The sequence below is a fragment of the Indicator indicator genome, chromosome 19, assembly GCF_027791375.1.
Source record: "Indicator indicator isolate 239-I01 chromosome 19, UM_Iind_1.1, whole genome shotgun sequence".
NCBI lineage: Eukaryota > Metazoa > Chordata > Aves > Piciformes > Indicatoridae > Indicator > Indicator indicator.
The window spans coordinates 7,436,373-7,501,248 of record NC_072028.1 but is presented as its reverse complement, the minus strand read 5'-3'; the positions used below and the strand labels follow the sequence as shown (position 1 = coordinate 7,501,248).

The 64,876-nt window shown below is 39.0% G+C and overlaps 1 protein-coding gene across 1 annotated transcript; it reads right to left on the bottom strand.

Moving 5' to 3' along the window:
* Positions 1-11,724: 11,724 nt before the first annotated feature.
* On the bottom strand, positions 11,725-46,772 carry USP10 (ubiquitin specific peptidase 10). Its single transcript, XM_054389485.1, has 14 exons — positions 46,740-46,772; positions 45,545-45,613; positions 42,841-42,886; positions 37,054-38,079; positions 31,560-31,651; positions 29,713-29,822; positions 29,188-29,243; positions 27,722-27,825; positions 26,882-26,981; positions 25,446-25,626; positions 21,232-21,397; positions 16,040-16,184; positions 14,747-14,812; positions 11,725-11,987 (listed from the first exon to the last, which is right to left on the bottom strand). The coding sequence occupies exons 1-14, from the start codon at positions 46,770-46,772 to the stop codon at positions 11,800-11,802; spliced, it is 2,382 nt and encodes a 793-aa protein (XP_054245460.1). The 3' UTR covers positions 11,725-11,799.
* Between the last annotated feature and the right edge of the window lie 18,104 nt (positions 46,773-64,876).

Below are 64,876 nucleotides of genomic sequence, written 5' to 3'. Positions count from 1 at the left end.
CTGATAAAAGACACCCTGAAAGCATTCCTACACAGCACTGGGAAACAGAAGCCAGATAAGCAGGAACTATTTGAGAAGTTTCAGCCCACTGACATGGGATTTGGACACAGTGAGACTGGATGAGTTGGAAACCATCCAAAGCAAGGAAGCATCTTCTATCTCCCAGCTGGAAAGGCTATGTCTGAGCACAGAGTCCCAAACCTCTGTTCCCCAGACCCAGCACAACAGAATCTGTGGAGGACGATGGTAAGCATAAACTGCTCTGCACAAGAGTGGATCCCCAAAAATCTCTGAGGCCACCGAGAACCTCAAAAAACTTGTTGAATGTATACACAAAAGAGACAAAGTCTGTATTTGAGGCTTCTTCCTTGCACTGTCTTAAGGCAGATGAAAACCAGCTGCCCTCCGTCTCTCTCCAGGCAGAGCATTAAGCATTTGCCTGCTGCAATAATGCAGAAATGTCATTTGCTCAGATTAGGTAATGGCTCCTCATTATTTCCTGCTCTGCAGAGCAAGTTGAAAAACACACACAGAAAAACCTTGTCCCCAGCTCCAGGCACACCTGAAAGACAGGACATTTGGTGTCATCAGGACAAATACTGCTTTAAGCTCATCCTCTTCTCAGCCATATTTGTTGGCTTCTGCTTCCCCACCCCCAAGCAGGAGCCTGACTTTCTAACCCGGCTACAGAGGAGCAGGGGAGGCAAAACGAACTGTTGCTTTTGTAGACTGTCTGACCCAAATTCAAGGAACAATTCCTACTTTGAGGCACTTCCTTAAGAGTTTAAAATAGATGCTCTGCCACAACCATTTACAATGTGGCCATTTAGCAGAAGCCTCTCTGACTGGAGTCTGCCCTGTAGGTAGAGCAGGCAGGAACAGAGGGCTAACACACACTGCAGTTGTACCTCTTCATTTGGCTAGGTGCCCTTTGCTAAATGGGAGTCCGAATCCACCACCCATTTAAGGCAAACACTGAACTTACAGAGAGGACAGCTTGAAAAAAATCAGCTGTAACATCTGAAAGCCCAGAGGAGCTGCCCCACTCACAGCTACGAGACGAAGCCAACGCGTCTGGTTTCGTGATCCGGCCAAAACCTCACAACAGATGGTTCATTATTCCTTGGGATGTTCTTCCCTGTACCCCATTTGCCAGCGAGGGGATACTAGCACTTAAAATTAGGTCACTTGGGCACTGTCTTCTTTTTCACTTGGGGTGTGCAGGTTCTATTCTCTGCTTTGGGTCGAGGTGGGGAGCTCTGAGCAGCCAAAGGAAGGGTGAAGTGATCGGAAAGGGACAGGGAGCAAAGAACTCCCTAATTAAAAGCAGCAGAAAGAGACTCATGTTTCAGCAAGCTCTCATTGGTTTCAGATGTCCATCCACTTGTCTCTCTTAATATCCCCATACCCAGGTGCAACAAACTTGGATTTGTTAAAGCTCAGCCAGCCCAAGCATCCTGCAGAGCTGGGGCAATATCTCCAGGCTGCATCAGGAGCTCCTCATGGGGGAAGATTGAAATCATATTGCCTTTGAGTTGGGATCTGACAGTATTCAGAAAAAACTGTCACCTGACAGTCAGCTGAGGAAGCCTCTGCTGTTGTTTTCATGGGTTCAAGAGGATCATTAGTATAGCCTCCCCTTCAACACATCAGGCCCTTGATACTGGTGCCAGGTAAACATCTGGGAGCGATCAGAAATGAGTAGGTCAGCAGAAACCAACTCCTTAATATTCTGTGAAGCCCGTCCAAACTGGGGACAAAAGGGGAGGCCTCCTTCTGGGGTCTGAGGAAGCTAAAAAGCTGCACTGGACTTTGGAAAAGATTATTTTTAGAAAGCTATTTCCCCAGCTAATGGATGGTGTCTGTGTTTCACAAAAAGCAGAAGAGCTTTTGGAGGTAGCATTTGGAGGCTGGCATGCAGTGCTGCCTGCTGAAGCCGCATGCAGACTGACTGCTTCGCTTCATTATGTCCTCACTTCACCTTATTCCTTATGGCTATTGATCTTTTAGGTGGTAAAGTATGGGAGTGGGTGTCTACTCCTTGGTGATGGGTATTTGCAGCTAAAACATCCCAGGACCTGTGGATTTATGCATGGAACAAGCTGACAAGGAAGGAAACAGCAAAAGTTAGCAAGGGGTACCAGCAAAGCATCTAAACCAACAAAGCTGAGGGGAGTTAACCTGGGATCAGCTTTTAACCTGAGTTAGCCTGGGATCAGCTTCTAACCCATGCAAAGAAGTCCACTGATCAAACCACAACATACTTCCTGAATTAAATCCCAGGTCATCTGTCTAACCGAGATGTGCACAAGTCGGGCTTTGAAGAATTGCGCTGGCTTCAGAAGAGAAGTGGGATGACAAGCTGCTTGGCACAGGACAGAGCATCGTCTACACACAGCACGCCATACATTCAGTACCTTCAAGGCCAGGGGCCAAAACCTCTGGATGTCCCATCACAGTCCCCTCCCACAGAACTGAAGTGGGTGAGTTTCTCTGTAAAACCACACGGAAAACCCACTGCTAACAGACACAACATGTGGCCACACTGTGAAATTCCTCTTAGACAGGGCTTCAGAGTAGAGGTGCACAAATACAGGCTTTCTGGAGCAGACCAGCTGTGCCCATAGCTAGTCAGCTATTCCAGCATCCCTTGGATATTTTCTCTTTGTGTAGAAACTTGCAAACTCCTCCCATTCACTCAAGATTGATGTTTATTAATCTTGCATTAACCTCTACAGAGCACACGTAAGGGAAGCTCAGACAGTGTTGGGCTATTTTGTACCACACAGGTACAGGCAAGTTTAGGGAAAAGTTACTAAATTTGTACCTTCTTAAAAGAGACATTTCTTGCACACACGCACACACACCCCACCACCCCAAAAACCACATTTCAGAAGCAGGGACCAAAGCTTGCACTTACCTAGCCGAGCACTTCCAGTCTCCAGGAAATTGTAGCTCCTCCAAGTCTGCTTGTGGAAAATAAATTATATATCTGAAATATTTAAACTAGGTGGAGGGAGCAGGGGAAAAAGGGTGAAATAAGCCTTAGGAGGTGTGAGGAACTCAAGGTCTCAGCTCAGCAGCTCATACCAACTGCAGTCTCACAGAGCTCCCCAGTGGTATTTATGCTCTCCAGGCAAAGAGGACAACCCTGGATCATCCTGTTTGGCAACGGGCCTGTAGTAATAACGAAAAGGAGGGGGAGGGAAAAAAGGGGGAAAATTATAACCACGAAAAGGAGGCAGGAGCAAGAAGCAGAGGGCTGTCGCTTGGGATCTCAGCAGTTTCGAGATAGTCATTGGGGCTCAGCAAATTAGGACCATCCTCCCAAAGGCTGTAACACAACACTCGGGAAGGAAGGGAGGAGGAGGCAGGCGATGGTGCTATAAAGGGGGCTGCTTTGCTCTCCCCTGCAGTCAGTGCTCGGGCAGAGCTCGGAGCCCCGTGGGTTCCCTGGGGCATCCTCCCCACCTCCAAAGGGAGACCGTGAGGGGCTTGGTGGTGAGGGAGGGAGATTCACGACGGGGACTTTTCTGTAAAAGACTGAAGCCAGCTGTCTTCTGGTCCTTTTCCCACAGGAAAATCCCCCAGCGGGTCCTGCTAATCCAGAGCTGAGGCAGCTCTGCAGCAGATCCCATGGCAGCCCTCTTTTTTGCAGAGCTGGGTGTTTGCTGGCAAACAGGAGATTTATCACCCTCTGCAGCTTGTTCCCAAAGCTCTCCTGGCATTGACATTCCCCTCACACACCCACAGTTCAGTCCTGCTGCTTCCACAGCAGGATTTCCAGAGAATAAGGAAAATCCAGAGTTAGCAAGAGGTCCGGGCAAGGCTCACCTCACCTCTTCCACTGCGTGGCTGGTGCCCAGAAATCCCCAGCTCGCCTCAAGCCCTGTGCCTGCATCCACTGCTGAAATGTGGTTTTACTCACTGTGAAAGGAAATGATCAAGCAAAAGACATGCTGGAAGTTCCTTCTTCTTTTTGAAGTAAACAAACAGGAAAAAGTAAATCAGTATGATGAGTAACAACATGAGTATATGACAGCACCATTGCTCCAGCAGACACCAGCCTGCAGTGGTATGCTGTGACATCCAGAGTGTTACCATTCACAGGAATCCCTCAGGATCCCCCTATTCAGGAGCACTATGAGTAGTTGGGGTGATCCACTCCCAGCCCAGGATGTCCCCCTGTGGAGGGGGTATCAGTGATGGTCCAGCATGGAGACAGGACATCCATCTTCTAGACCCAAGCAAAGTAGCTAGTTTTTTTTTTCAAAATCCACAGTCTATTCTTCACTTCAAAGTTAATAGAGAAAAAAGTCATTCCATTCTTCTGAACAGTCAATATTTATTTCTTTGAGCAAAACACTTTCATTTACTGCTTACAGGGTATTGTGCCTCTAAGTAGCTTGTTTAAAGCCCAGCAGTGCTCAAAAAGCAGAATGACATCTATCAGATCTGTTCACCCACACGTGAGCGAAGCAGCCAATATTGGCAGCTGAGAGAGCAGCTCCCCTGAAGCAAAGAAACAACTCCTCTAAAGTCAGCTCCAAGACATGCCTGCTGATTTAATCTCTTACACCTCTTTCCTGAGAATTTCTAGTGAAGCACTGCTCCTAGTCTGTGCCTTTTAAGATGAGCTGTAGCTGGGCCATGGCAGAACCTGTGCTCTCACCAGTCAGTCCCAGTCCTGCAGCACAGGAGGTTCCACCTCAACACAAGGGGGAACTTCTTTACTGTAAGGGTCACAGACCACTGGAACAGGCTCCTCAGAGAGGTTGTGGAGTCTCCTTCTCTGGAGACTTTCAAGGCCTGTCTGGATGCATTCCTCTGTGACCTGAGCTAGATTGTATGGTCCTGGTCTGGCAGGGGGCTTGGACTCGATGATCTCTTTGGGTGCCTTCCAACCCCTGACATCCTGTGATGGTATGCATCCATCCATGCAGGTGATGATCCTGTGATCCTGTGCAGCCTGCTATGGCCACAACACCCTCTCTGGTTGCTCTTCCCCATTGGCCACATTCTCCCAGCTGTATTTAAAAAAAGCTTCTGTTTACTTCAAAATAAACTGTGTATGTGAACCGACCACATATGGTCCATCATTTGGACCTGGAGTTTCTACCCTGCTAACAGCAACTCAGAGCATTTTGGGCAGCTCTTGAGCTGCCACCAAGGCTGGCAATTCAAAGACCACACACAATTGGGCTGACAAGAGGTTCTGCACTGCTTTACTTTAAAATCACTGTCATCTCCTTTTTTCTTTCCTGCTCATCTGATTCACTCCAGATCAGTGAGTTTCCTCTCTTTGCAAAAGTCTTATTTCATCAGTTGAAGGATGCTGCAGCCCCCAGTTTCCTTACTTCCCTGAGTAATGAGGGCCAACAGCGGTGAACCAACGTGCCCCTACACAGACTGCCACCCCACAACCACATAGCCCCACAGCCCTGAGTCAGAAGGTGCTGTTCACTCCAATTACCAGAAAGCTGAATTAACTCCTTTTATATGCACCAGTATACAAATTATTTCCAGATCTCAGAAAAATTCCACATTTTGCAATCTCCACAAACATTCCTATGGGAAATTAATCCCTGTAGGATGGTTTGAGCTGTCTGACTTCCTCATCAGGCTTGCTACTTTACAAAGATTTGATTTAATTAATTTTTAACATACACACCACTATATTTTCACCGTACAAGACATAGATGGGGCACAGGGTGTGCGTAGAGACGAGCACAGCTCGGAACAAAACTTTTTATCCACCTCATTTTGTCTTGAGTCAGCAGTTTCAGGTCATATATTCGACCAAGCCAAAACAATCAGAAGTTACTTTTAATCGTTCAGCATCATTGCTGCCTTGATTATAACGTCTCCATTTCATATGTGGTAAAAGCCACATAAAGCAGGCAGCATATATAAGTATATATTAGGAGAGAAGGCTTTTAATGTAATAGCCAATGAATAGGAAGAAAGACAGATTTCACTCTGCCCTCCTAATTGAGCATGCAGACAGTATGTCTTGATTTTCAACTTCAAGTACAATTCTCCTTTATTTCCTATTCAAATAGAAGCTGAGTTAATAACAGCCCCAAATCTGAGCAGGGGTAGAGGGAAGAGCAGGGTGAGAGGCTCAAAGCCATAGTTACTATCCTGTTACTATCTGGTTTTGACTCTCACTCCAGAACGGAGGGAGGGGAAGAGTAGGGATGAAGTAAACATGATGGCAATAGGAAACATGCAGAAACTTGGCTGTAATCATATGAGGAAGACCAGCAGCTACTCCTGATGGGCACTGGGCAGGCAGCAGCACGGCCACGCTCCTGTCTGGGGGAACCACATCCTCAGCTTCACCATCTGCTTGCATTTCCCTTCCTGTCTGGGCTTTGCTGTCTGTTGGAGGATGACACACTGGGATGTAGGTGGCTGAACAATCCCCACTGTGCCCATCCTGCTCTTCTGCTCGGATGAGATGAAGGTCCCTCAGTCTCTTGTCCATACGGCTCCTTCAGTCATTTGTCCATATGGCATGGCACTGCCTTGGGATACAGAGGCTGCTCCAGCAGATGAATTAACAGATTAATTAACACCTGATTCACTGGAGTAAAGCCAGGGATTTATATATTGATTCCCAAACACAACTTATATTTGGCACTGTGAGCCCCTATTTATTCTTTCTTGCTGCTCTCCTGTTTCAGGGCAGCCTGGACTGTGACAAACCACAGGTTCACAGAATTACAGAATGATAGGGGTTGGAAGGGACCTCTGGAGATCAGTCCAACCTCCTGGCAGAGCAGGTTGCATAGGATGGTGTCCAGGTAAGTTTTGAATGACTCCAGAGATGGGAGATTCTACCACCTCTGTGGACAGCCTGTCCCAGTGTTCTGTCATCCTCAAAGTAAAGAAGTTCCTCCTCATGTTTAGATGGAACTTCCTATGTTAAATTTTGTGCCTGTTACCTCTTGTCTTGTAGTAAGGTCCCACTGAAGAAGATTGGCCCCATCCTTCTGACACCTACCCTTTAAGTATTTCAAAATATTTTAAGATTCCCTCTCAGTCTTCTTGCTCTCCAGGCTAAAAAGCCCCAAGCCCCTCAGCCTTTCTTCATTAGAGAGATGTTGCAGTCCCCTAATCATCTTCATAGCCCTTTGCTGTTCAACTGCAACTTCTTTTCCTACTCCCCATAAAATAGAGCGTTTCCTCACGCATTTCCTCTGCTGATGATATGCAAGAAAACTCGTCACAAGACAAGGCAATAAGCACAAAAGCAGCAAATTAAAAAATTAATTGTTGAATTTTGGGGACATCAACAATCAGCCTAAGCACAAGTGAAACCTAAACTGAAAACTACAACCTCCCTCACCTTGGTATAGCAGCTTGCCATATTTCATGCTTCATCTGCAGTGAGAGATGGTGAAACACTTTAATACTGAAGAAGCCAGTACAGGTCTGCAGACTGAAACAGCTCAGAAACACTAACCCAGCACTCATATTTGGAGATTTCCCCCCAAACCAGAGAAGGTGAATTGCAATCACAACTTCCAGCAGCTATTACATCTGGTTATTTGTTAATACAAATACTTCTCAAACGCCTCGGGTCATTATAGCCTGGAATAAATCCCACAGCTGAATGAATCCTGGAACATCCTGGGAACACCCACTGCATGTCAAAGGCACACTCCTCATTCCTACTCAGAACTAGATTTAGAGCAGATTTATGGAGATAAACCCCTCACTGACAGCCCGGGAGCTTCCCCAAGTGTGGGCAGCAATTCTGGCAGCAGCTGCAGAGCTGTGAGACCAGGAACCTCACATGTGCCACCACTGCCCTCTGCCGCAGCCTCTCCTCGGGTGTGACAATGTCTCAGGGGATATGGTGGGAAACAGAACCATTTCCCAATTAAAAACCACACAGCCTTCCCTCACTCCCAAATACCTTGTGCTTCTGATAATCCTTCTCCCTCACCCCTATAAATCTTCCCCCATGCACATTTGGCTTATGGTGTAAGATTTCTCTACGAGCTTCTTGGATTCATCCCCCTGCAGTTTCCAGTTTCAAAAGCTTTAGGCATTAATGTGCAGTTTTGAACAACTGTTTCTTAAAACCTGGTTTAAACACCAGTAAACAACCACCAGATCTATGGTGTATTAAGGGGGCGTGGGAGGGGTTGGGTGCTGTTTTTTCTCTTTTACATAATCACTCACAAACAAATAAAATAATCAAAAGGCTGCAAAATCCTTGTTTTGCAAGAGTGGGAGGGGTTTAATGCACAAAATGAAGACTGTGGTTATGTGTTCACATCAGGCTGTTGCCACACTCTGTTTGCTCTTTATTTCCTTTCAGTATTACACTACAGAAGACAGATTTCAGCAAGTGCATTTGTAATATCCTTAGTGAAAAACAGTAAAAAAAATACTACCATGCGAATAACTTCCACTTCATACTAAGACAGGATTTCAACACTTGTTTTTCAAACTGGCAATTACTCATTGTTGTGCTTTTAAAATAATTAATAACATCTGTAACCTGTTCACACAGAGTGAAAGGTTGAACTGAATGTACAGAGTGAATTGCATTTCTGCAGCGGGAGCTCCTCTTACCATCTTCTACGACTCTGACAGCTTGTATAAGATGTCTAAACAGGTCTTTTATGAACAGGAAAGGGCTAAGTTTTAGACCAATACTTCATACAAATTAATTTTCTATTCTTTTAACCCCAGAGGAACATGGGAAATTCACCAGAGCTCCCAAAGGAACACAGCAACATTCAACCCCCAAAACCTTCTGACAACAGAAAGTATCAAAGAGGATATTCTTAGGACCAAGCGTACAGTAGGTAAAACCCTGAGGTAATTAAATTGTAATTTAAATACTGCAAGATTAACCTATCTCACATGCAGTAGCTAGGTAAACCTCACCAGAATCACAAGCAGTCAAATGAAACACCACCAAAATGTCATTAATTGTACCGCCAGTTCTTTCTCTTCCTACCCTTCCTCTCCTTACCCTTTTAAAGCTGTTTCTGCTGTGCTGGACTCCATTTGAAACTGCTCAGCCTGCTTCTGGTTTTAACACTGTTGTTCTGAAGTTGAGGAGTCACCTATACTCGAGAGGACCCATTTGTTACTCATAGCAAGACCAACTCAGCTTTTCCTTTCCAAAAGGCAGCAGAAGGCAAGACTTCAGACAGCAAAAAACTGAACTTCATTTCATTGCGCATTCTCCAATCCTGGGGAAGCCCTGCAGGCCTCCTGGCAAGCACCAACCATCTCCCAGAATAAACTGTAGAAGCATTCTGCTGTAACACCTGTATTTAGAAACCCATCCATGAATGGTAAAAAACACCTGTAAATAGTAAAAGCCTTTTGCTAGGAAATTCCTCAGAGAGTCCTGTTTGGGGTCCAGTTAGTTTCTACTAGATATACACATAATTTTGGAGTAACTTGGGTTAAAACTCACCAGCCAACCCATCTTGCCCAGTCAAAACCCAAGTTAATTTCAAGGACTGATGTCAAGTAAATATATTAACTACTTGTCACTCACAATTTTATCTGGATTAACATGGTGGTAAGCCTACACTATCAGACATACGTTTTCACAGTCCCAACGGAGATAGAAGGAAATACTCAAAATAGCTACAAGAGGAAAAAAACCAAACCAACCAAACCAACACAAGGATTTCTGCTGTAGTGAAAACTCCTTCACCCAAGGTGCAGAAACAGGACATAATTCACAGCCAGTATAGAACAGTAATTTCAAAATCTGTTTTCTTTCCTATTTGGAACAACCTCTGCCAACCCTCCCTGATTTCAAATTCAAAGCAGAATCCACATCTCACCTGGCTCTGGGGTGATTCCCATAGCGGGTGGCCCTATTTGGGAAACCCTGGAAGCATCAGCCATTCGGTAGTGGCCTGGCACGCTGCCTTGGTAGCTCCAGCTTCAGAGCATTGTGCCCAGTGAGCAGCCAGGAGTTGAGGTTTTCCCTGCAACTGGCCAAAATCAAAGCAAGCTTTGGACTGAAAATTGTTTTGGAGTTGGTGGAATGTCACCAAGATCAATAACAAGATCAGTAACAATTTTCAGATCAGAAGATACTAATAAAATATGCTGGTTAAAGAAAAAAATAAACATGCAGTTGAGTATCCAAAGCAAGTATCCAAAATACCATCGAATTTCCTCAGCACCAGAACTGCAGCACTGATAGAAAGTTAGCATGGTCTAGTACTGTGACAGGGCAGGGCTGATAGCCTTTAATGAGTGCATTGTCTCAAGGTGTGACATACCTCGTCTTGAACAGACAGGGTGATGGCCTTGATAGCTCTGGAGGAGAGCTGCTGTCTTAACAGAGATCATTCCAGGCGAGGCAGGAGTTCTCTCTTTAAAACAGCACCAGACATCCCACTCCAGGGGCGTGGTGCACAACTTTCAGTCATTTGGAGAGACCACAACCTATCCCAGTCAAAAGGACCACATTTTCTGAGGTCCACATATTGCATCTACCACACAAGATTCTGCTGGGATGTACACAGGGCTTTCACACAGGACACAAATGGGATTCAATTCCCTTTTTCTTCAGCCTTGCGACTGCCACATCCCCGGTGCAGGCCCTGAGTCAGTTTCCTAGCTGTTTTGGGCTGACTGATCCCCCCTCTCTTTCCCTCTCCTCTCAAATTTCAGTCCCAGCTCAGTGCCAAATGAAGCTGTAGAAGACAAAACAGGGAACACTATGGACACCTTGTGAAAGTGCTAGAAAGCAACTTTTCAAGTTTTCCAGGGTAGAATGTACACTGGAGGAAAAACAAAACCCACACACACACACACCTTAAACCAACTTTGTGACTTTTATTGATGGGCGACAACTTTATACTTCTAGATATCACTAAACTGTGTACAGTTAGGAACTCAACATTATAGGAGAGCAGACAGCAAAATTAAACAAAGCAGACTTAAAGAAGTATCAATCTTAATTACTTTGCCCATTTTTCTTAATTTCATGTACACAGAAGCATAAATGCAGTTTGAAATTTCTTAATAGCAATAAAGTTACAATCACCCATCTATATAGACTAACATCTTAACTCCAAATATTTGATCTGCAATGTGTATTTAAGCAGTTTCTCATCGCATAATTATTAAAATGTGTCTTCCTAGTCAGAACCAGCAACTTTGCAGTTTGTACATGTTTTGAAGCACATAGGACCATTTCCATCTCATACACATCGGCTCATATTTTACCACTTATCAAAAACTATTGGGGGAAGCAGAGAGAGCTTTTTATATTTATTTTTTTAAAATATTTTTCTTTTTTTTCCTTTTTTTTCCTTTTTTTTACTTAAGTAAAGATAAACATTTTCACAGAAATCTACAAGTTCTGTTGCTGGTGCAGGGTTTTCTTCTACTATGCAATTAGAAAGTGGGAATCAAATGCAAATCCACTTGTATTATCTTAGGAGTCAGCATTAATTCAGATTTTTATTTATTTGTTTGTGTTTTCATAATTCACAAGACTGAGTCTTTCAAGCAAGTGACTTCATTCTGCAAAGTCAAAAGTCAACACAAACTATGTTGTGCACAAACCCAAGGCATTTTTCCTTTATCACTCTATCCCATAGTTGCAAGGGGGAGAAACATGAAAACAATAAACAAAAGAAATAAAAGAAACTAAAGGGGGAGGAGGGTGGGGAAGCAAAAAAAATTCACTCCAAAGAGCATTTAGAGGAGAGGGGGAAAAAAAAAAAAAAGTTGGTGATAGTTGGTGTTCTACAAAGCAGGTATCTTGCACACACAGCGTAAGAGGGCAAGGTTTCACAGCAGGTCAACCCGGCGGTAGTACAGGAGGTAGGCTGTGCGTTCTGCAGAGTGTGTCACCACCTGGCTCTGGCTGATCACCTTCACTGCCTGGTCATCGATACGTAACCAGCCGTTCAGACCGATTTGGAAGACGTCCGTAGTGTAATGGCCACCAGTTGCGCTGTTTCCGTGATGATAGACAACTGCAAAGAGAGATTGGTGATGCACATAGTCCTTCTACAACGGGAAATACCCACTGAAAAGGTAACCAACCAAACCAAAATAAATTATTGCCCTTTTCGTGGTTTGGTCAGATGACAGGATCTGGTTTAAGTAAGAATCTTGAAGAGTTTAGTTCTTGCTTCCATTTGATGCTCTGTTGCATTGGGTTGGGCTGTGCTGGAGTCCATTCTCCCAGAGCATCATTCTAGTGCTGTGCTCTGCAGTGCTGCAGCTGGGTGTTGACAACACTCCAGTGCTTTGGCTACTGTTGGGCCTAGCACCCAACATTCCTTTGCCATAAGAGGATGCTGAGGGGTGCGCAAGATCTTGGGAGGGGACGCAGCCAGGCCAGCTGACCCAAATTGACCAAAGCAGTATTCCATGCCATATGACATCAGCTCAGATATATAAGCTAAGTGAAAGAAGGAAGTGTGGGGACAGTTGTTGATGGTACCTGTCCTCCAGAGCAACCACTACATGTATTGAAGCCCTGTGACTGAACATCCTCTGGCTTGATGGGCAGTAGAGAATAACATCTTTGTTTGCTTTTGCTTCCATGTATGGCCTTTGCTTTTGCTACACATTATTAAAATGTATCTTATTATAGGCCTTTTGTTATATTTTCCTCTCTCCATCTAAGAAGGGGAATGACAGGGCAGCTTGATGGGCATTGGCCCCAGCCAGGGCCAAACCACCATGTGTGTACTAGTAGTAGTGTTTCTCCAGTACGGTTTCTCCATACTAAAGCTCATGAATCTAAAAGGAAGTTTAAGTAAATTAAAACCAAAAAAGTATCAAAATTGCTTTTTAGAACTTCCAACGAGATCTTCCAGGAAGGATTTGCATCACAACAGTGCAGAATACCCTTCAGAGCTTATGTCAGGTATTGCCATGCTTTGCCATACATTCCAAGCACCACACTTGCTCTGTCTTCTAACAGCAGCAGTGTTCTTTAGAAATTATTTGTTAAAAAAAAAAATTAAGTTATCAGGTAAAATTATGTAGCAATCTGTAAAAAAACATCAGGGAGGACTATGGAGTATTCCATATGGCAAAGAAAAAAAAAAAATCACACAACTTCACGCAAGGGAAGAAAAAAGGCCAACTAACTTGGATGACAAAGCCCAGTTATCCTCCCTCTGACTGTTGAGGCTTTTTGTCATTTTCTGCTACTGCCAAGAGAATCAAACTGGCTGCTCTCCTCAATTCTTCTCTGCAGAACACTTCTGGAGAATGTCTCAGTTCTGCTTGCACAAACCCAACCCAAAGTTAAGGCTGAGCTTTGTGCTAGGTGTGACAACTGCCTCCACATAGAAGAGATTTTATGTATGTAACTGCAAGGATGCACGTAAGAAAAACTGCATTTAACTTGTTCTCAGTCCTAAGAAAAATGAAAACCAGAAGGAATTGCTGTGTTTAACATAAGAGCAGAAATATGCAACTCTGAAATTGTTTACACTCTTTCAGACTGGAAACACACTTCAAGCATACCTCAGTTTCTTCACACTCCTATTAAAATAAACTTTTAAGAAAAACTTCAGCAAAGCAAAGAGGCAGAATATCCAACAACTATACATTTGGGGGAATTTGGGAATTGATTTTTTTTTACAGTGGCTGAAACCTGAATTACTGATTTTTAAAATTATTTTTAGATAATTAGCAAATTTTGCATGATAACTGAGATTTAATTCTTCAAAAGCTTATTTCACTACTTTACAATTCATCTAACAAGCTCAGTTTCTGTGGATGAGAAATCCTGGACTGACAGGAAACTAAAACACTGTACTTTTCCACAGAAGGAGTTAGAAGAAAATTACAGCAGTAACCTTCAAGCCACCTTAAATACACTGTTTGAACTTGTCCCATGAAAACCACTATCAATAAAAAATACACTGCCAGAAACAGCCCTGAATTTCCACAAGAGACAGGTATGTTATTTCCTTCTGTAACCTCAGCGGTCACAAAACTGGATCCAAACCACCAAGTCACATAAGGCCATCAGTACTGGCACAAATCTGGTGATGGAGAACTAAAGATCTTCGCCTCTCCAGTTTATTATGTTCTCCTGAGGCCAACACAAACAAGCAGGTGTAAATCATAAACTGTGTAGGAGTTTGAAACTTCAGGAAATTCAACACTGCTCAGAGTGCTTTGTTCGCTATTAAAAATGCTACTTCTGAATTCTTACATGAGCTTCCAATTTTAACTACCAACTTGGACATTTCATATACATCACAGACACTCTTAAAAACATAATTTCCTCACATAAAAATCATCATCTCCTCCAAATTAAACTGTTCCACCTACAATATGCTATTTTGTACTCTGCCAGCAACACTCATCCTGAGGGTTCAAAGGGATGCAGAGCTCATGTTTAAACAGTCATTTTAAAAGACACTGGAAACATTATTCTAAGAACATGTGGTGTATTTTAGGGATAGTTATATTGCAGCTGCAGTTCAGCTTCTGCTGGCATTTTTCAGGGTGGATCTGTTACAAAACCTTGGAGTTGTACAAAGCTGGATGAGTGAGATGCATAAATACAGATGTAACTATGTATGTGTATCAGTACACATGCAAAAAATCCCCACTAAATACAAGAATTTGACACCCACAAGCTACTTAATTGTAATTTAAGAGAAAATAGTTTATATAATGCAGGAAACTCCAGTGTTTCTAGAATTCCATATGCAGAATTTGTACTTGCAAAAGAGGGACTAGAGGCATATAGATAAAATACCTGCAAAGAGCCGGTAGGTTCTTTGGCCTTTAAAAATTTTACTTTTCACACCAGGAGATAGTAGCTCTGGAGGAGGAAAAAAAGTCACAAAGGCAATAGTTAGCAAGTTTAGAAGTTCCATTTGAAAGGGATCAATTACTTCGCAGAGAAACCAACACTACCATAAAAGTTTAACTGAAAAAAAAAAAAATGTTCTGCACTTTAAAGAGTGGTCATGGTTCTGATACCTGGTAATCAAGGTTATGAATTCTGAGGTTTGCTGAACACTAACATTTATAGGTTTAAAAATACCATCAAAAATACTGAAGAGAGGAGAAAAAATAAAGAGGGTAAAAGATCAGACTTTTTTTTTTTCCTTTCATTCCTGCTGTCAAACAGTGACAAAAAACACTACTTCAGATTCCAAGTCATACTATAATGATTTTTGTCACCCAAGGCAAATTGAACTAGTTCTGCAAATTTATATTCTTTGAGGAAACTTTTTAAATAATATAAAGCAAAACAAATGGCTACTGTCCAACAAGGGACATATCTCACGTGAGGTATAAATAATCATTAACCGTTCTTCCTTGTTTGAGCTACTGGCTGGCTAGCAGTCAATGTGTCAGATGGAAACAAAATGCATTTAATTTGGCAAGCTTCTCATGCTAGGTTATATGCAAGCTCTCACACTTTATATAATCAGTACCTCTTAAGGTATTTATCAAATGACAGAACCTTATTGTTTAACCACTGAACTATAGCTTGGCTACCTTCAGGCTGCGTTTTCTATGAAACACCATTTTGCTTTCATCAGCCACCATATATTACCATTGTTTGTCACTTTTGTGAATGAACTCTGGGATAAAAATACCTAGTATTACTTGGCAACAGTCTTCTGTAGGGATATACCCCTCATTCAACAGGGTCACTTTAGTATTTGTTCTCAGCAATTTATAACCTTACTCCTTAAATCAGTAGGAAAGCTCTTACTTGGCCAATTTAATGCCTAGGATGTGCCAAAAGTTTTAACATCTTTTATCATAATGTTCTTTGCAAAATGAATGCCCAAACTCACATACAGGCAATGTCAGGTTTGGAAATACTAAACCCAGAAACCCAAACATATTTTTATGTAGGTAAAAAAAAAAAAAAAAAGAAAAAAAAAGGTAAGAAAAGCATACAAGATATTAATCCAAATTACTACATTTCCAGGTAACAATGGAAAAGAAATCCTGCGCACAAGAAAGAAAACTGAAACACAGGTACCCCTAAAGAGAGGAAAAAAATCTGTTTAAAAAAAAAAATCTTTACCTTTACTAATTTCCAGTTCAACAAAATACTCAATGTTCTTGACAAGCTTCTGACATCCACCAGTCTTCTCATATACAAACCGCTTGAGGTGTAAAACAAGAACAGGGGGAAGTTCTTCTAGTGTCACTCTTCGACTGATCTCCACCTAACACATACACAGAAGAAAGATGAAGAAAACCTGTAATTTTTTGTCAACTGCTAAAAATTACTCCCTTCAATGAGGAACAAGCATTTAGTTTCAAACATACTAGCAGAAATGCACAATTTGTTATTATTACTGTACCAATTTATGATAAACATTGAAGTTATGACTTCAGGCACACTGGATCTTTAACCCAAGTGTTGTCTAAGAGGAGAATCCAATACTTTCAGCAGAACATGTGTTAGAGTGAGAGAGATATTTAGGTACTGAAGTAATGAACCCATCTTGCTTGAGATCCTAATGCAGGAACCTCATGTCCCTTCATGACAGCTGGGTGATTAGCAATTCTCAACATGCTATTATACTTTAATCAACTTGTAACATGCTGCTGATTTCAGAGACCTGAGAATTAGAGAGGACAAGAGCACCACACCTCAATACCTCACACAAAAGGTTTTGAAAAAGATATTTTATTTCTAAAAGTTGACACCTTTTTACAACAAACTGAATAGAAGGAAGAATAGGAACTAATCCCAATCACTTCTTAATTTTCAATAGGTAAACCATCTATAATCCAAAAAGAATCCTTAGAAAGAAAATGTACTGAACTAAAGACTTTGGTGTAAACACCTAAATCTACATTTATCTTAAGAATGCTCCAGAAATACAGATTCAAAGACAAAAGCAGTATTGCAACTGCTTTGCTACAAACTGTCATTGCTGTGTCACTTCTAAAGAGTGTCCTGAACGTTCCTGGCACTGAAACACTAGTTTGTACACTGAACTTCTCCATTTTTAACTGGTACTATCTTTATTTTTCCCTTCTCATCAACAGAATCCTAAACCAGTGCTGAAAAATAACCTCTCACAAGGGCATCATTAAAATTCACATGGGGAATAACAATGATTAATGTATTAAGAGTAAGAAATTATTACACATCAGTCCAATTTTGCATTAAAAAGAAGGCATTTGTCTTTCAGGAAGTCCCTTGAAAAACAAAGTGAGCTGTTATGAAGGCTACCTAAAAATGAGTAAGGCATCATCATCAGCTGTTTTCATGGAAGAGATCAGTAATTAAAGATTTTTCTTTCTTACAAAGTATGCTGGGTTCTTCAAGTGGTTCTGAAGAAATTTCAAAGAGAAAAATAAGAGTTATAACCTCACTATTTTTTCTATTAAATATTGATTTTTATATAATTTTAACCAAACAATCTGCAATGTTACTGTCTGAAAACCAAAAACTGAACTCAAGAGTTTTGCCGCCTTAGAAATTATGACATAAAAACATTTCTCAAAATATAAAGAATGAGGGAAATTGTAAAGCAGTTAACTGAGAAAAATCTCTTCATTATAAAACACCTCTGACTGTTTTTCAATACAGGGACTGATTCTGCTAGAACCTATGTGAGGAACAGAAACTCATTGGGAAAAATTATCATCTCCTCAAAATCTCTCAGGATGCTGACACAAGCAGCTTTTGTAGGGTACTTGATTTCTTCATGGATCTGAAGAAATTCTGAAGCAAAACCAGTTTCTACAAAGTGTAGGGAAAACAAACAACCAACCAAAAAACACAAACAAAACCCACAAACAAAAAACACAAACAAAAACCACCCCCCCCAAACAAAAAAAAACAAAAACCAAACCAACCAAACAAAAACCCTCAACACCTGCCTCTTAACAGTTCAAAATATGCCTTTCTCCATCCAAAACCCATCAAATCCCTGGGGCAGCAGTGGCAGTTTCACTAAGCACCAAGAAGATTTTTTTTTTTGGCGGGGTTTCTGTTGTTTGTTTTCAAACCCTGCGAGCCAAACAGGACTCTGTTCTTTTCCACTCAACAACTGCATGCTTGCTGCTGCCCACCTTCTCAAGTAACAGGAAATAACCCACAGTGTAAGAAGTTAGGAGACAAACTCTTGAAGTTGACAATGTGAAGCTCACACAATTCCCCCATGAACTCATGAAAGAATGCATCTTCCACACATCATAGCATGGAGCATGGAAAAGCTTCTGCTTTTAGGGCCTAAATCCAGAAAGGCTTTATATAAAGAAAAAATATGCACTTGAGTCATCCTGTTGTAATTATCTCAAGATTTTCCTGTACTGAGTCTTCTAAATCTCAAACCTGAAGTCTTTGAATTCAGAGTTTTGTGCAAAAGAATTTAACAGCTCCTAGGAATTGAGGATGCTGAAGAATGTCACTGCAGTGGTTTCAGCAGCTGCCATTCTCCACCCTCAGTAACCAAGCTGGCAGAGAGAAACAGATGCCTGCACCTCAGCTGCACAGTGCTGTGTTAGCGTAAACCACAGATCAAAGCAGTTCTGTGTGACAGTGCCAGATTGAAGAGCAGCAGCTGAGGAATAAGCCATGTTCTGCTGTCCTGACTGTGTGAAGGGGCCCTGATTTCTGGCAGCAACGCTACCAACCAAAAGTGCCACAAATGTTTGTTTAGTGACCATGACTCACAGTCCCAAGAAAACACTTTTTAAGATCCTCAAGGAGCAGTTTGAGAACTCCCCGGGATGTGAAGACTCCTTCCAAGGAGTATGTGGAAGGTAACCTGGAAAAGTAAACATGGTAAGGCCAGTTTGTTACTCAAGAGTTCACTTTTGTTAGAAAAGTTGAGCAGGTCTGCAAGTAGGGAATAAGAGACTGAAAAGAAAATCACTGTAGTGAAGATAAAAATTGAGCCTTTTAAAAAAACCCAAGACATTATCTGTTTAATATTCAAGATTTTAACAAACTGATCTACAATACTAAAAATAACTTTCTTCAAATGTTAGTGAGCAAGTGAAACTGAGTCGGAAACAGCGTAAGAGTGCCATTCCAGTTTAAACATCTATTTTAATTTAAAATGTCTAATTAATTTAAACATGACAAAAAATCTGACTGACTTCCTGTTTAATACAAACACATAGGAAATTCAAAATCAGCTCAAAGTGCTTAAACAACAAACTTTTAAGAGAAATCATTCACATATTTGGATTATTCTTCTTTTCATATCTACTGTTTATGCCTATAACTTACAAAGAACACAAAGTAGGTGACAACAAGGACAGCAATTAATTTTAATGGCTTTATCAGTAGTCTTGAGTTGCCCTTCTGTACAACGGAGATGAAATAGTTCTTTGCAACATGCTTTGAGAACTATTGTCTTCAAAGTCCTAAAGTTGTTCTACAGTCAACGTGTTCAGTGTTTTCACTACAATTTTAATACAACTTTATTCCAACTTTAATTTCTTTTGAATAAAAAGATCTGAAAGACATTGTGAATGCTTATATTTCCATTTGCATGCTAAAATATAAATAAGACAAAATCCCCAGCACCTAGTTTGAACACCCATTTCTTCCAAAACCCATAATTGAGCACTGGGCTGTCAGTAAAGAAGTTAAAACCATCTACAGTAAAAACCAAACGATGTATGACTAGCAAACAAAATCCTTGTGGTACATCATGATGACCTTGCATTGCAAACATTTAGTTCGTATGGAAGACAACTGGAGAAATAAATTCTCTCCAACACTCCTACTGAGTCTCAAAGGCAGACAAAGTCCAGCTATCCATCTCTAGCTTTTCAAAGAAAATGGTCCATCCTCTAATCTTACTCTCATATAAAGTATTTTAAAAACTTACAGACAAAAATTCAAGTCAGAGAGAGTATCTACAACTCAAAACCCACCCAAACACTGCACACTCAATTCCCACCTGAGCAATCCATGCACATCAGAGATGTTCTTTACTTATGCACACACCATAAGGAGCAAGACAATACCTTAATGAAGTGTATTATGTCAGTTTATTACCCTTTTTCACAAGTTCTCAAACTGTAATGCCAAATGCATGCTTTCCTACCTATGAAGTATTTTTCTGTTGCAATTATGAGTATTATATATGACATTATTTGAAAAAGAAGATTTTAAAAGTCTGCAGAGCTACACTAAAATAAACAGAGTAAAATATCCTGGTACTTAGTGACAGAATCTCAAGGCCTGAAGATCTCCACTCCATCCCCTCTGAATCAATGATAACAATCTAAGTCCTAGCTGGTATTTCTCCAGCCTTCTCTTAAGCAGCAAGGCAAAAGCTACAAGCATCACAGGTAACACCTAGTAAATAAATAGGGATAGGACTAGTTCCGTCATCGCTCTTCTACTTTTCAGAGCAGCCTTTGGTATATTTTTTGCATCTGGTTCAATTTCTCCATTTTCATGTTTTTTCTTGATGCTAAACAGCTCTTCCCTTTATTCATTCATTTTACATCAACTTTTATACTGCCATTCACTTTGATTGCTCTTTTCCAGATACTCTCCAACCCTCCAACTGTGAAGAGTATTTTTTCTTGATGACCTAAAATTGAACAAAGTATTACTAACAAATTGGGGATTTTTAGGCCTGTGTACAGCAAACCAGTCAATACAGTGCCAAGGACACTGGATGGAGGTGTTACTGGCTACTGAAAGACTTCAAATTATTAATCCAGAGAAAGGTAGTGATGAACAGATGTTTTTGTGAGGTTTTAGATGGCCTTCTACCAGGCCTACCATCAACGAACATTTACATTTTTGACTTGTAAACCCCATTGAGGATAGCTGCACAGAAAACCATCCAAATATTCTGCTACAAGTTTTCTTCTTCAAGCTAGAGTGTATTTTCAAACCATACTCTGAAGAGCTGCTTCTTTACTAAGAACATCTGGCAATCCCCAGGAATTAGTTTGTTAAGATCAGCTAAAAGCTTTGTAAAAGGTATATTATTACCACAGTTTGCCTTGTTAATTTAACATCCACTGCAGTTAAATCTAATTACTACATCATCTTAGAAAAATACACCTATTTACAGGCATGGCTTTGTTTAAGAGATTGCTCTCTTCCTTTCAGCATCTGTGTTCAAGTGCAATACATTTTACCACTCCATGGCACTGAAAAGCTTAGTACCTCTTTAGTTAACATAAATATTCAAGCAACTATTTGTAAAGCAAGAATTGTATAAAATCCCTTTTAAGAACCTTAATGTTTGCCTGTAAAAAGGGGTCAAGAGAACACACCTCTTGCTTGGTTTTTGTGGTATAACCCTGGACAGACTCTCTTGCCACCAAACTTTCCAACGCATCCTGAACTGTACGTATCTTGTCTGACTGGATATCCAGTTGCAGGGTGAAGAACGGTTGCAGTGTGGCAGACTCCTTAGAACTCTGTTGGTAAACAACAGATCTATGGAAACAAAAAAGTTAAACTGTAATAAAACAGAGTCATTTTCAACAATACACAACTTCTCAGTGACAATGAACTGGTCTGCTTTAGCAACTCGATTTATCGTTAATCCAAAACAACACAAATACAAAGGTTAACCACAAATTTCAACCACCTGAATCCACTCGACTGCAATTTGAATTCTTTTCACATCCACTTAGAGCATATTGAAGGGAATTATATTTGAATTGTTTTAGTTATGCAAGGATTAAAAACAGTTATTGGGCAAGCAACGAAAGTTTCCAGAGAAATACCAAAATTTCGAAAGTGTATTTAAAAATATTTCACCATTGGGTTCTTTTTGTGCTAAAGTTTTGAAATTTTGTTTTCAAACGTTTTCAGCAGTGCAAAAATCTTATGAGGTCTTATGGTCCTAAGAGGAATGGCTTAGGGAACTGAGGTTGTTTGGTCTTCAGAAAAGGAGGCTGAGGGGAGACCTCATCACCCTGCACAACTACCTCAAAGGAGGCTGGCATGAGGTGCAGGTTGGTCTCTTCTCACATGCCGCAAGTGACAGGATAAGAGGAAACAGCCTCAAGCGGTGACAAACGAGGTTCAGATTGGATATTAGGAAAGATTTCTTCACAGAAAGGTTATCAAGCACTGGAATAGGCTGCCCAGAGAGGTGGTGGAGTCACCATGCCTGGAGGGATTGAAAAGACGCGTGGATGTGGTGCTGAGGGACATGGTTTAGTAGTAGGAGTTTAGCGGCAGTCATGGGATTGCAAGCTCTAGGAGAGTTGCTGGATTTGACCTCAAAGGTCTCTTCCAGCCTCAAAAGCCAATGATTCTGTGATTCTATGAAAATACTAAGTGCTTTTCTAACTGCATGTTCTACAGTAAAAATTACAACTGATTCTGCATTTACCAATAAAAATACACAAACTTTTTAGTCACTTCACTAGGACCAATTTCTCAGTGATTTTGTATTGTTTGCTTAAATCTTGTCATAGGAAATATAAACTATCCTCCATCGAGAGCTGGCATTTCCTTTTCCACCCCTCATTTCCCATCTCCAGATTTTGTCCATAAAATGAAGCCTTTTGGAAAACTGGCAGGAGTAACAACCTAGGGCATGAAAACACGTTTCCTGCTTTTTTTTTTTTTGTTCTGTCTGTGAAGTGCATTCAGTTGCAGCCTTTAAGTAGCAGTGATTATAGGCTTGATGATAATTTCTTAGTGCAATGAGACAATACGCTACAGCCACAACATCACTGCACTAAGAGGATTCTTCTTGATTTTATTCTTTCTAAAACATTGCTTAAAACTTAAAACCAAGCATGGCTCAAGAATTATTTTACTATTTTGAAAGCAGCACTTACATTAAAAAGCTCCAGCTGCAACAAAAAGGTGGGTTTATACATCCAAAGAAATTATTATATTGCTACACTTGTTAGAGTGCCTTACGAAGCTTGGAAGTAGTAAGATAATTAACACAGCTCTAATTGATGTAGCCACACTGAGGTTTCTCCAGGTCATACCTTAAATGCTAACAGTTTTAATGTCTGTCCTGCAAACTCCTATCTAAAGAGCCTCTCTGACATAGGCAAAGCCCTGAAGCATCAACGGAAAGCCCAAGCATCTTTATATTGGCACATATATATCCTTGAAAGGAAAGAGGGTGTATGAAAAACAGTAGCATCTTTATTTCAGCTGAACACTTCCTCCTTGGCTATATTTAAGGACAAAACCTTCAACACATGGCAAGCACAGTGTTTTGACAAACAAACCCTCTACTGTGTAGGGCTTGCTGCTTTTGGAGCAGCTTTTTAAACTAACCATTATTTAGTGCAATGATCAACAGAAATGGCTCCAAGTGTTTTCAGGCCTGGATATTAAATGTTTAATTAATAATATTAATAATATTCTGAAAAGGCTATGCTAAGGAATTGGGTTTTTTCCTCTTATTAGAAATTAAACAAACATGTCTTCAAAAAGATATGCAGAAATTCATCTGGTAGCAAAAGTTTTGCTGGATTTTGACTTTCTGTGACAATGCCACTTATTAGAATAATCACTAATTTCAACTGCCCATGAGGAAAAAGCACCATTTCAATGAATGATTACTCTCAGGTATCACAGAATGGCTTGGGTTGGAAGGGACCTCCAAAGGTCATCTAGTTCAGTCACCCTGCACTGAGCAGGGACCAAGTACTGTAAGAACTCTAAGGTAAGATTCTTTTCAGCAAACAGGCACTGCCCACTGCTATCCTGTTTAACCTACAACGATGTAACTGATGTATCTTCTTTTACCGTAACACTGCATTTGAAGGGGAAAATTGATGCTACTTAGGGAAACACTCAGCAGAGCTCTGTCTGGCTGGTGAGCTTGCTTGCATAAGAAGTATATGAAAAATCACACAAGCTGGAAGTCAAAAGGGACTTCTGCACATGAACAAAGCAGATCCGGACAGAAATGTACCTTCATGCTTAAATGTGTAAGTCTCACATTGCTAAGGAACACTGCTGGGTTTGGTTTTGTTTGTTTTGTTCACTTTAAAGCAATTATGCCTAAATAGATATTTAATAGACGACTAAAGCCTCAAGAGGACAGCCTAAAGTTTCCCAAGCCAAAAGATGCCAACTCAAACCATGTTTTCCTAGCTGCTTTTTTCACTTATTTTTCCAATTTTGGATGCTTCAGTTTAGTGGAATTCTACTGGTAATTCTGTGTTCAATCCTTCCTATCTCCACCCTCAGCCTCCCAGGATGGAGCTTTCCAACATCACAACACTTGCTGAAGTAAATTGTGTGACCTGGTTTGAAGGCTAAATAAAGTGGTGCTGACGGTCAGTGCAAGTTTTTGCCTTTTTTCAGCATTACCTTTGTTTTATGTCATTTTCTATAGCCTTCCACAGAAGACAGTGTTCTCTTGGTATTCTTAATTTATAAATTAAAGGAATCATGTAGAGATCTAAATGATTCTGGTCGTGATAAATTACTAAGGTTATTAAAAATACCTTGAGTACACGAACATGCACTATCAAGGTGGAATTTCACCAATACTTACAAACATCTGCTTGCCAATTTCTATGGAAAATATACTTTTATTTGCCAGCTGTCTGACTCAAATCCCAGAAGAATCATTTCAGAGCATTTCACAGGCAGAAGGCACTAGCCCACATTGTTCACACCTCTAGACTGAATACCTGGCAACACAGGGAGTCAAACCCTAGCAATTAAGTGTCTGTCTCCAATTTAAAAATAATTCTTCAAGTCTAGCATTTTTGTTTTGAATGTTTTTAGCAAGTGTTTACCTTGCTTTCATTTTAAATTATACATTGCTCCCAACAAGTCATGAGTCTTCCTATACAAAAAAATATTCTGTCAGTATCTACTTTCTGCCTTCAGCTGGTTTCAGACCTGAATATAAGTCATGTCCCACATTCTTTTCACTCCTGTTACATCTTGTAGTAATCAACATTTTTCTAAACTTCTTTTGCCTTTAACATTAACTATTACACATAACCTTCCTGCCTCTGGGAAACATAAGTGTCTAAAAAACCAGACGTTTACTATTTTATTTCATTCTTTTACTGACCAGATTTAATTCTTAACAAATCTCACTAGCCCTTTGTATCCTTATTTACAATATGAGTCAAGACTCCTTCAGAAGTAACAAAAAATAAGTAGCTCCAAAGTTCTTTGGCATTAAGACATTAATATACAAAGCATACATACTGCAAACTATATGAAATTCAGGGGTTTTATTCTCTAAACATTCTATTCTTTTAAAACACTTTGAAAAATTCAGACACTATAAAAAAATCATAGGATCATTTGACCATTGGTCAATTCTCTGATCATTCTACTCCTCTTCTGAGCTCTCTTGCCTAACGAAAACTTCATGGTAGAACATTTATCTTTCCTGAACTGAACAAACTGTTTAACAGTTACTTCCATCCAGCTATCCAATAATGGTGAAAATACAGAAAACAAAGCAGAGGAAAAAGTGGTTTGTGAAGACAAAGCAGTGTGCAGTTCAATGTGTTATGAAAAAGCACTGTACCTTATATGACCACCAAAAATATCAGTAATTGGAGTCTGAACAAAGTCAGCCTGTCGAGTGACTGATGATTTGTTGCGAGGTCCCACTTGTTCCCATTCATCCTCGCTGCCTTCCCCTTGTTCATCTTGCTCTTCTTCTTCATGAACAGTCTGAGCCTCAGGGCCATTGGAAACAGAGAGTTCTTAAAGTGCAGAAGAAAAAAAAAAGGCAACTATTTATTTATTTCCAATAAAACATACATACAGATGAAGAATTTGAAAGGAAAGAAACAAAATACAAATAATCTTCAGAGGATCAAATGATTTCATAGATTTGAGTATGTAAATGAGAAAATATTTCAGGCTCACTCACAGCTGGACACATCCATGGATTAACAGAATGCATCTCACTTCTGAGTATATGCAAACAGATGTAGTTTTCTAACAAAGTTTGATATATTTTTAGTAGTAAATTTATGGGGTAGAAAATTAGAAAGACCAGCCTTATTCTGGAGACGTAATTATGGCCATTATTAAATACAACTCCTTTTCTGCAGAGATATTTTACAGGGAACCCAAGGCTTAGCAAATATTTTCTTTGCAAGTGCCAAAGTCAGGAGGTTATAAACTGCACACAGCTGAAGAACAAAATATGGAACAATCATTTTATATCATGAAGAACTTAGCCTATTACAGAGAAACTGAATAACCAGTGATCTTAATTCTATACCTGGCTAAGACTAACAGTGTTTTGTTTAATTTTTAATAGGTGACTCAAACATAAAGCCACTATAAAATGAACTGGCATTGTACTCTGCATACAAATGCTAAGATTTCTTACAAAGAATTTTTTTCTCCAACTTTGTCAGTTAGAATTTTGAAATAATTTACTATGTTCTGGTTTATATTAGATATAAATTAGCCATTAATATAGAAGTTTCCACTTGAGTGGCTTAAAGATCAGTGAAAATATATAATGATGTATTTTGGAACTACCATGGAGAGAGCCAAAACCCCAGTAAACCACTGACATTGCAGGTATTATGCACAGCAGACAAACACTCCTGTGCTTAAGACAAGACTGGTCAACATGAGTTAGCCTTAAATAATGCTCAGTTGAGCTCAGAAACCATTTGTAATACAGAAATTTCTTGTTTAGAAGGACCAGGTATATGAGTTATTACTGTCACTCAGAATACTTACAGAATAATAATGTTTCTCAAAATACCCAGAAACACTTCAGGTTATTTGTACACTGGACAGAAAGGACTCATTTCATGAGTCAGATTTGAACAAAAGATTACTTGCTAATGTCTTTGAGTCCCCTAAAACATGACATTCTACCCCTAGCTCAACATCTATGCCAAACATTACACTCTATTACAGAAACACCATCAAAAAAAAAATATTTGAAACACATGAAGCTTGATAGAAAAAAAACCCCAAACATCCACTAACTTTCATTATGTGGAGAGAGAAGTTTCTTTAAGGTCAGCATTTCTTCATGTAGTCCATTGAGGATAAATCCCAAGTATTCTTCAGCATCCTCTTGTCTGCCCTGAATAAAATGTTTTTGTTTTTTTTTTAATTATGACATTTTCACATTTTCATTTTAACAGAAGTTTCATAACTTGAACATCTAGCTTTCTGCTACTAATTTAACTCATTTACCATCTATTCAGTTCAAGACAAATCAAATGCAGTATACCTTTGTATTGTATCAAGCCCTGATTTTTAATCAGTTCAAAAAGAACCTGTTTAATTTGAAACCTTTTACAGGCTTGACCTGGATAAAAGCATTTCTGCATTAGTCCCACCACAAATTCAGTTTAAGATGCGAGTTAGTAATTACTTTTTTCTTGCTGTTTCCTTTTAATATAATATTAAACGTTGTGCTCAGACGAAGGCAAATTCAAAACATGGTTTGAATTACTGTGTTTTCTTTAAATAGAAACTAAAGCTGAAACAGTGTTTTGAAGGTTCTTCAACAGTTCCAAACTGAATCCCAAGCAGAAAAGAACAACTGCTCATTTCTTAAACATAAATCAACAGCTATATTCTTGATAAAGGTATGTTCCATTCCAATAGTACTTTTGTCACTATTCTGACACCCCCAAACTTATATTTAGTATCTTATAATTTACGTCTTGAGACAGTCAAGCTTCATTAGAATGAACTATAAATTGATTGATTTTAGTGTCATTTAGGCACAGAACCTGATGCATAGCCTTGTGTTGTTTTAAGAACAGTGACTGCCTTGCAGTGAAATTACAACAGTAAAAGATTTGTAAGTCACACCTTTTCTGACAGACTTGACTTTATAACTGTCAAAAGTCGATAGATGTATGTAGGTTCAAAGGCAGCTCCTGGTCGGATGTCTCTCACAATTTTATCACCTAAAGCTGCAAGGTAAAAGAGAAATATATATAAATAACAATATATGTTAGTCTTTCTATCTTATACCTTAACATTGTCTTCATACAGCACTAGATTTTGGAATCCAAAAGTATTTTTTTATTAATAGTTATGATACAATTTTAGCGACTCAAGCTTGGAATTCATAAGATACAGCGCTTACCCATAAAGTCACCCTACACACTTACAGATGGTCTGGAAAAGTTTGTACTCTCTTCAACACTAAAGATTAACAAGAATATCCATAACCATCATGAAAAACCAATCCCAATTCCATTAAAATTTTTGTATTTATTTTGTATTCAAAGAATGTCCTTAAATCTTTTATATACTTGTAATTCTAACAGATCACTTATCCTTACTGCAGGGAAAAAAAAAAACCAAACAACTAAACAAGCAACATTTTGACAGAACATTCAACCTAATGGCAATAAAGGCCTCAGAAATTGTATTTGAAAACTACACAGTAAAATGACCTAGAAGTGTAACAAGTTGCATAAGACAGCAGAATTTGTTTTACAGAAACAAAACCTAAGCAGCAAACCACAGAAATGTCTGAACTGTTTGGAAATCACTGGAAGAACCAGCTCCTTGTGATAGTTTCTTATGATGTTACATAAACACATTCCTGAAACTGTTTTTTAGTTCTATACATTTCTAACACAACAGATTTGGGTTAGAGATTAAAATTATACTGTAGGTTTCGTTTTTTATTTCCATCAAAATCTGTCCTGTTTCTGGCTACATGATCATCACTGCTCATAAACACCTATTAACAGGAACCATACACCTCAAGTTTTCACACTGAAACAGTGCACAGGATGGGGAAGAATTAAAAGCCATGATAAAATGCCTGCAGGCAGTCTAACCACTAAAGAGACTTATGATAGCCCCATTTTGTTCTGAATGAACATGCCTGTTTACTAAAGAAGCACAGAATTGAGCAAGCTGATAAACAGCTGAAAAACTGTAAGGAAAAGACTGGAGTTAAATACAGTGAGTTTCAAATTATTTTATTAGAAATGGCATGTTCTTAGAAGACATTTCAACAATTAAGCTAACTTTAAATAAAAATTACTCTTGCTGTACTTGTACATGACATCTACCCCACAGAAGAGAAACTTTAAAGAGCAACACCTATGCCTTCTTGACATGAATCACCAATAATGAAAAGCTTAACACTGACAGAAAAGCAACAGCAATCTTGTCAAGGCATTGAGAAACCTCAAAGTCCAAAAATATATGTAAAGGATCAAGTACCTGTATTTAAAGGTGCTTCACACAATACAGAGATCCTTACCCCAAAGTCTTCTTAAGATTTTAAGTCTCCTCCCCCTACTCCCACTCACCTTGTTTTGCTTTAGGAGGTACAGGCATATTAGTGAACTCGTTCATTAAACGAACACTGAAACAGAAGGGAAGGAACAACTAGACATGAGCAACAAGTTAAGACTTAAAAGGACAAATAATAAAAATTAGATCATTGTCATTAATGACTGGCAAACAGAAATAAAAATTTAGAGTATCTTAATAAAGTCTGAGTAAAGTTCAGACAAAAATTAAGCTGATCATTGCTAATGAAACCAAGGTGTTAAGTTAGTATTGCCACTCTCATGGGTCATTTTCACGTATTAAGTGCTTTAAAAGTGCTATTCCTCAGGCGACAGAAAGCATCTTCCTGCGCTAGTCGAGCAACTGTAAAATACCAAGGTTCACTGTAAAAGCCACCAAAAAAAACCCCAAACCGAAACCAAACCACAAAAGAGACTTCTGGGTACAAATCAAGTTCCAACAATTGCAGTAAACAATCACTTGTTAGGTATTTCTGAACAAGCTTAGTCAGATCACAGATGATTTCTTTAACATCTACTTACAAACTGTCTATCATTGGTGTTGAGGTACACGGCCGCTGCGATTTTGAATACATTGGAATGGACTTCATTAAATGATACATTGGAGGGCAAGCAACCAAAGCTTGCAGAGTCTATCCAGGGGCATTAAGGAAATAGTCAGACAATATAAGCTGCACATTAACCAAACATTAAATTGTAATTAAAATGGTATGCAAAACATAGCTAACTCTCTGTTATGTAGACCAATCCAATACTTAAATTGGGACAGGTGGACTTTTATTACAGCATTAATTAATAAGATATAAAAGTTAACCTAAAAAATCCTGGCATCTTGTAGCACACAGTGTTTACACTGACATTTTAATAATGTCAAAGAATTTAATTAAAGGGGAAGGAAACATTCAGTTTAGGAGAAGAGGAAAAGAACTTTCATAGGAAAGACTTTATGAACTCGACAATTTTAAATATGGGCAAGTGACAACCTGCAACATGTTTCCTGAAAAGAATGGAAGAAGCCAGCTGACAGACTTCAAAAGTTCAAGTTGATGCTTCACTCCCATAACCAAACCAGACAAACCCACTGTGATGTGAAACATTCTATGTGTAAAGAAGAGTTTGGAGTAACCAGCAAAAGTACAGTTTATGTTAGGAGAAAATACTTGTAAAATATCAAAATCAATGCTACTTGAGAACAGTGAAGAGCGAAAATGTATTAGAAGACTGGAGGGACGCAACAAATAATTAAGAGATACGTTAACTTGATCTCTATAGTGTGCAAAACTTGAGTAACAGTTTCCCATGTAATATTTTAATACCAAAAAAATGAGAGCTAATGCCTACAATCAGACAAGTAAAGAACTGATTGCGTAAGATAAAAGCTGAAGTTCAAAGCTGGTCTGGAAAAAGGTTCTTAGGTTCTACAATGATCTGTCTTGAAAATGGAATTTTTTCACTAGCAGAGCTAGCAGGAGAAGTATGTTGTCATTTGCTAACATAGAAGATAGAGATATATTAATAGGTCAGTTATTACTAATAAAACTATAAAACAGTCATAGAACTGTTTAGGTTGGAAAAGACCTAATAGATCATCAAGTCCAACCATTAACCCAGCACTGGCAGGTCACCACTAAAATATGTCCCTCAGCACATCTACATAGCTTTTCAATCTACCATTGCCCAGGGCAGCCTGTTCCAGGGCTTGACAACCCTTTTGGAGAAGAAATTGTTCCTCATGTCCAACTTAAACCTGCCCTGGCAGAACTTCAGGATGTTTCCTCTTCTTACTTGGGAGAAATGACTGACACTAATTCAGCACTGAATAAAGAAGATTTCTGTTACCCAAGGTGAAGTTACTTTGCAGGGGAATAAAATCCTAATACATCAAGAGCAAACCAACATTCCATCCCATTTACAAAAGGATTATTTTAAACTCTTCATTTACACAAATGATACAACAGAAACAATCTGCTCAACTGAAACCCAAATCATCCACTTGCTAAACTGACAAAAGAAAGCCTAAGAGTAAGGATACTTCAAGAGAAATAACTCTGTGCATCAACTTAAGTGGTTAAGTAAACATAACTAGAAATGCCAAGAAGGTTTTCAGTCACAAGAAACTTACAGTTTTGAAATATCCTGACAGAAGTAAAGGAGACAAATTGCAAACAGGATTGTGAAACCAACTCTGGACACAAGATTCAATATCCAAAATATCCCTGGCTTTACCCTTAAACAAATTTAACCATGGCAGCAGGATATGAGAAGACAGTCTTATAAAATACTTACCAGATTAATCCAGAAAAGCTTTTGACAGATATAATATACAAATTTTAACTTAAGTGAATTAATTTTTTCCAAGGTAAGGATACAGCATTGATGTAGCACCAGTTTCCTTTGTTGATCAGCCCTCGTGGTTGCAAAGACACTGGTTTATGTATTAGCCTTACATTTTCCAGTATTTCTGCAGAATGAGAAATAGTACATGGAATATCAACAAAATGCACATGCTGGCCATCAAAAAAAGTCTTTTGACACATTACAAAATAATTCAAATCTATTTACAAGATTCCCAGGAACTTCAGGAAATACTTTTCACTCCATTTAAACACTGGTCATATTTCAAATCAGACATGTTTCTTCAATTGAAGACATCCTGGAATTCAGATCAGGAGAATGCTTGTACAAAAAGTAATCATTTTGTTGCAAAAGTGAGAAGATCCATTTGGTTTTAGTTTTGTTTTCCCAACACCAGATACTTTTATTTATATAGATATATATAGAGAGATGCAAAATCCCATCAACTGTAATCCCTTGCCACCAATTTCATGAAGTACTTTCCAAATTCTGCTTTGAAGACAGATGAAACTGATGGAGCAGGCTCAGTTTCCAGGTTTCAACATACACTATCTTACAAAAAAAACCCCAAAAACCAACCAACCCCCAACAAACCAACATCTCAGTGCAACCAGGACAGGCAGATGTTAACATGGTCTTCAGAACACTATGTTTTATTTGCTAGTTTAAGACTTCCAAAAATCTAAAAGATAATGCAGGGTTGCATAATAGAATTCCTGCTTTTATCCTGCTTTCAAGAACTTTAACATTGGCCAAAGTTTAAAAATTAGAAAGCACTGCACATAAATAAGTCTGTCTCAGCTATGAAACTGAGAGCAACAAGGGGAGTTTTTCCAGGAAGCCTGACTTGTTATTTAGGTACCTAAATAAAAACTGTTTAAGGAAAATATTGGATCTGGTATATTTTAAATTTGCAAAGTAAGGTAAGAAGGTATATGAGATAGAGCGAAAAATGCAAGTAAATACAGCAATTGTCTACCAAAGGGGTTATTTATTTTTAAAATACATGTGAGGGCACCTGAAGCCCTTATGCTACACTGCATAAAGAGTTTGAGCTGTTCACTAGAAGGACTATCTACAAACAGACAAGATAATGTGACAGAGGTGAAAAAACAGAGGCACAAAGCCTTAACTAAGCTGAGAAGGTGACAGAATGGCAAATAAAATCCATGTCCTTCTACTTCTAAACTATTTCTTTACCTGCAGGATTGTATTTCTGAGAAGGTGACAGAATGACAAATAAAATTCATGTCCTTCTACTTCCAAACTATTTCTTTACCTGCAGGATCGTATTTCCTGCTGACACCACCAGTTCTAATCAAATAACAACATGTTGAAAAAAAGAAACTATTCAAATCAGCCTTCTATTACATAAAGACTCTGACACCTGAAAGGGCAGACAACAAAGATGCAAAAGGGAAAACGTTATCATCTAGCACAGATGCAGATGAACATTCTTCTGTGAGAGCTGAAAGACATTTGTTATTAATTTACAAATGCTCTATTTCAGAATATATTGTTAAAGTAAAAAGTTTGAAATGTGTTGTGCACACTTACAATCTTCTTGTTAATATGGCTAAGCACTGTCAAAAATGGGCATAAATTATTTAGCCTTTTACTTCAACTGTATTTTCCCCCATTTTTGTATTGTCCTTAATAAAAATATTACTAGGATCTTTAGCATCCTCTTGTGGTCATAAAAGTGCTTTGTAAACCATGTCTAGAGCAACTACAGCAAGTTATTTCTTTTAACGTGAAGACTTATTTGTTTGTACTACAATTACATTCAATATCACATTTTCACCTCACATCTAACATTTGCACAGTAACTAGAAGTACTTTTTACAAGAGGATCAGGAGAAAAAACACACTTACTACCATGAGAATATCTTCTCAAAATAAAAAAAAAAACAAACCACCTGTTACAGAGCACAGGTCACCAATCAGAAAGAATTCACATTGCCTTTGGTGGGTACTGACATGTGAAATATGGCCCTAGTTTGAGACCATATCTAGAACAACACAATGTTTATAAATTTTGTTTATAGATTTTGCTGAAGTTCATTTATCAAGTGGTGCTACCACAAGTACCTGCTGAATTAAAAAAATCCCACCGTACTACCCTTACCAATGCAAGTCCAAAGTGTAATGGAAGAGAAACCATGTGGACATGGTCTCCATGCAGAAGACATTAAGCGCTACAAGACATCAATTTCTTGCTTAGCTTGAGGTCATTATTGGCAAGTAGGATGCCACTCAGATATTTCTTCAAATCTGGACAATGACAACAAATGCCAGGACCACACTGCTGGACAACCCCACATGAAACCATTTTCTGCAAGAATGCAATTTGATATTACAGCAGATAAAAATTCTGAGGCTGTTTATTAAAAAAAAAAAAACAAACCTTGCATGCCTGCATTCCACAACTACTTGCTCTAGGAGCTTATCAAAATTTTGTCAGTAAGAAATTTTTTTTCCACTATGCAACACTGAAACACCTTTGTTACAAATTTAAGTAATTCTTGTCTTGTTCACTGCAGTCTTGTGAGAGCAGTGGATCATCTTCTTTATTAATTTGTTTTATGTTTTTGAAGTTACATCCATTATCACTCCAACAATGGGAGAGAAAGTTAACTCCAAATTTTCCATGTTTGCTCAAAGAGTATAGTTTTCAAATCTTATTTCTGTTTTTCCTGCTGCACTGTCACATCTTCCTTGAGAATGCCCAAAGACCAGCATTTTCACAGAGTCCTCAACTGCAACAACAGCTATAGTTACATTTCATCTTTTCCATGTAAATTGGTATTAAAACACACTGAAAACCTCTTGTCTTCTTCAGTTTTACTAAGGACACTTATCAACTCCCTAGTACTTCCAAATCCTTTTATTCTCTAACACTATTATCAACTATTACAGGTCTTTGTACTGTAATGTTGCATCTGGTTTCTATTCTGGTGCACCCTTCCATTCTTGCATGTACTGGATTCACCTCCTCCCAACTTAAAATCATTCCAGATTTAGTCAAAGCTTAACTGTTTGTGTTCTTCAACTCATCTGAAATTCTGCCTCCTGTAAACAAATTTTATGTGCACTAACTCCACCATCCACAATAAAAACACTGCAAGAAAATATGATTTAGAAAATCCTTTATATTCTCTCACTGAAATTCTTCCTAGGTACCAAGAACAGTTAAGAGACTATCCAAAGAACTGCTGCTTTTCCAGTCACTTATTTCCCTACCTTACTTAGAAAACTATTATAAGGCATTACTAACCATCAGAGGGTTCTAACTGTGAAATGTGGTAAGTGAAGTTTGAGAGTCTGATTTTTTACAAGTAGAGACCTTACTATGCCCTGGAAATTAATTAATGAAATGTAACTTAACTTCTGGTGTCCTGAGCACTTGTTCTAAACAGAAACTGTGCAGCAAGGCTCAGAGCTCCAACATTAAGTCAGAAGATTCATCAGAAGATTCATTTTGCTTGCCAAACTCAAGACACATTAGTTCTGGATATTACCTGTGTTTAGCACCCTGTGGCACCTGTGGTCAAAAACATATTCCCATTGGCATGAGTTGAAACTGGTGAATTCCCAGCGAATCCAACACCAGGATCTCAACTCAGCCACACAGGAAACAAAGAACACAGTCGTCAGCTACCTCTGAAAAACAGGATTACTATATACTCTTAGACAATGATGCTATGATAGGCAGAAAGATTCAAATGAAACACGTATGCAACACAAAAAAGGATCTGTCTGGAAATCATAAAGCGTGGGTGTATGAACAAAGCACTGACTTGCCAAACAGAACAGAGAACACTAAAATAAGGACAGACAACGAAGAAAAGTCACCTTTTTCCACAGAGCAAATCACTGATTACATGGCATTTATATCTTCAGATGAATGTTTTGTACTGAAATCAGAAGCATTTGAATCACAGGAATTGCATCAATGCAACTCCTACCTAAATCAGCTACAGTGACAATATGCAGATTATTCCTATGCAAAACCAGCAAGCTAATAGTGAAAGTGCAGAAAAAACCTGCATAAAAATTACATTGCTATTTTAATGCATTAAAGGCAAAATAAAAATCTCTGCTCCCACCTGGTGGCAAAAAATAATACAGAAACAGTAAAAGTTTAGAAAGTTGACTTAAAACTCAAGCAACATGGACAAGATTGAAAAGAAAAAAAAGAAAAAAAAAAAACACCAACCAACCAAACTTTTGCATGTACATCAAGCAGTTGTAGCTTTGTGGTTGTCACCAAATAGTTTTAAGCTAAAATTCACTACCAAATGATAGATTAAGAGTAAACACACTCCACATGTATGGGTTGATATAAATCATCATCACCTGCTTATACGTATTTGGGTTTTTTTAAATACAGTCAACTGTTTGTGATGCTTAAACGAAAAATACACACAAATAGAAGTCAGTCTGACAGCTTTCCTCTCAACAGACAATGAAACCATACAGAGTAAGGAGGGCATGAGAGGCAGAAAGGTACTTCTAGGTATTCTAAACAGAAATTTCCAGGCCAGCTTCTGGTTAGAGCAAGAAACTTTGACTAGAAGCTGTCACACACAAAACACCATTGTAATTGTAAATTACCTGGTACCTGAATAGCAAGATTTTGCACAAGGCTTTTCACATACAGACTACTTCACAGATGTGAAAGAACTAGTTTTGTTCCCACACTCATGAGTCAGTGACACAAAATGCAACTACATGGGTGTTTTTCTTCATGTTTTGAGACCGAATCTGCAAATATGATCCCAGGCACACTCTAGCATTGCTCATTAGGGCCACAGATATGACAGGACTAATTGTCAAAGCCTTTATATTACACATTGCCTTTCCTGATTTACCCCTGGAAAGTTTGTTATGCTTATTCTGGAACAGGTAATAGCTAACACTGCTTCTGAATAAAATAATGTAATAGTTAAGGATAATTCTTTACAACTTGAAAGACAGACCTCTCAAAGAGCAAACCAATAAATATACAAACTATTTCCTGAATTAGAGTATGTGAAGCTAGACCAATTTAGATGCTACACTTAAGCTACTATCAAAGTCCAGGAATTCCAGCTACTTTGGCATAAATATATTAATACCCTTCCTTTTCTGTGATAGAATGAAGGACAATATTGTAAATACTGGATAATACAACACAAACTTTTCTCACATATTCTCCTCATTACAACAGCACACAGCTGAATGCAATGAGCCTACATAAAAAACATGGGTCAATTTCACACATTTGACATATAGCAATAGTTTTACTGCATCTGGGATAATGAAGTAGCGATGTCTTGTTGAAACGTTTACTCAGGGGGATACAAAACTAGCTGATGTAAATTACACCTTTCATAGCAGTATTTGAACAGGCATCTCATTAAGAATATAACAGAGGGATCTTCTCTATCAATATTGCACGCTCCAATTTCCAAGCAGAGTTAATACCCTTCCAGTGTAACATCCACTCCTGTGTATTAACTATACCTGCAATCTTTATGGCTACAGGATCCTCTGAAACTGGAACAGGTCCCTCTTTGACTTCAACCTGTTTTTCAGGGACCAGAGTAGATGTGGCAGGAGGGGTATACTTAGTCTCAACATAGACCACAGATGTGGAAGCAGAGGGCTTGGAATTGTGAAAAAGACTAGCCCACGATTTTACAGGCTGATTAACAGGGACTGATCCTGCAGCTGGGACTGTTGCCTCAGTAGTAGGTGAAGCTTCCTCAGGCTTAGCTTGGTCTGAGTCAGTGCTTTCCACAGTGTGCAATTCTACCCCATTGGCAGCTGTGTCCTCACCAGAGGATTCAAGTGTTTGTCCATTAGTAACGCCAACATTTTCAGTAGTATCAGTACCAGCATAAGACTGTACAACAGCTGTCCTTAAAGGGCTATCTCTGCCAGTCTCTGAGGGGATGCAAAACTGTTCAGAATTAGTAACACGGCATACCTCAGGCTGCCCTGCAGTCCTGGTATTGTCTAGTGCGCTAGAAACAGAATCATCAGACACAGCTTCGTTAACGAAGTCCACAGAGTTGTCTGGGCTGTTGCAAGTCCTTGGTGTGGCCAGGGAGGGTATGTCTCCCGTCAGTTCCGTGTCCTCCGTGCTTATGCTGTTTAGTCCCGATGAATTTGCATGGCCGTTTACAAGAGCTTCTGTGGAAGTGATGCCGTCGCTGACATCTTCCAAGTAACTGTAGTATCCAGGGGGCCTTTTTTTCTTCTTTTTCCGCTCTCTTTGTCCAAGGCCTCCAGACAAACCATCGTTTTCAGCATTAGAACTGCTGTCCAAAGTGAGGGTCGGATCAGTGAACTGGCAGTCAATGGAGTTGTAGTTTGTTTCACTGAGAGTATCATCAGGGGTTTTCTGAGCAGGTGCACAGCTGAGGATGAATTCTGGAGCCTGAGGATTCAGAGTACTTGAAATACTGTAGTCAGTGTTATTTAGTACAGATGGCTGTGTCTCAATAACTTCATTAACACCAAATTCAATTCTCTGATATTCTTCCCCTGGACAAGAGAAAGCAAGCCTGAGTTAGTGAATGACATTTAATACAAAAAAAACAACTTTAAGAAAAAAAATTAATTTATCTTTTTCTGCAAGTCAGAAAACAAGCTAGACTCCCTCAAATGAATATAATTCTCCAGGTGCAAGATAAGAGAATAGATTATTTCAAAACATCATTTTCTTAAGACAACAGTGTGATTCAGATCATCTTAAACAAGTATGTAATTTTCCAAATCACTGCACTGTTCGTTCAAATAATACCTATTAAATTCACCTACTCAGAAAAACCATTAAAGCTCAATGACTTTAGCAATATTCCGCATTAAGTTAATTACTGGATAGTTGCACATAAAATATGGTGCAATATTTAACTCCACACCTCTTTTAAAGCCACCCTTTTCCACTGACAACTACAAAATCCAAGCCTGTACCATTTAACTTTGGAAACTATTTCCACAGGCGAAGTTTGGTTTGGTTTTCCTGGTGTGTTAAAATTTATCATAATTTCTAATAATTGAAAAATATTTTTATTAATTGTATGAAAATACTGCAATTTTTTTTTTTGAGACTCATCAGTTACACATTAATTTTATCACAGCTGAATGTATTACTGTATGAGAACATGAATACATGATTTTATTAGAAGAAATTGAACAGATATGCGTCAACATTCATCAGTGTTCAACTTGTACAGAACAACTTATGAACAGGATTGTGTTTGGGGTTTGGGTGGGGTTTTTTGTTGTGTTTGTTTTGTGTTTTTGTTTTTTTTTTTTTGGGGGGGTGGAGGGGTGGGAAGGAGTAGTGTTTGGGGCTTTTTTAGTTGGTTGGTTGGGTTTTTTGTTGGGGTTTATTTGAAAGGAGGTTGTAGTGAGGTAAGTGTTTGTAGCAGGCAACAGCACAAGAGCTAATGGCCTCAAGTTGTGCCAGGGGAGGTTCAGGTAGGATATTAGAAGAAACTTCTTGACTGAAAGGTTCTGGAACAGGTTCCCCAGAGAAGTGGTTGAATTCCCATCCCTGAAGGAATTTAAAATACACAGAGATGCGGTGTTGAGGGACATAGTTTAGCTCAGACATGGAAGAGATAAGATAATGGTAGGACTTGATGATCTTACAGGTCTTTTCCAACCAGAGAGATGCTATGACAAAATTCTGTGAGCCACAAAGTACTGTGATTTGATGGAACTTAATTATGCCAACCAATAACACTGAACATTTCAGTTACAACTACTTCTGCATCTACAAAATAGAGGTTAAATTAACAAAACTGACTCTCAAGAATGTTAAAGGTAAGCTGACACTGAAGTGATCTTCAAGTTCTGCAGGTCTTTCTATGGTATGTACAATACTGTTTCAAAGATACTAATTAGTAAGATTTTTCTTTTTCCTCATAGATGGAGGGGCTAAAGGCTAAACACATTTCCCATTTTCAAAGCTTTTAACAGAGATGCAAACAACACTAGATACTATTTCCTAAGGATTACAAGTGGATACACTATTAAATTTTAAAAGATTTTGTACAACTTACACATCAACAAATGTGTATTTTCAAGTATACTACAGACACTCACTAAAAATGAGATTTGGGTTGGGTTGGTTTGGGTTTTTTTTGTTTGTTTTGCTGAGGTGTTTTTTTTTTAATCACATTTTGTAAGAAAACATGTGAACAAAACAAGATACTACATACAGGGTACATATTTTTTAGTGTCAAGTGAAGATTAACCAACACTGTGTGCATTGAGGTCTGACTTACACATGCAATACCAACGTATTAAAACTTAAGGAACAAAGATACATAATACAGATGTTAATGGCTTCTCTACTTTGATCTATTAACTGAACTGAGAAGTACACACATTTAGCACATCCATTTCTATCTTGCTGCCAGTCAGACTAGAAGAACCCTCCATACACATCTGATTTCTCTAAATCATGCTAGCAAGAGCCATAATTTCACGTTTTCTTCGCCTCAACTCTACACCCATGAGAAAGCCTGTCACTCCATTCACCAGCTATTCCTGCAATCACTAACTAGCTATCACCAACCAGAAAAAAAGCTTAAAGTTTGCTTTAAACAAATCAGCAGCCTGAAGCCTAGAGAGGTGAAAAGCTGCTGGCTGATAGCTATCTAAGAGGGAAGGGCTGGGAGGTCTCAGGCATCACTTAACTGCCCAGCAGCAACACTACTTGGCTGCTGGTCCTACACACTGACTGATGTGCCAGGACACACACAGCTCAAAACCAGCCACAGCTTCACGTGCTTGCAAATGCAGTTTTTAAGGGATATGGGACACAAATCCACAATAAAACTATTCCTTATTAGTTCATCTACTCATGGAACAACTTGTTAGTTTGAGCATGACCAAAGAGTTAGTTCTTTGCCCTTTGTTACAGCAGTAAAAAGGAGAAGCAACACATGTTAACTAATACTCCTCTAACAATGATAAGAATGAATTATTGGGCACACATCAAATCGCTACCAGTTCAAACTAATCAGGGACTTCTAATCCTTTTCCAAAATCCCAGATACAAAAGATATAATTGTTTTGAAACAAAGAGCATGTTTTCCCTTCCTGGACAAGTCTACCAGAGTTCTCACTTCAGCACCCCAGTCCTGCTCTTCTAATCTTCACCAAGCTTCTAGAATTTGTGTTACCAAAAGCTAACCTAGGATAAAAATAATCCAAGCAACTTTTTTTTCTGCCTTTGGTGAACTTAAAGGCTTACTGTTTACTAAAAAAAAAAAAATAACAAAAAAATAACAAGAGGCAACAAGAGGGAGCAGAGAGCTTAGAATTCTGGCATGATGGTCATTTAGCTGAAGATACAAACATCATAAACAAAAAAATCTTGCTAAGAGCATAACAGAAATTCTGGCATTTAACATACAGATTAGAAATTTACAGTTGAGGAATTAAACTGTACAGCTTGCAACAGGAGTAGAATAATAAATACCAGTAGCTACTGTATAGTTAGTCCATGGAATGACTGGCAGAAGCTCATTTGCTATGAGATTGTGTGAAGTTCATTTGAAAACAAATGAGAGGTCTTTTTTTTTTTCTGTTTGCTTTGACTGTCCACTTGCTTCTGGGCATCTTGTTTCAGTCTAGTTCACGGTGCTATTTTTGAATGGACTGAAACAGATCTGTCATCAACAATGTGACACGCACATACTGAAACAAGTAACAGCAGATGCTTCAAGGATAAAGTCTATGAACAGTAGCACTAATCAGTCTGAACAGAATTCTGCATATTAGAGCTTCAGCCATGACTTGGTTATTCCCAGTAGTGTTAACAGATTTTCTAATTCTGTAATTTTTTTTTCTATACTTCAGTATTTAACTTTATTAGACTGGGGGAGTGTATGTCATGTTATAATTACAAAGATGCTGCATAAAGCAAAGCATTCCATTTTAGTTTCCGCAGCTTCTTATGCAGCCATCACAGTGGTAATATGCATGCACAGTATAGTGCAAGCTTGTTAAAGGATTTTTTCAGGCAAAACCTAATTTTCTGTCATTACCTAATCTGAGGGCTGTGAGGGGCTCTCTCAGGGTCTAGGAATGATCTGAAAAACATTTGTACAAACCAACTTTCTGTATGGTTTATGAACATTAAAATCTCAGTCTTTGAGAACAGAACTTAAATCCATAGTTAGACAAAACGCTCCTGTCAACAACAACAGACAATTCATACCATAGGTCATTTTAATCAACTTTTCAAACTCCTGATTAAAACCTAGAGTTCTAGAATTGGCCTTGTACTAAATAAAGCTCCTGAACTTTCAAAAATGTTGCATATCTGCCCTCAAATGGGACCTGTTGTCCCTCTTCATGACTAGCTACCTTATTTACCTTTAAATGCAAGGATGAAGTTGCTATGCACAATGAGTAAGTGTTCTTAAACATTAATATGTGCCTTTTGGTCCACTTAACTACTTCTGAGAAATGTCCAGTCAGACACTTGCATTAATTTGAAGGAGATCTGGATCTCATTTGTATCATTCTGATATACATTTGGGTAAGTTTCTGCTTTCTTGTTCTCCCTTGGTTAAGGGAAAAAAACAACATACTAACTTACTTGCTTAAAATACTGTGAAAGTTTGGTTTAAACTATAGAGAGTAATGACTACATGGCAGTTCCTACTTAGCTGTCAACATGATGTACCCATGAAGCAAGGCCATGTTGTCAAGTTTATGGCTTCAGACAGCATAGACGCATGACTGCTACAGCTTTAAAAGGGAACTCTGTAATGCATTTTTATATCAAGAGTTATACTTTCACCAAAAGAAAAAGAGGACTTTCCAGAAAAATAGCTGAGCTAGACAGAAACGAAAGTCAAAGGAAACACTGAGCAGAGCACTGCTTGCAGCAAATACTCATGCGATGGCACTTACAGGAGGGCCATCTGAATGCCACACTAATTACTACTTCAGTACAAGCTCTCTAGCAAACTTCAGCCCTCCACATTTTTAGTGCAGTATTTCAGCAAGACATTAAGGTCGTGTAGTAGCACAATTGAGGAGTAAGCATGTGCTCCCTAGTTAGCTGCAGTTGAGTGCAGCTCAAATACTCTCACGGATCTCATTCAACAAAGGAGTTAAAAACCCTAGCCTGACAAATATATATATGCACATATACCTGCTGAAGGAGTTCTAAAGATTAAATTGAAAGACAGGTTGTAGTAAATCTAAGGAAAGTGTCTCAACCTTTATATTAAAAAAAAAGAAAGTATGTTGATTCCTTACCATTGTGAAACTTACCTGTGGACTTAATACCACATGAAACTGTATCATTGTATGGGGGAAGCTGTACAAAAAAAGAAATGAAACTTACTTATTTAAAGACAAAGCAACTCTATTAACATTTCAGATCAATTTTCACTTGAAACATCTGAATCCTTTAAAAATAACACCATTATTAAGGTTTGATTTTCTGAGAGTATGTCTTGAACTCATGTTTCTATATTTATCAAATCCCATGCTTCAAATGTCCTTGCAGATTACCACAATTACTGAAAGATAATCTTGGTCACACACTGTAGGCTCATCGACTTCTCAAGCAATTCACCTCACAGCATCAGATCTTCCTTCATGAACAGTAACTCAACACCATTATAAAATGAGGAACATAGGCTCTTTTTAAATAACAACTGAAAATAAGCTAAATGACCTGTGAAAGGATGAAACAAAGCTTTGCACAGTAGTACCTAAACCTTTTGACTCTCAACCTGCTTCAGCTATAGTACTGCCCTTAAGATCTTTTAGAGAAACTTAATCATATTTAACAAAATCAAGAATTTTTGATCATCAGCCTAAGTATAAAATAACCACAGCATGTAGCTTCCATCTGGATTGCAAATATGTTTGGTATGGAACACTGGCATCATTTTATGGACTCAGCATTTGATAGAACCCCTGCTATTGCATAACCACAGTTGGACAACTTCTAATTCTCCCTTGTCTACCCTCAAACTCCTCCAGTAGCTGGAAGTCTTCTGTGCCTTCATGAACTGGTGGCCACTGCTACAGCGCAGTCCAGCTGCTGCCTTGATGACAGCTAAACTGTTTTTTGCCGTTGGAAATAAAACATTGAGAGCATTGTGCAGTTTTATGATGCTAGTATAAATATTAATTATAATGGTGTAGCAAAAATCAAAGAATTATCAACTGAAGGCTTCAGTACTCTAAAGCTACAGATACTTTAAATACTGCTTTCTTAAAGCAACATAAACAATGGATTTTAAGTGGGAAAAAAAATATTCCTAAAATTCCATTACAAATAAGTGCAAAGAAAGAGCATATCCTGTAAAGTCCACTTATAAACCATAACACATCAGCTCTCCAGGTAAAAAATAAGAATCTATGGGTCAGAAAGAAGCTTTAAGCTGTTAAAAATCTATTATCCATATTAATACTTAACATGGATTCAATATTTTGTAGTTGCTGTGACTCCCAGAACTGGCACTGCCTGCAACACAATGTATGTCAAACACCAGTGCAGTGTTAAAATCCCAGTCTCGTCCTTCTTGAATTTCACCCTATTTTTTTTCAGTCCACTTTTCTGCGCAGTGTAAAACTAATAAGCAGAATTTTTATTTCATCATCCAGATAATTAAAAGATTGAACTGAACCAGATCAAGGACAAACTTAAGGAACATTGTTCAACACGTTTTTTATTTTGATAGCTAACCAGTAAGTGGTACACTTGAAACAGTTATAAAATATATACTGGTTCTAACAATGTAGGTTGATGTTTCCTCAACACACTTTAGACATTTTCATCTCCCACTACATAAGCGTTAGAATAGCTGATGTAGGACACTTAAGGTGACACTACATAGGTTGCAAACATCACACTGTTCCTACTATATTTAATGGTGAGGCAGCAGCAATACAATTAGAACACACATGTATTACCTGAAGATCTATCCTGCATCTCTTCCCATCTTCCAGAGAAGACACAAAGCTATCCCTGAAGGCAGTGAGAAGCTACCTTTTCCTTTCTGAACTCCCCCCACCTCCCATGCCATCCCATTTCTTCATGCACTTTATTTTCAGTGGTATGTTGTATTATAATTATACTTGGAAAATTAAGTTACAGGAAACTAAGTCACATTAACAATGGTTGTCAAATTAGTAAAATGTAAGAAAAGGATTTCCCTATCTGCAGCAAAAAGTGTTCACTTCCTTTATGTTGAGAGGGGAGGATGGAAGCCAGATTGAAATGTTTGAATGGACATGTCTGGAGGAAAACCTGGAAACTGACCTACAAGAAAATTATTTGTCAAGTCTGGAGACTAAGACAATGGCATAATACTCTTCCCTTCAAAAGGAAAACTGCTTCTTCTCTCTCTTCCAAGAACTACAGAGAATAAGAGGCTACAATATTATCTGTAGTATGTTATGAACCCAAACACAAAGACAGCTGTTTCCACTCTGTGGTTCTCACAGCCATTGTAATTAGTTCATTATTGATCCATATCTTATTTCTCAGACCTCACACATAGCCTTCCTTGCAAGCACAGCTTTGATGGTAAGCAGTGCTCCACCTGTCAGAAAACATTAATAATTTCTGTGCTTCAGAAAGCTCATGAGACTTAGAAGCCCACCTTACTTACAACCAAGATCACTACTGAAAAAGTTTTCTCCATATCCACCTCTAAGCAAAGCCATCAAAGCTGAGGTAAAAGGGCTGGGCAACTCATTTTAAACATCCTGTTGCTATAATGTCAGCTACTCCAGCTCTGAGAGATGACAAGTAAAAGGTGGAAAAATTAATCTCTTATTTCTAAAAATTTGACTGAACATTCACATACATGAAAAGAAGATTCCTGTTCAATATCTTCAGTTTGTAAATTAGCATGCTAAGAGAATGGTGAAAGAAATTGTCCTGTTATATTTCAAATACACACAGACAGGTAGCTTTAAAATATTAATTCTAAAAGAAATTTAAAACAGATCTTACCTCAACAGAGCATCGTGGGGTCACAAAAAACTGATTAAATTCATCAGGACTGAACTCCCCAAAAATATACTAAAAAAAGAAAAGAAAAAAAAAAGATCTTGTTAAAGAAGGATTTCTATTCAGTGCAATTAATCAACTTCTGTTAAAATCCATTAAAGATATTAGCATTCAGAAAGATGTCTGTGTTAGGAGTCAGAAACTCACTTGTCTGCATCCCAGCTCTAATCTTAACTCCTTCCTAATTCTTTGGTAAAGTTCTTCAGGCTCCAAAACTGTACACAAAGCATTTCTCTTCAAATTTCCACTAGAGGCAATCACAGCACAAACTGCAGCTCATCCTGTGCCCAGTTTCAAACCAACATGTTAGGGAAGAAGTTGCATCAGTTCAGACAAACCCTAGACAAAAGCTGTTTTACCTTCTAAACCAACACAGACACCTACCTATGCTTCAGAGCAGAAAAAAAAACAATTACTTTTCCAGGGTTTTGCTGAAACAATGAGTTACATAAGACTAATGGCACCATGACCAAGCACAGAACTTAAACTGCCTCACTATAGAAAAATTCACCAAATTTAACAATCATCCATTCTGGTACAGCTGCTCTTGGGAATTTTCTTATTCCTGTACCCGAAACTCTGCATAACACAACTAAAATGAAGTGCTGTTTTTCCCCAAATTATCTTCCTGCACCCTTTCAAATATCTGTGTTTCTACAGAAAAAGCAAGTACCTAAACAAGACCACAAAAATCCAACACTAAAATGAGAGCTTAGTTTACAGAAAAGTAAGCATTCCCAATAGAAAGGCCTGATATACTGAATTTCATAGCACCTGGAAGTTTCTATAAATTTCCACCACCAGCTGTAATCAAGCTGAATCACATCTGATCATTCAGGACAAAAGAGAGATTCTGGGACAGAAAGGAGCTGAATAAACTGATATAATAGTCAAGAGGCCTGGAAAAATACCGTTATTAACTCATTCTTGGCATGTGGAAGGGTATTCACATTAAGAGTCACTAGTCACAAATATCATAGCTATGGATAAAAGCAGGCCAGTCTGGCCCCATAGCTTACACTCAAGACTCACCCATCTTCAGTGTTCTGACAGTCATTCTAGACAACACTTTGCTCTCCTCCACCCTTCCAGCAGAAAAGCTTCTTGAAGCAGTATCAAACCTTTCTCATAGTCAAACCTTTAACTTGGCTATATCGAGATACGGCTCCATAGAGCCGTTCTTGTAAAGTAAAAAATCATCTCTAGTGAAGTGCAGGCTGTTGCCACAAGCTATTTTTTCCAGACTTCAGGTGGATTTCTTCAACAAAAGTCATGTAGTCAATGTTTGTATGACTCAGCCATTTACATTTATACATTTGAAAGTTGAAGTTTTAGCTAAATTCCACAGTAATTATGAAATTTAGGTTTCTTACACAAAAAGTGATTTATACATCACTTTTCTGTGTAGAAAGGGTTTAACCATTTTAAAGCCCTTCAGTGTTTTTAAAAAAATATTCATATCATCTGGTTTAGTCAAATAATTCTAATAGTCAAAATAAACTTCAACATTTGTGATACAAACATCTGAAGCACAGTGAAATAGATAATGCTTTAAAAAATCTTCACATAGTTAACTGCTAACTGAGAAACCGAGACAGTACAATACCTAAACAGAACAAGATTCCTAAATCAAACTTAAGGGAACAGCTTCACAGCTCTTGGTGTAGGACTTAAACTTGCCTTAAGCTCTCCATATAACCAAGTAATTTTTATTCAGTAACGTACCAGCTAGAATTGGTCACATTCCAAAAATATGCCTAAGAAAAACATTTGCTGAATCATAACTAAATTATGTATTTAGGAGATATTTTTGATGCAGTCACGTAACGAAACCATAATCTCAACTATAGACTGTTTAAAGTTATGTAAATCCAACCCAAATTCCTGCATGTAATAATAGAGTCTTTTTATTTAGCAAATTTAGCAGTATTTTTAATTGAGGTAACACAGGCCTGGTGTTTCTGAGCAAAATAAAGCGGTTCATTTTAAATTAGGGAACACAAGATGAAAGTCAAACAAAATGATCAATACTGTATCTTAATGGCACTGGTTTACTATGTAATGATGTATTTACATGAGGAAATGTAGTAGCTATGTAACTGTTTCTTTATCATTCAAAACACGATAGAAAAATATTTACCAACATCTAACTCAAAAACTAATCCTCAGACTACAGCACAAAAAAAGCCCTTCCCATTTGGGCCTGAAGAAACTAGAATTTTCTTTTATTTAATAAGGTTTTATTTAACAATACTTTGTACCTGCATAATAAGATGAGAAACATATCTTTTCAAAATAAACTTATTAGGCCATATGACTGATGACATTAAATCCACCCAACTTAACAGAGCCTCCTGACCTCTGCCTCATCCCTCAAGAAATAGATTTCTGCACACACAACTACATGATAAAACGAAAAAGAACCTGAAATACCGTGCTACCTCCCTGGCTTGCTGTCCATCCATGCTGCGTCCCAATGGATCAATGTGCCTGCTGCTGTATAAATGGTCTCTATGTGAAAAAATACTTGGTTTAACTGTGAAAGCTTCAGAAAGACACCTCTGCAGGACTTACTCTGAAGCATTAATTCAAATTTCAAAGGTTCTTCTACAACTGAATGCTGCAATCCCTAAGCAGTAAGCATTTCTAAAGCAAGAGAACACTAAGATTTTGTAAAAAGCAATATATCCTTGCAAGAAATAATCTCATTATCAGTAGGAGTTTTTGGGGTTCTAGCTTGTACACTTTCAATTATTCCACAGAATTCAAAAGCCTCAGTTAGCTATTTTCAAGCTGATAAATCAAATCCAACACTTGGAACAATCAAAGAAAAGTTTAATTACATTTACACAAGTCCTGCAAAAGCTACTCATGATCAGCATGAATTTACCCCAAACATTTGAAACAGTTACCCTAGCATGTGGTAAAATTTTGTCAAAGCCATTTCAAACTGTTTCAATTCCCGTTTTAGTATTTTCAGGTATTTGCACAAGAAACAAGCGTACCTCTTAGGACTACATCAAACTGATTCCTTCAAATGTCACACTCATGAACTCGGTGATCCTAAAAGTATTTTCCAAATTAAAAAGAATTACGATTCTAAAGACCTGTCCCACGTGGTATCATCTCTAAACCTGTGCGTACATCACCGGAACTCAAGGTCCCAATCATGGGTAACAGACTGGGATTTCATTACAGAAGCTCCGAGGAAAAAGTGGTTTTCAAGAGACAGATTGCTCATGACCAGCCCTAACGCAGGCAAGAGGTTGTGACTTGCTCAGCGGTAAGCCACTTGGTTACACGTCAGTGCATCAACAACCTCTTTACAGTAACTGCAGCTCTATGGTTACCCGAACAAAATTGCTATGACAATGCATATGAACAGACAGCTCAACTGGCCCAGTTCCAAAATACATCAATAAACTAAATTATGTGTGGCAACGTGCAAAGCCAAAACATTAAAAACATTACCAGTGAAAAGTTTAAACTTTATTAAAAAGAAATGTGTAGAACTCAAAGAAAAGAAAAAAAATAAAGCTTTCCCTGAGCAAAAATATACTTCAGTATTCAATTTTTTATCTCAAAAATAAGTTTTGATTTATATGGTCAGACAAAAAAAGCATCTGCTTGAAAAGCATACTAAATAGTATTCAATAGTCTGAGTAGCAAGTCACAAAGTATAGCAGGAATGATGCTTAGGAGAGAGTCCAGTCTCACATCAATACTGGACTTGGGGGCGTGGGGGGAAACAAAACAAAACAATTCTTAACAGACTATTAGGGGAAAACCTGGAAATTTTCCTATTGTAACATTACCCCTAGACTTACTTTTAAAGACACATAATCCCCAAGAGGCTTAATTCAGTCAATTCTGATTTCCTTTTCCTTCTCAAACCATCTCTGCAACCTACATAAAAGCTTTCCATTGTGGCTCCTGGGAAGGAATCCTCTCACGTTTTTGGGAGCAGATATTTCACACCGCATTTCTCCTGCTGCTCTCCAGATGATTTAAATCTGCAGAGCCATCATTAACCTTGCATTATGTGCATTCAAGGATCCCTTAAAATACCTCAGCCTGGTGAACTCGATTTCTGCCACAGATTAACAGCAATGTCAAAACAGTATCATACAAATTTCCACAATATTCCACTTGCAGCTGTGTAAGAAAAGCAGATGGAAAGTAACAGTCTCATCTGAGGGGAAGCATGGGTATAGGGCTATGGAGAGGACAAGGCTTCATGGAATCCCTGGGGTAAAAAAAAAAAAAAAAAAACCAACCAAAACCAAAAACAACCTAACAAACTACCTCTACTGCCCTTCCATGTTCTCAGCATTGTTTCCAAACCTCTGCTTTGAAATGGAAAAACAAAACACTAAACCCAAAACACATTGACATGTTTATTCCATTTTGCAACTGGGGGGGGGGGGGGGAGAAGGGGAGGGAAATCATTGCAAAATTAAATAAACTTTGTGCAACTGTCAAATGGTAGCTCTTCTCACAGAAGCTACTGGTGGTGTCCTGGGTGTTAACTGAATTTCCTTTTGTTACTAGTACTTAAGGCAAATACAGCTGATTTCCACCTATCAAAATTTTGCAATTCAAGTCTGGAAATTGAATTTAAAACATTTGCATACAGCTTTGGAGAGTACCAGAAAATCCCTCAAACCTGCAATTAAATTCCTGGAAGCATCTGAACGAACGAGATGTAACTGTAGTTCTCAACTCCTTCCTGTGCAACTGAAAGGAGGACATTAAAAGACCTTTATCTTTGCCTTTTTCTTGAAGAACTTAACATGGTAAGACTGGAATATTATACAAATAGTCTGCAAATGAGGAACTTTTTTAAAGAGTATATCACATCTGCAATCTATTTTTTCTATAATACAAGTTCAGAATGTTGAATGAATGAGACTATTGAAACTGGTACAGTGGAAAGGACTTACAGTCTGTTTCCAAAACTCACTAGTGAGCTGGCATCGCAAATTTCAGCATTCAGCCTCACATGCTGTAATGGATCAGTCTTCCCTGTGTCAAGGACTTGCCTCCCAATATATGTTCTCCTTAAAAAACACAATCATTTTAAATACCTCTTTTACAGCAATATCCCAAACCTTCCTCACTGTCAGTCACTGGTGCTTCCAGTCGCAATAAATCTGGCATCAGTTTCTGCGTTAATCTTTATAATATGATTACAACAGTAAAACATTCATCTGCACTCCAGCAGATTTTATGCCACTTTAAACAGAACACTTAATCAATGACATCACCTTTACATCTTCGAGGTACTGTCTAGATTATAACACAAATGACATTAAACCCATTAACCAAACAGATCTACATAAGAAAACATGTTTGCTACCACACAGGAATGGAAGTAAGAGTACTTTTATAACTCCAATTACCGTAACTGACCAAGTGGCATCTTAACTATGCAGACAAAAGCAGCAGCTATGGAATTAATTCCAAGAAGAGGAGGAAAAAAGATCTCCAAAAACTCCAAAGGATTAAAACACCTCATCTCCACACTCTCCCCACATTAACTGTTTTGTTGTGCTGTCCTTAATCACTTAAAAAATGAATGCCAACGTTACCTCACTGCCTGCAATGAAATCTCCACTGGCATTCCAGTCTAGCAACATGAACACCCTCCTGGAGGAATACAAGGAGGAGGAGTACGTGTTACACAGCTGCTTGTCCTAGAAAAATGAGTAGAAATAGCACTGCTGATGCATCATCATCTTGGCATCACCTGAGCTACAAGAAAGCTAGGAAAATGAAGTGTCAACTTCTGCTTTCAAGAAGCATTAACATGGCTTTCATCTAACAACCAACAGCTTCAGATGTTACAGTCAAATTAGTTTAAACTGCAAATACTTCAACAGCTTTTCCACAAAGGAGTTAAAAATACAGCTTTTACTTAATGGTGGCAAGGAATAATTCAGCTGTACCTAAGCAGAAGCCCTAACAAGTTAAAACTAGCTCAGATATAAATTGAAATTATGAAATGCCTTGTGTATATCATAGGTTATACAATCTTGCTCACAGAGCTACTTCTGCAAAGTGTACTTACTCTTGAGGCTATCGAGATAGGCTGGAGTAAAGAAACTGAACCATTCAGAGAGAAGTCTGTTTTCTGGCAAGTAAAAAAGGGCACATGAGTATGACAGCACTTGGGTTTTATTAGCAGAGAAAAACACTCTTGCATTAGTCATCCAAGCAGCAAATAAGCTATTTCTCCCTCGCCCTTCTCTTTCATTTTGTCAAGGTTTGTCAGCTTGTTTCAGATTCTGGATTTGTAAGCAACAACTCATAGCCAGGTGCTATGAAGATCACTGGCCACATATTTACAGCTGTATCATAACCTAAATAGTAGCATTTTAGTAACTGGTAAACCAGTTTCTGAAAAACATACTGTTCTCTCCTCTTTATGACAAAATAAAGTCTATTACATAAAGGTGTGTGGAAATGAAGTTGTACTTTACAGTAGAGCACTGCATATTAAAGCTTGTAACAGCTGAAAACGTAACAAATCCTGAGCAAACTCTTAGTACAGCTTACAGTCCTTTATCACTAGCCTGCAGCTTAAAACTAGAACATTAACAAATCTACACCGTGCCTGGAGAAAGATCAGAGGTAGGTAAATGTAGGTCAACTAAGCCCATGAGTCAGTGCAACTCTGCCTGCCTACCATTTAAGCAATCAAAGGCTCAAAAATATGATCATACCTTCCCCTTTTTTTTTTCCCTTCTACGATTCAGAGCTTCTTGGATAGTATTACAGAATTCTCACAGCTGAAAAGTTAGGCATTTTCCACACATTTTATATGAATTAGAGGGGAATTTATTCCATTATGGACACAAAAAAAAATTATCATTCTAAAAAGTTTTTTTCTGATCAGAGGAAAGAACAGATCACTGCTTAGTACGAAAGCACAAACTGGTGAAATTTCAGGTGTGGCCACAGCAGGCTTAGTGAACAAATGGCCCAAGAGCCTGACACTATCACAGGGACACAAGATGGGTCAGAACAGTTGATCCTGAAGACAATTCAAATTTTCAAAAAGGAAGAGCAGGCTGTGTTCTTTCATTATTATCTGTTTCCATCAATTACAGAACTATTTCAAATAAGGGCAAAACATCATAAAATAACCATACAAAAAACTGTCAAAACACAAGCCAGTAACTTAAACCCAAACAAGTTTGGCTTCCTCAAAACAAGGTGCTCCTTAGCATTCTTGTTTTTCAAACCAACAGCAGTGCAGCCAGTCCAAGGAAGCTTTTTATAAAGTGCTGACTGTGGATAGCAGTGGAGGGGAAAGTGAATAGAAGATAAAACACAATCCTTAATCTTGCAAACACCCTTGCTTTTATGAGCATGGTATACCTTCCACAACTACAGAAAGACCCTCCTATCTTCTGGTCTCCAAAGGACTGCCCCAGCAAAAAAAAAAAAAACCAACAGTCTACTGTTTCTATTTAAAGATTTCTCCAATTGATATTTTCCTTTTCTTCCAGAAAACAAACAAAAATCATGCTTCAAAATAGACACAATTTTATTTAGTCAATCCTAACATTATAAAGAGGGCAATGCAGCTCTATTGCTTACATGTGATCATAAAGCAATGCCCAGTGACAGGAGGATTTTATCTACATTTTGTATACCTTTAATTTCCTCTATGAGAAAGGATTAGATATTCTTCCAAAGAAAAAAATCTTCCTTGCACCTTTCACTGGAGCAAAGGTAAGAATATAGGTTTGTGTTTCACAAACAAGAGCTGCAGTGAAGAGCATTCCTTTTAGGACTACAGCAGGAACACCTGGAAAGTGCACACCAGACAGGGAGCAAGAGGACAGATAACTGAATTGTCAGGGCTGTTTACATCAAGTCTTAGCTCTCTAGAGAGCAAAAGATGGAATTTCTGACACTTTTACACCAGCATCTCCACCACTACAAGCCCACAAAATATCTGCCAGTAATTCAGAGCAGTAACATTTTCCATTCTAGTTATTTTCTTGCAATGTCAAATCAAAATAGAAGTCAAAGAAAAACACTTTCTATTAAATTCTCCAAGCAGGTAGTCCTTGTAAATATCAAAAGAAAAATAGATTCTTCCAAAATAGGAAAATAAATAAAATAAATACCACCCTGGTTTTGAATTCAAGAACAGTTTGTAAAACACTTCTATCTTCACACCCTCCAAGAGCCTGAAAACACCATCTTCAAGCTGGTTGCTCATAATTCAGCAAACACATTTACTTCAAGCTCTGAGTTACTAGTTACTGAGTCTAATGCACAAATTGTAAACTCTCCCTACAATGAGGAATGAAAATTAAGACCTACTGTCTTTTCATCTGCTCATCAGTCACAACACTGGGGCTTTTTTGTCTCCTTGTCTGAGTTTCCACTAGCTCACACTTTCAAGCTGTTCAGAGAAGATATGAAAGCAAGGTGATGAAAAGAAGGAAGATTTTTGCTTGACCACTTGAACCTTAGATTCACAGATCTAAATTAGCCGACTCACTTCTAATGAAAGTGAGTTACAGTGTTTAGTCTGAATGAGAAGGGCTTCAGTCTATGAAGGGCATGCTCCTCATCTCACAGGAGATGCACAGTGCCATAGCACAAGAATTGAGATGTAGCTCCTATCTACACTAACCATATGGGTGCCCAGGTACCTTACTTTGCTTATCCATCTTTAGAGGTCTTTGTTCAGCAAGAGAGCATCAAAGTCTTTCAACAGCTTGTTAAACTGTTTACAATCCTACTGAAGGTGATGTTGAAAATGCTTTTTTTCTCTTCTCAGTGTGAAGGTACAACGTGCTGCTACTGTTTATAGCAAATAGCATGGCTCTGCAAACTAAGGAAAAACTTGAAAATGGAGAAAAAAAAAGGCTCAAAAATAATTTGTGAAAAGTATCACAAAAGAAATAGCATGAAAATGTGACTTGCTGTTGGTAACTTCTTAAAAACTGATCTAATTTTATTGAGCTCTTAGAGGAACATAATACTACCTAGGCTATGTGAAGAAAGCGTATTTTTTCCAAAAAACCAAAACACTCCAGATTAGTGCAAGTAGAAAGCCTGAACATGACTTTTTGGACAAACTACCTGCAATTCATTTTTACCTATGCAACTCCATTTCTGAGCCACTTTACAAAGCTGTGGTCCAATCTCTAAAGAACAGCCAAACCTGCAGACTTCAAAATCCATTGTTGAGACTCAGAACAGGAGGTTGCTCTCTGGTCATAAAATTACATGTGGTATGGTGGTGTGGTGGGGTGGGTGCTGTGGGCACTGTGGTAGTGTTGTGTAGCACTGTGGGTGTGGTGATGGGATGGGTGGTGCAGAGAGGGGTGGGGTGATGGGGTGTGGGTGGCATGGTGGGGCGCGGGTAATGCAGTGTGGGGTGGGCAATGTGGTGGTGTGTATGTGCATGTCTGCAACTCCAGCACCTTCTATCTTCACCCTCATCCACCTACAGTATAAAGGAGCAAGATCATCTTAGGGAACCCCACGTAAATACCAGCAAGTTTCCATCTAATCTGTAATGCGGATGAAGTTGAGCAACAATGATGATACCACACCATCCTATTTCACCATGCCTATTGTGAATTTATAATACTTTCCACTTTTGAACAACACCAATTTAGGCAGCTTTAGAAAGAACATGCTTCTCATGTGGCCGTACATTGCCTCCTCTGGTCCCAAATCCAATAAAAAAATCTCATGCAAATCAAAAAAACATTTGGTAAACACAATCAGTCAGTCATATTATTGTTTGAAATGGATATTTTGAAAATAGGACAGAAAATACAAACTGAACGAAGTTCCAAATTAGTGATGTCGGCCATTATAAAATATTGCAACCTCTGGCTACTCAGTGAACACAGTACCTGCACTGAACACTGATACTTGGAGCTGACCTTCAAAGATGATATAGTAAATAGGTGTTCATTAATTACAAGCACTTTCTTAAACTGTCAAAAAATAAATAAATTTGAAGCACACATATATAAAACTTGGCACACAAATCAAACAGCTACAAAATACCTTAGCTCTTAGCTCAGCACTAAGTTTTGCCTAGAAAAAAAAAAAACAACGAACAGCTCAGACTAACCATGAAGTCACACCAACACAAAAATAGCGTACACACTATAGCTCAGCACACAATCAAGCACTGGGAACGAGGGATCCCTCTAAACCACTGCATCTTTCAACTCACCATTACAAGCTGCAGCACTAAATTAAGGAGAAAAACTGTGCACACAGCTGCCCTAACACTTCCGGGTGAAGACTGATGAGAACTCAGGGAAATCTCTATTTTAAGCAGAAAATCATAATGGTCTTTTTGCGACAATCATTAGTACTACGGGAAATACATGTCCATTGCCTTTATTCTCCACAAACAAGGAACTCCAAGTCTTTGGCAACATCTGAAACACTACATACCAGCCTTGGTTATTTACAGTCATTTTGAGTCACAGTAACAACAGTGACCACCTCAATTCAGTGCTATGTTTGAGCAAAGTTCAAAAAGACTGAGAGGGCAAACCTGTTGTCATGAGCAAACTCAACAGCTGTATTTCCTCTGCTCCAAAAGTCAGGTGTTCCTCTTTCATACTTTTATGATGCTGCTTCACTTATGTTTTCTGCTGCTTAAAAAGCCAGGATGCTAATTTTATGTATCTCTTTCTTGCTTGCTATGAAAGCATATTAACAGCATAAAAACTTCTTTTTTTGTTGTGGTAAGTTTTATTAGGAATCTTTCATTGTGATTCGCAGAAGCTTAACGCTTTTTCTAAAGGGATCATAGCCTATGGTCACAGCCATTAGCAAATAAGAAGAAAATGAGGAGTATTAGGAATTGCCTAAGTAAGTTGCCTTTAGCTTTTTTTTTTTTTTCAGTTTTCAATTAACTACAGTGCTCCACAAAAATTTTCAAACAGTGATAGCAGCTTTGGTTTTGTATCCCCAAAGGCTGCAGAGGAACAGAAAGTGAAGTTTTCCATGCTTTAAGGACATTACAACACCATTTCTTACTTTCCCTGCTAACAGCTAGCTGCCATTAGAGACCATATGATTTAATGGATACAGTGAAGTAGACTGGAACTTAAAGAGAACTTGACTCTTCTTGCCATTCAGCTGTAACTTTTGCTGACGACGATTCTTTTTCTCTCTGCTTTATTTCTCTCTCCTTTTATCATACCTAGTCATATTTAAAATAAGACCATCCCATATGATGTACCACTATAGCATCATTTTTAAACAAATATCCTCCTAAGTAGCATCATCCAAAAACATTATTTGAATACAATTAATCTAATTGCCCATTGCTAGCATTAAACTAAGCAACTCAACTTTTTCCATCTCCTTCTGCACCCAACCTTTTGTTTGCAGCATGGATCAAAGAGATTATCAGTATCTTTCTTCTATCTACCCCTTTTCCTATCACAGTCATTTCTTTAACTCCCATAAGGTTAGCTTTGAAATAATTTCCCTCTTTATAACTTACACTCAGCCTATTCAAATGAGAGCCATGTGCAAAAGGAACTCTTTCACCAGAGAGTCAGGAGCGACAGTATCTGTGGTTTGATACCATGTACAACATCTGAAGTCTTGATACCTTCACACAATGACAGTCACATCTAATGTCACTCTTGTCATCCAATACCTGGTAACCCCACCTGCATTCTAGAGTTTTCAATGCTAGTAACAGGGGATCTTTAACCAACTTAAATCATATGTTTATATTTGCAATACAAGCTGGAGGGCAAGCTATATAGACATCCATCTGAGACAGGTATGTGCATATGGCAAAGCTGTTAAGTGCTCATGATGTAAGAGCACTAACCTTGACACTGTAAGAATCACTACTGGCAACGTGTTGCTACACTGTCTACAAAGGAATCCCACTTCAGCAAGACAACATTTTCAGGACAGAGGCCTTCTCTTCTTTGCATGAATGACATGTAACTTCTCTATTTTAAGTTATACTGCTAAACCCATTGCCAGCCTGCAACATTCATAGGAAAAACGAGGCAGTAAAGCTGTGAATCACTACAGCAGGATCTAAATGATGCATGAAAACTCATGCCTGCTGTACCAAGGGAATACAGCACTGCTGTTTCTGCTCGTATGTTCAGCTTGATTGAAACAAAAAATAAAAAAAGGTCTTTCATATACAAAATTCTTTGAAAAAAACCTACATTCTCACTTAGGTAATTTCTAAACGTGTATTTTGATATAGCCTTTAAAGATATGTTCTTCTTTGCGGTTTCTTACAGATTGAGGTGGAAAACTGCCCTAAGCTGAACCCAAATCAGGGGGTTTTAGCAAAGTAGAAAAAATTATAGAATCCTTAAGTGATTTTCCAGTTTGTGCTAACATTATACACATAACGGGGGCTGATCCATATACCTTTCTTTCCTACTGTAATCCCAATGCAAACATACAATACTTCTTTTAAAACTTCCATACATGATATCAATTCACATACATTACTGCGAGTAACAAAATTCCCAAAGCACTTTTGCACATTTCAGTTTGTACAGCACTAGCATTTGTCACTACCATAGGACCTCTTAATTTTTTTGTCAAACAAATGCTCTTCCACAAGGTGTATGATTTAAATAAGCTTACACAAACACTTTGTTAGGGCTGCTGTGATTTAACCTACCTCCTGCCTTAACTAGAGGTGAAGAAAAACAGACCTTGTAGCACAAACCAAAGATCAATAAATCTTACGCTGTCAAACAAGGAGGAAAAGCTCTTAGTTGTATTTAAATGATCAAGAACATCTGCAATTAAATTAGGCATTAGAGAGTCAAATGCAAAATGAAACATACTAATGTACTTCAAAGTTTTCTCTATTAGAGTGCTAACGAATATGTTAATGTCAACACTAATCTAACAAAAACCTCAACATGACACCATTACTGGGAACACTTGAACCACCTAGTCTTAAAACACAAATGTTACTATGTAACAAAATGAAACTAGAGTTTAGAATCCCAATTCTAAATGAACTGCTCCTTTATGGAGGGGCTTTGTGTGTGTGTATCCCTATGCACACAGACACACATGTACACACACACTTTTTTCCCCCACCATGAAGCGTAATCCTATTGTTCCATAATGCCCAGTTGTACGTTTCATGATTACACATAAAACACTTCCATCGAAAAGAAAAAACGCAGTTCTAGCACGTTTAATTCTTTGGAAATGAACATCTACATTGCTGAAATGGTATTAGAGTGACAAATGACTATAATCCAATGGCCCAAGGCCAGCAACTTCTATTACAACAGATTTGGCTGGTTTGTACGACACAGCATGTTGTGTGTATATCACTACACAGAAATGAGACTGCTTAGTTTACCTATAAACAAACCCCACTTAGCTTTACAAGTATTTCAATAGCTACAAGAATGGAAAAGCAGTGTGTCTACGTAAATGCCTACAAAAACTGGATTTATTAATGGGTAAATGGCTGGATCCATTCTAGAAAGTCTCCCAATCAGTGTTATATCCTCAAATGCACAGAAAAAAATAGCAGTGATTCACAAAACCTATCAGGTTTATTCTATTATTTGCATGTTGCAATATAGTTCCAAATTTAAATTCTATGTCAGTTTTCCCAGACTGGCTTTTTTAAGTTAACCAACCCACATTCACACATTATGCTCTGTGTGGATTCACCATTCACATTTTAGAAAGGCAAATGATACCTTCTGGCTACCTAAATTCACAACTTCAGCTGCAGCCTAAATTCCTGACACCAGAGAAACCTAAAACTACTCACTCCAGAGGCAAAAGCTCTAGTGCAAGGATGAACCCACGCCCTTCTGAGTGATTAAAGTGGGACCAAAAAAAGGCAGGGGGAATAAATCCAGCTTCTTCATCCCCTTAAAATACAGAACAGCAATTGAACGGGACAGAGGAGATGCAGCAGCTGCTGCAGGATGCTACACTGGAACACATCTCTCCAAGCCCACCCACCAGCAGTCACTGCCCAGAACCATCTTTTGTTTTCAGGGTTCCTTCTTTCCCAGTTTTCACTGCATTTCAGGAACCTGACAGAACCCACACTGCCCTCTCTCCACACACTTCATCATGCCTGTACGGATACTGGCACATCAGACACATTTGCAGAATACCAGAAGAAATTCTAATCCAGCTGTGTGACAACCATTGTTTTAAGATTGTGATACAGATCAATTTCCTAATCAAGGTCACCCACAAACATCAGGCAATACACTGCAAAGACAGCACAGAACAAATGCCTACAGACTGCCGCTTTTTTTTCCTTCTCCTTCCAGAAACGGCAGTGGCTTAAAGGAACATCAAACTACACCCTGCCAGGGAGCCACACTCCAAGCCAGCCATAAAAGAGGTAGTTTGCAGTGCAGTATTTCACGGAGTCAGATTGCATGCCATGTCCCGAGTTCCAGTTATTCTGGTTGCCTGGCCAGACAGGCTTGGGTGAGGATGAGCAGCTCATAAGCTTGTTCAGCTTTTTATGAACCTGAACTCCACTGGTTTTTACCTCAGCTGGGTTTGGGGGCAACACAGTACTCTTAAAATGGCACCGACTTCATTTGACACCACAGTAACGGTGAAAGAACAAAACAAGCATAAATGATTCATTCTGCTATGGTATCCTTTCTTCTGCTTAACTTGTTTTCACAAGATTTATAGATGATGTGTTTGTATTCTTTCTATGATTAACAATAGGAAAAGTGGTTAAAACAACTGTTTAGACAGTTCCTACAGCATCACTCTTTTCAAACAGGGAAACAGTTTTATAATACATCCTTCTTTTTTTTTTCAAAGAAGATTTTCAGCTGACCTTGATGACAAATAGCTTTGACTACATTCAGCACTAAATCCGCTCAATGTATCTACTGTCATACGAAATTTGTAGTGATACAACAGGTTTACTTTCAGTTCACCTTCACAAAAAAGAAATCTTACAGATTTTGAATATATTCATAACACACCCAGAAAACTGACAGCAACACTTAAGTATCTCATTAAACGATTAGGAAATAATGACATGGAACACAGAGGCACAAACGACCAACAGTATCTATTTTACCATGTACGCCTGTGCTTGCTGACTAGTTGGCCAGCCAAAATTAATGTCCTTTTGAAAATACACAATATGGTCTCATTTCATGATTCATTTGTAACAATGTGCAAACTGATTAAGTATTTCTGCCCACTATTACATGAATCCGTTATCTGGCAGGAATCTGACTGTGCGTTGCAGCTATCAAAGAACATGATTTTCCTGAAGACCTTTTTCTCCTGTGTGACAAAAAAAAATGTTTCAGTTACAGTACACTCAAATTACAGACATGGAAAAACTAAGTGCTTTTGCCTAGGACTCTGCATTGTGACACAAAAACATAATGACTAAATAATGTTATTTAGTCTTGTGATCAGAATGTACAACTTTTATCAAAACTATTTTTTCAACTATCTGCAGAAATATCAACCTAAAATAAAAAGGAAACACCTACATGCAAAACTGCATCCCTAGGTTTATCTTCATTAACTTCTTTCCATCCAAAAACGTCCAAACCAGTTACCTCACTTCAGCACTGTGCTCTAAAACATGCAGTCCAATAAATCCTAGGCAGTATTTAAATAGACTGGATGCAACCGAGGGGGGGGGGGGGGGGGGGGGGGGAAGTGGGAAATACCAAATACAAAACTAGGCTGTTTTAATGATACAAAGCTCTTACAGATTTGCTTCCCAACTACATATAAATTTAATCAGCAATCCTCACAAGACCTAAATATCTATCTTTTCCTAAAGAGGGCATTGATTTAAAAAAATCTGTGTACAAGTTACTGCTAAACATGAATCTCCAGTCTACTTTAAATTACAGCTTCACCATAAACTAAATCATCCACTGAACTCTTTTTCTTTCGAGCTACACCAATTTAATTAACTACAGACAGAAAAATTTCCTTAATTCTTCTAAATCAACATGAGAGCTGAAATGTAAAACCCAGTCTGTTATCACACTGACCACACTGCACTGTAGTCTAGTACTGAGGAGAGGGGAAAGCAGCAAGTCAAACAGCTTCCAAGTTGGACACTGAATCCAATTATCATTTATTAGGAAACTGAAAAAGACCGAATGTAAGTGAGTTTCCTCCACTTTGAAAGAAAAGTTGAAGAATAAAATAGTTTTAAAGCAATTTAAAACAAACTCCAGTAACTGCAACTGCACTCGGATCACTCGCGTTAATAAAATTCCATCCCTCTTTCTCTCAAACATAAATCAAGCTGGACACGAACGGTCACGATAGTTTTCACTGATTACAAACTTCTCTTTGTGGAAAAACCATTGTCAGTGCCACTAGTGCACAACTTTTAGATGCGGACCTTAACTGTTCTTCAGAAAAAAATACATAATTAAGAATAAAGCATCTTCTTCTTTGAAACTTTCATTTTATGAAAGGTATTTTCCACCACAAAATATACTATTTCTTAATGAAATTATCCTCAACGCGTTTAAAGTTTTCTAAACTTCATTATTTGCAGGAAAACAAAGTTGTACAAAAAACTTCCAAATAAACACCTCAGTGCACACACTGCCTGGCATTTAGCCTGACATTTTTGCTTTAAAGCTTTTTGGGTGAAAAAATCTCACAGTAAAGACATAATGAAGCTAACCTATTCAATCATTTGCTCTAAGCACACAATAAATTAGACCAGGAATCAAGCCTTTAACTTCCAGTGCAAAACTACCACGATTGCAGGTTTGGGTTTTTTTTTGGTTGTGTTTTTTTTTTTTTTTTTTCCCCCCACTCCGTGCACAAATCTTCTGGCTGGCTGAGTTAGTGGGAGACAGGGAAACTACAGACGTATTCTCATGCATCTTGCAACACTCAGCCCTTTGCACCCCAATGCACTGAGGTTTATTGAGTGTTTGGGCGGGGAGGGAGGGGGGGAGACAGGATTAGTTTACAAATCTCCTTATTCCCTTCTCATTATAGAATCGCTTCTGTCCCTCCTCACCTCCGAAAAAAAAAAAAAAAAAAAGCCTCAAGCTATTCTCTGCCAACCACCGTCTCCTCGCAACAGCTCAGATGGGGGTACACCACCGATTTCACCCCGCACAGGACTCCCGCAGGCGTCCTCCTCCCCTCCGCTTCTTCCCCCTCGCCCAAGGCACGGCAACACCGGCGCGACGAGGGGACGAACCCCAACCCGCTGGGCCTCTCCACGAGGCAGGGCCGCCGCCGGGAGCACGGGAGGCTGCCGTCCCGCCCGGCAGGGAGGCCCCTCCACCACCCTGAGGAGATTCAATGAAGCTGCAGAATCACCCTGGGCCTAGTCCCGGCCACCACGCTCCCCCCCTTCGGCGAGCAACGGCGCGGGGCCCAGTCGCCCCTCAGAACAGGTCAGAAAAAAACCCGCAGCAACGCAAGCAAGCAGCGAGGGATCGGCCAGTACCTGAGCGCTGTTCACAGCCATGGCGCCCCGCGTCCGTGGGGAGCTCGGCGTCTCCCGAACGCCTCACGCTGCTGCCCCCGCCGCCGCCATCTTCTCTCTCGCACGCACCAGCCGGGCGGGCAGGCGGCGCGTACTGCGCCTGCGTACGGAGCCGCCGGGGAGGGGCGGGCAGGGCCGGGCGCGCCTCTGCGCCTGCGCGCGGGCCGGGTAGCGCTGGCGGGCGGGGGCGGTGCAGGCGCAGTGGCGTTCGAGCAAGAGACGGGGCGGCTCTGAGCAAAGGGCCCGCTGGCGGGTGGTGGAGGGTGCTGTAGAGCTGGGGGCCTTGAGGGGCGGGGGGCACCCTCAGGGCCGCCTTCGTAAGGAGGGAGCTGGGGAACCCGAGGCGGGAAGGAGGGCGAGACTGCCAAGAAAGTTCGCTTTCAGCCGTAAGGGGCGGAGGAGTTGCCGTGAGGCGGGCGGCCATGAGGCCACCGTGAGGCGGGCTCAGGCTGAGGCAGTGGCGGGAGACTGGTCCCACATTGCTGAGGCTGCATCCGCGCAGCCTGTGGCTCAGCTGTGAGTAACCTGGGCGAGGTAATGCGGCCGGCCCTGTGCTGCTGGGCTAAGGTAATGCCGTGCAGCAGAAACACAGCTGGAAAGAGGCCAGCAGCCAGGCTGCCCCCAAGCAATTAATCGTGGGTTCACCTCGAAAGACTGTAAAAGGCCTTGTGCCAACGGTTACTGCCGCAGGTGAGAGGTTGGCTGCGTGCCCATGTGCTGTCAGAGCGAAGCTGTTCCACGTCTGTCCCGAATAACAGGAGTGGGAAGGGGTTCAGCATTTGTATTGGGGGGGAGGGGGAAGTGATTCAGACCCTCTCATGGTTTTGAGAGGACTGAGTCATAAGTGAACACTGAAACCCCCAGGCAAGAATCTATTAAACTGATCACTAATTTACTTAATATTTTTGTTCCTTAAAAAAGCTACCACATTCTGCAAAGGTCTACTTCAGCTGGGAAGCAAATGTTGGAGAAAGCTTTAACATCACTGCAAAAGCTGAAGAGAAGAAAAGGAAATGTGTCTTTGGCTGCTGAGAGAGGAGAGTCACGGAAAGAGGAAGATTGACTGTCTTTCTACCACGAGAACATTTCCCTCTTGTTTTGTGAAGTGCAACACTTCATGTGTGCTCATGACACAAAGTGATTTTCTGTATCAGCTTCTGTCCTTTTTTGCTGACACACCCTGCTGCCACTCCCTCTCTTTTGTTTCCAGCAAGTGTTGCCCTGTCCTAAGGTGGAGAACTAGCAGTGAAAATAGCTGTTTAATATTAAAAGAGAAAAACAAAAAAGGGAGACAAATGTATAGGCTTTTTGCATACAGCATTTTAAACATCTGAAACCCCCTCTCCCCCACGGGAGTCTAATTTACAAGGTAAATAATGGAGTCAAAACCCTGACATAGCTCATCTGGTTGAAGGCAAAATTCCCTTTTGCCCACAATCCTGCCTAAGTAAACTGTTTCTGCTTGGAAAGGCTGCCTCTGCAAATGGCTGAAAACGCAACTGAGCACAGTGCCTCCTGCCTGAAAACCAGTTTGTTCCAGCATCAGTACTGTAGAAAACCATAGGTAATGGTGAAAACTGACAAGGAAAGAAATGCTGTCACTATCTCATACCTCAGCAACATTTAAAACATCTTCAATTTTATCCCCCTTCATTCAGTTTCATTGTAAAAGTCTGTTAATGTTTTACCACAATATTTTACAGTAATGGAAGCTTTGTTGTAATAGCAGGTTTTGAAGGAACTTACCTGCTGGAAAGTTTCCA

What these genes read in the sequence shown, in the direction of transcription:
- USP10 (XM_054389485.1), bottom strand. Translation starts at nt 46,772, where the DNA reads ATGGAGCCGTATCTCGATATAGCCAAGTTAAAG. An exon ending in ATGTGGTATTAAGTCCACAG is followed by an intron (nt 38,080 to 42,840) that starts GTAAGTTTCACA and finishes TCTCTTGTCCAG; the next exon opens with GGGAAGAATATCAGAGAATT. An exon ending in TCTCTCTCCACATAATGAAA is followed by an intron (nt 25,627 to 26,881) that starts GTTAGTGGATGT and finishes CTGCACTTTAAG; the next exon opens with AACTCTCTGTTTCCAATGGC.